We start from the raw sequence: 72,089 nt of genomic DNA on the forward strand, positions 1-72,089 counted from the left end.
ACCTGTCAAAACCTGTTTACTGTACATATTTCTTGTTTTTCTTTTTCCTAAACTGTTTTTATGATGTTCTGCATAGTAAAGTATATCTGTCTGTAATTTAATGTCACTATGAATTGAGTACAAATGACCCCAATTGAAACAAGCCAATGGCTTTCTTGGGTTTTTAAATTCCTATTAGCTGACCTTGTATTGAACTGCACCTTCATGTGCTTTTTTTCTACAAACTTCTAATAAAGTATTCAATCAATAAAGTATTCAATGACATTTTAAAGCTTGAGAACTACTGCTTTAGAATGATAGCATGCTACCACCCACTAGGTGGCAGTAGAGTCCCACGGCTTGCCACCCGACCTGAACCCAGGCAGGAAGTAGAACCCAACGGTCAGACAGAGTACTTCCCGTGTCAGCATTGTTGCTGCTGTGGCTGTTTGAGAAACAATGAGGATGCCTGTGTGATCATTTTGCACGAACACATTCCCCCAGGTACAGTAAACATGCATTGTAAATAAATACATTTTTTGTTATTATTGATCCAGACCTCTTGATTTGCACTCAGTTATCCTGGAGGAAGCCCTTTGTCTCAAAATGCTAGAGATGTGTGGGTGTGTGTGTGTGTGTGTATGTGGCTAATTAGCATGGGGCTAACACACTGGACACGTATAAAGCCTGACAGTGAAGGAAAAGTACTCACATTTTTTGCTTAAGTAAAAGTATCAATACAGCAATACAGAAATACTCTGTTACAAGTTAAAGTCCGGAATTTGAAAATGTACTTGAGTAAAAGTACAAACGTATTGGTATCAAAATGTACCAAAAGTAAAAGTACTCATTATGCAGAAGGTCCCATCTCACAAGTTTTCAAATAAAATGTATAAATAAAAATCCTTTGAAAATAGCGGATTTACAAGCTCATTGTGAGCTTGTAGATCTACTATTTTCAAATGGCCGAAATGTATATAGGGCTGAAGTGGTTAATGTATGTTTTGTAATAATAATCAAAATCTACAAAGTAACCAACTAAAGTTTTCAAATAATTGTAGTGGAGTAAAAGTACAATATTTGCCTCTGAGATGTAGTGGAGTAGAAGGAAAAGTACTGAAAATTGGAAATACTCCAGTAAAGTAAAAATACCTCAAAATTGTACTTAAGCACAGTACTTGAGTAAATGTACTTAGTTACTTTACACCACTAAAACCTAAGTTAAATCAGACTTTAATCATGTACAGTTTCAGAGAAATATGCCAAATATTGGGTGTCCACCAGAGAAATAAAAGTACCTTTATCTCAATGGTTTCCCGTGTTTTTCTATTATATTGATCACATCCATGACTGTCCAGTCTCATCATAAAGATCTATTTAATTGTTTTATTTAAGATATGATTAATGTGGAACTATCTCTAGAATGAAGAACTGAGTCTTCTCTTCCCTGATCATATTATCTGATGTGTTTCCTGTGTGGTTCCTTAGGGTTAGGGTGTGTGTGTGTGTGTGTGTGTGTGTGTGTGTGTGTGTGTGTGTGTGTGTGTGTGTGTGTGTGTGTGTATATGTATTGTGTGTGTAATTATATTGCTTTATTGTTATTATTACATTTAAAATCAATTTTTTTCCATTCATTGTATCTCATTTCTTTCCTAGACCACATCGCATTGATCTTCATGTCACTGAATGCAGCGATCCATCCTATTCGTCACTAACAAGGCTGCGTGCATAGGCCTACAACCTCTCGAGCAAACTGTGAGGCGCCGACTCCTTCAGAAACTGTGTAGAACTCATTCCATCTCCTCACACTTGCCGCCTCCACCTCGGTTTAGAGGTATTTGTAATTTCACCTCCGTACGCCAAAAGCCCAGTCTTCTCCACGCCACTCTTCTCAGGCTCTCCTGGCATCATCGGCCATTCACAACAAGCCAGAGAGATAACATGGCAGACCAGAGGTTCATCGTGGAATATGCCAAGCGTGGCACGGCGGGGTGTAAGAAATGCAAGGACAAGATCCAGAAGGAAGTGGTGCGCATAGGGAAGGTTGTGCCCAACCCTTTCAGTGAGTCTGCGGGGGAGATGAAAGAGTGGTATCACGTCAAGTGCATCTTTGAGAAGTTCGAGAAGGCGAGAGCGACCACAAAGAAGATCGAGGACATCACAGATTTGGAGGGCTGGGAGGAGCTGGAGGACCAGGACAAGGAGCTCATCAACAAACTTTGTTCAGGTAGGGCTGGCTGGCTGTCACCATTAGGACATTTTACCTGACTATTTATTGTCTCGTCTCAAATAATTGTGATTAACGATTTAGTTGTGTTTCTGTCGTTGAACAAATACAAATAACCTTTCCTGTTTGGATTTTAGGATTTGAAATTGCACAGGGCACATATGACAAATGACCTAAATATACAAAGAAATGACTGACTGATTTAAAAACGTTATTCTTTAAAAAAAACAAATAAACATTTTTGAAAATGTTTTAAAATATATGAACATTTTCCAACATGGAAATGATTATGACGATTTTGCTGAATCATTGCGATTATGTCAAATAATTGCGATTAGGCGATTATGTAATAATTGTGACAGGCCTAGTTTCAGGTACAAAACACATGAATATACAACAAACCGTAAACTCACATTTTTCTTTTCTTTGCAATGATCCCTCAAATGTGGTTATCAAACACATAACAAACATGTCAGGATATTTTACAGTTTAACATTAAACTTTAATTTCCAAAGTGACGTCTGCACACTGAAACAACAAACTTCACTAGGAATTAAAAAATGATTACACACACACACACACACACACACACACACACACACACACACACACACACACACACACACACACACACACACACACACACACACACACTCACATGACACACATACCCCAAGTATCTTCTACTGCATTATGTTCTGTAAAAATACGTTTTCCTAACGGTGCATAATGCCAGTATTGGCTGCTGAAATCTGCTGACCTATGATATCTAGAGCTTGGGCTCTAGCTTGAAATAATAAGCAGTATAGAATATTTAGCACAGGACTTGTAACTAAAGGAGATCATTGCAACTTTAAATGCAACATAAATGTTTTTTTGTTTTTTTTAAACATTATTTTGGCTAAGTGTATCCAGCACGAAACCTCTTGCTCACTGAGAGATGTCAAACAAAATGCCACACTCCTCCATGCAGGCTGAGTAAAAACTACCCTTCCCAGATAATTTATGGGGAGGAATAAAATGTGTGTGCAAAATCCTGCATGCATAATAGTTGGATTTGGATCTGCACTACAACAATATGCAACCTGACACATGCGCTCAGTAGAGCTCAGACTTCTGCCGAAGTGGCAGTTTGTCTATAAGGTGTTTCTTTTGGTCAGTATCATGATGCATTAGCAGTGCCCTCTTGAGGTTGATAACGAAATACCAGTTAATCACATCTTCCTGGGCCCATAATGAAACCATTTTCTACGTATTGTGGTGTTGTGTTCATATGTTCAGGAGTTATGTGCATTTTTGTGACAGACCACGCCCACTGCCACACCCCTTTTGGACTACCGGCGTGAAAAGTTAATCAGTTATTATTACCTTCGCCCTGGGCCAGGCCAGGATTCTTTTTGTGTAAATCCGTTCATAACTGCTTGAGATATTCTGCTAACAGACAGACAGAGGTGAAAGCATCACCTCCTTCAGAACAATAAGCAACATAAAAAAGACAGTGGTCAATACATAAACATTTTTGACTCATAAGTGAGCACACCTGTTTTACATCGTCCATTGTCTTAGCCTCCTCGGATAAGAAACATTCTGGTTTAAATAACATGGGGGTAAAGAGGGCGGTTGTGTTACCAAGGGTAGTCTCAGGAAATAGAAAGAATATTAACTGTTTTTATAATTATGTTTTTATTGGGGTTTTGAAAATACCTTACCTGCAAATCACACAACCTATTTTTCAAATAATTGTCACTTTCAAATAACAAGCTCACAAAACACTAATCTATCATAGCAGCAATATAGATTTTTTTATTATTTTTTTTTTTAGTCCAGCTAAGATTAGGAAAAAAAGGATACTGAAAATCTTTTACTCCATAATACCTTACTAAGTTGAGAATGGGAATGTGGTCTTTTTCTTCATTTTGGTATAGACCTGATGGCCAAAGCCAAGTCAAGTCCAAGTCCAAAGAAGAAGGTGCAGCCCAAGTTAAACACCAGTGGTCTAATGTCTCCCCCTGCTGACCCTTCCACGAATGCTCCACGCAAGTTCTCCGGCTTCACTGGTAAGACTTTGACACCCATCCTACAGTTTGTTGTTCTCTCTGCCTCACATTAGAGCAGCATCACATATACATCCTGAAACAACTTGAACATTTATAAAATGTCCAACTGTTTCAGATTTCTAGCACTTCCAGAACCATGCTGTCATACAGTCAGCCTTCGTGGCTGACCAATTAACCGAAAATATATCGAAACCGGTATTGAGAACGAAAAACTCATAAGTTGTAATAAAAAAAAAGTGTTGTCAACGAATCAACACGCAAATACTTGAATATCGTTGCTGTCGGGCAGAAACCTTGTATCTCCATATTTCAACTTAATTTTTTCCATACATTAATTCCCTACTTCATCATACAAGAGTGTCACACAAAAGTAGAGAAGATAACCGATCTACAAGCTCGACGAGCTATTTTCACAATTTGAAAATAACTATTTTAAATAATAATAAAAAAAACATTTAAGGTTTCCACCCAACAGCAAAAAAAATTGATATTTTTTGTAATTGACTAAATTGACTAGTGTGATTAACCACTTAAACTATAAACACGACGTGTCGTGAGCTTATAGATCTGCTATTTTCATTTTTATTTTAATAATCGTTCATTAATCGCAAGTTAACTGAGGCAAAAGTTTGAAATAATCGTGATATTGATTTGCAGTCGCCGAGCCCTACATCATCATATTCCCTTGTTTCCATCTTCAGCTACCAAGGCTGGCAGCTCCAGCAGTCCGTCTCCCTCCTCCTCTCCAGCCAAAGCCATGCAGGGCAGCAGCCTGTCAGCCCAGCTGTGTGACGCCAGCCACAAGGACAGCCTGCTGCGAGAGTTCCGCAAGCTGTGTGCCATGGTGGCCGAACAGAACAGTTACAACACTAAGACACAGATCATCCAGCACTTCCTAAAGAAAGGCTCTGCAGGAGGTGAGTGTTTTGGAGTCGGAGGAGGGGTGGAAGATCGATTGACTTTGCCTGACTTGGTGTCTTGGTTTAATACTCACACAGAGCCGCACAATGATCTGACCTGATTAGGGTGCAACAGTTAATCCAACCAAGGGATTTAATTGATTACTTTTTAAATATAATACTTGATTAATAATCATTCTGTATTTTGGGCCTGTCATTTCAAGTGAAACGCAATGCGACACGTTGTGAGCTTGTAGATCAGCTATTTTAACACATTTTCATGTTGTAGATTGGCTACTTTTGCATGACAATGTTCTGTGACAAAGTATAAAATAGGGCTTAAGTAGTTCATAGATTTGTTGATTTAATAAAATTAAAAATAAATAAATATATATATATATAATTTATTTTAAAAAAAACACCCTTCTCGATTATTTTATTAATCAAAAAAGTGATTAATAGAATAATCGCTAAGAAAATATTCTGTAGTTGCAGCCTTAGACCTGATTCAACGTAATGCTCGTTGTGTGCATCACATCATTACAATAGAAAACACACATGTTTGGCAGGATGTGAAGACCAGTCTCTTTCCCCTTTGTAGATAAGTTCCGTGGGGACATGTTCCTGACCGTGAAGCTGCTCCTCCCAGGAGTAGTGAAGAGTGTCTACAACCTCAACGACAAACAGCTGGCCAAGCTCTTCAGCCGCATCTTCAGAGCCAACCAGGACGACATGGTGCGAGATCTGGAACAGGTCTGTAGCCTATATCGTCTCTTATTAAAGGAAGTAGCTAGGGCAGGGCGATATAATTTCAAAGCAATATCATGATTACTTCAAACTTTTGCCTCGATAACGATTAACACATCCACCGCCAAGGGCTAATCTCATAATGCACTCACCACTGCCACGCTTTTATTGTCCTTTTTTGTTTTTTTTATTCCACCATAGCCCCCGCTAAATCCGTTTAAAATCCGCGTTCATTTGGTTCGACACAAACACGGGATCCGACAGAACAAAACACAGAAGACCGCGACGCAATCCGTGCCTCCATTTTGGAGAACGAGGCAAAAACGTCAGAGTGGGGGATGCGGAGAGGAAAACAATAAGCTGAGATAACCGCTTCCAAAGTTGATCACTAGACAGGAAACGGAGGCGGGACAAAAATCTACAACCTCAGAACAGCTTTTTTCACAATTTTTGTATGTGGTGTTATAATCGGACTAATCAATTTAGTTTTTTGTGGCGATTCGTTGCTATATAAGACATTTAAATAAATGATTTATAAAAAAACGTGATTATTCGATTAAAATACATGAGCGAGATTAAGTTGTTCAAAATCTTGGTTTTGATATGTTTTCGGTTAATTTCCCAGCCCTAGAAGTAGCTATCAGCCTCTCCTTCCTGCCATACTCCCTTAAAAATGAATTTGAATGGCTGTGTACTGTAATGTTAAGATACTTGCAGTTCCCCCTCAAAAACAGCCTCAGAGAAACATGTCAAGAAATGATGGGTGGAATGCTGTGTGTGTGTTTGTCATTTCTTAGGGCGATGTGTCTGAGACGGTGAGGATGTTCTTTGAGGAAAGTAAATCATTCCCTCCAGCTGCAAAGAGCCTGTTGACCCTGCAGGAAGTGGACGCGTCACTCACACGCCTGTCCCAGTTGACCAAGGAGGACGAACAAGTCCTCGAGTTGGAGGATATCGCGAAAAAGTATTTATTATTTTTTTATTATTAATTCTTTAAGTCTATTATTAGTTCTAAATCTTATCATTAATCCCTGTGATAATGACAGAAAATAATAATACCCATGATGATGATCATCATCATCATAAGCGCTACAACCACCATCACCACCAGAAAGTAAATAGTAATAGTAATAATAATTACATAAAAGGTTAAATGTGATGTGGTAACTTAACTCATTCACTGCCAGACTTATTTCTGGCTTTGTTTGCCCACTGCCAGTGATTTTCTTTTTTTTTTTACCTTTTCCACTGGTCACAGAAAATGTATATCCATTATGATCGCTCGTCCGACCGGTTGTAAACACAAACGGTATCTGTGTGCGTCGCCCAGAGGAAAAACAATCCAACCGCGACCGCCCATTGCCTTGTAACAGCATGTGAATATACCATGTCTCTCCAAAAATGCACGCCTTTCTTACCTTTTCAACTGGTCACAGAAAATGAATATCCATTATGATCCATTATGACTCAAACGGTATCAGTGTGCGGCGCCCAGAGAAAAAACAATCCAACCGCGACTGCCCATGTAACAGCATGTTGAAAATAGCATGTCTCGCGAAATGCAGGGCAAAAAAAGTCAAGACTCAAGATTCAGGTCTTCTTGGCATGCAGGCAGCATGCAGAAGCAGTATGATGTTGACTGATCAGATCTAATAGATCGCATAGGCAGTGTTACTAGAAAATTCTGTCTCATATTCAATTCTGTGTGATTTTTTCCCTGAGCATTGCTTCCCACATGTAACTTGCGAAGGTTACTAATTGGGTGCGCTCGATAAAGTCAGCCTGCTGGAGGCGTCAGAGCCCTGTCAGTCAATATGGCCTTGACATGAACAGACGATGGTTAAATGGGCAGGGGTTAGTGGAGGGCTAACACAGTTTACACACTCCAGCCAGAGCATTAATGGTCGGTACACAAGCCAGACTGTCTCTTGTACTGTATCCTTTTGGAACTCGGGGATCACTCATAAATAGCATTCCATCTTGTTGACGGGAAAGACTTGAGCAATTTAAACTCTGCAGGTTTTAATATTTCAAACGTTTTACTGAGATACTTACTTTTATGTAGTGAGCTATTGCGCTACTGACAGCATCTGTTTAATAGGGTATCTCACAGTATGATTAAAACATTTCTTTTAACTTACTGTTATGTTGATGTCCTCAACAATTATTTTATTATAATACAAAAATAATATAATGTATTATTTATTCATTTTTGATGACATAGCCGTAACATTGTATTTTTATACTGTGATTAGCTCAGTCAGTCATGACAGTGTTGACTCATTTGTGTTTTTATAGATGCACTAGCAATGACCTGAAATGCTACATTCGACTTGTCAAGCACGACTTGAAGATGAATTCCGGAGCAAAGCATGTGTAAGTTGTCCCAGCTTCTGCTTAACCACATGACAATTACAATTCACAATGTAGGCATTTAGCAGACGTTCTTTATCCATACACATACATCAAATTCATGGAGACAGTGTAGTGCCTCAGTCATCTAGGATCATAGGTAAACCAAGAACCTAGCATCAGTCTAAACAGTACAACATGAACCATGGCGTTCCTATTCCGGGCATGTCATAATACTGTAGGTAAGCATTCTGCCAAAATAACAGATCTACAAGGTCATAACGTATTGCATCAACTTGTAGATCAGCTTTTTTCGGCGAACAGATTTTGTGTGGAGGGAAAAAAGGAGGGTACCCCTGGGGGTCTATAGGGCTTAAGTGGTTAACCCTTGAAGTTCATTTGAAAGAAAATCTCATCCCAGCATCAAAACGTCATCTTGCATTTTCATAACTGTTGTGTACTGTAGTTTGGACGCCGTGGATCCCAATGCATACGATGCCTTCAAAGCCTCCCGCAACCTGGGCGATGTGATCGAGCGCGTGTTGAGGAACCACCAGGATGCATCCAACGGTTCAGGCCCCAGGAAGCTGCTCACCATTGAAGCCTCTCTCATGACCCCTGTTCAGCCAATGCTGGTGACTTCCATGTTTATTCACTCACTTAAATATTGCAGATAATCTTGTTAATATTATGGGTTGTAACTAGCTAGAACTGACATTTAGATCCAAGCACAACAGGCAGTTTTATAGTGATTTTATGAAAAGTTAAGTTAATATTTTTGTGTGGAAAGACTTATGGTAACAAGTTATTTAAGGCTATTTTTGAGATTTGGTGTAGAGGGAAAAGAGAGCACACCAGTACAGTGCCAACTCAGGTCCATTTTACTAAGTATAGAGGGTTTAAATGAGTGTTTCTTTTGCAATTCTAGGCAGAGGCATGTAAGTCCATTGAATACGCCATGAAGAAGTGCCCCAATGGGATGTACTCTGAAATCAAGTACGACGGCGAGCGCGTGCAGGTCCACAAAAACGGAGACAACTTCAGTTACTTCAGCCGCAGCCTCAAGCCGGTGTTGCCACACAAAGTCAGTATAATCCCTTTTTATCCTTTTAACTCTCACGTCCTTTCCTGTCTCGTTTCCTTCTCTGTCTGACAAACATCTATGCAGTTATCCCCCCAAGCAAAGTACCAACAGGGATGGCAATTGCACGTAGGAACATCAATCCTTTGCATTTTGGTCTCCACAAGACAGATACTTTTCCCAGTGAGCTATACTCGCAGGCATTTCCTACAGGGATTTCCTTGGATTTGCTCTCGCAGCATGAAGCCTTTGTACCTGCGAGGATAAATTGCTTCCATTGATGTCCATTAGCGCCTGCAATCCGCCAGAGGGTGGCTCTTCAACAGGCCTGGTATTCAAGTGACTACCGTAATGGTGCAGTTTGGTCATTCACGGTACATTCATGTCCCACACATTTTGCATATATTACACATTGGAGCAAACCTTGTACAACTGTGAGGTAGGAGCATTACCGATAAAAGAGAAGATGATTAAGGTGGCAGCCGGGTAGAAGGACAACTAATTTCTACAGAACGCATCTAGGAACAATGATCATCATTTTTGGCAGCTCAGTCCCAGGAGACCACCATGCTTGTCGTGCCTCTGGAGTATCGACTAATGGTCTTGGCATCATCTTCTATGACTGTGTGTGTAGTCCAAAATGCACAAGTGGCAGTCGTAAATAATACTAATATAATATGCATGCATTATAGTGGTTATGTAATAACATTCACAATAGCATCAGCAGTTTGCCTTCTCTGGAACTCATTATTTGAGAAATATTAGATGTGATTATTTACACTGTTTGGTGCTACAATGTGAAGCCTCTTATGTCAGTGCCAAAAATGCATATCTCAATGTAGAGATTATGTTTTCACATCTGTCTGCGTGTGTCATAAGGCTGGGGTGGTATGAATTGTTTATTAACAGATTGACCGCCAGAGGTTAATCTCATAATGTACTCACCAGTGCCAACGTTTTATTGTTGTTTTTTGTTTTTTTCACGTCGCCATAGACCTTGTTAAAATCCTTGAAATTGAGCTGTGCACTGTTTGTATCGTGGAGATCTGCCTGGTTCGAGCAGTGAAAACCACGTGTCAAACGGAGCCGCCATGTTGTAGTTAGAACGGTTTATGTTAAACAGTGATCACCGAGGAGAAAAAACTAGATGGAGAAAATGGGGTTTCAGTTTCGTCATTAGAACGAGGGCCGACGGGATCGGCAAAACCGGATCCCGAATAATTCTGTTTCCGGTGGTGTTACAATGAATGAAATGTGCCGTATCGAGAATTGAAAAAAGTTTTTTTTTTTTCAAAAAAAAGGAAAAAGCACCACAGCCCGTAGGCTACGGGATGGATTTATCTGCCCGTAGTAGGCTACGGGCCTGGCGGTGGTAGTGTTAATGCGGTGAAAAAGCAACGTGTCCTGACTCCTGGCCGTTATGCGGTGGATTTGTTTATGTGTTCCTGACATAGGCCAGATTTGAGGACAAATGGTGGACATGAAACCAGTTGACTTGGGAAATGTCTGCAGTAAAATGTTACTGCAGTTTCATCATAAGAGTAACGTTAATATTGGCATGTATATGTATCTGTTATGGTTAAGGTTAGGGTAAACGGGTGTGGATTGAATGTATTTAAATCAATGCATTGTCCCCAAAGCGTTTGCGAAACCAACGTTGGTGTGTATGTGTCTGTGCCTCCACATTACAGGTGGCTCATTTTAAGGAGTACATTCCACAGGCCTTCACTGGGGGAGACAGTATGATATTGGATGCTGAGGTGCTTCTCATCGACACAAATACCAGCAAGCCACTGCCCTTTGGAACGTTGGGGGTACACAAGGTGAGGAACAATAGACGTGTGTGGGTTGGGGAGGTTGGTATGTTCTTGCTGTTGAGGGAAGTTATTTTTTCAAACCCATATCAAAAAAAGTATAAGTTGAAACAACAGAAATTAGAACAAAGATGTGTTTTGTCAGCTTAAGAAAACCAATGAAGTGTGTTTACGCAGGGTTCTTTTAGATGTGAAGTAGGGGCATGGTTTCTCATTTATCTTTCTTACAGAAACAAGCCTTCCAAGATGCCAAAGTGTGCCTCTTTGTCTTTGACTGCCTCTACTTCAATGGTGTGAGTCTAATGGAGAGGTAAAGTTCTTGTCATTTCATCTCTAGTCTTCACAATTTGCTTTAGAGTCGAGTCACAGACTTGCCCTTGAGGCCAAAAGCTGTTGATAGTATTGGTATTGAAAATGTGTCCTCGGGTTTAAAGCTCTTTTCTCTGCCTTACTTGGTGAATAGAATCTATATCTGTCTCCCTGTTCTCTTTTGTGTTGACCATGCTGTCATTTGTTAAAGTTCAGTACATATTCGCATCTAGATTAATCTGGTTTGTAGATTGTCAAAACATGAGGATTTTAAAGTTCCCGGGTGTTTAAATTCAGCAAAACAATAAAAGTTTTTTATGGCATAGCTGAAGGCCACACCGTCTAGAACAGAGTTTGTCTCGATATGGCCCCTCAAATGTAGACCAATCACAGCTCATGCCAATATGTGCATGATGTCATGAAACAGAGCAGCCTAGGAAATGCCTGGTAAAAGTGAAGGGAGTGAGAAAGTTGGATTTTAGTCGATAATCTGTGCATATAAAAACATTTTTTTGGTGAATAGGTTCAGTAAGAGTTGATGCCTGAATAGTCTGCATTTTTTAAGCCATTTTTTAAAGTTCATGTGCCTAGATACGGGTAAGCCTTTTTTGAAGGCATTCAAATCCTTTTTGCATTATACAGTCGTCGCCCTCCTTGTGTATTTTACTTTTTATATCTTAGTTACACCACCATTGTTCTTGTGAAAGACTTTTATATGTGAAGTATAAAGGACGCCATTTCTATTTGCCCAAATGACCGTCACCACACTAGGACATGCACTCAAGCATGAAGTAGCCAGCTTGTATGGTGCAGCTTCACCACTGCATTCGATTATAAAAATAATCTATCAAATTTCTTCCGCATCACTTTGTTGTTATAAAAATAGGGGTCAAGATGATTAGATTTATCAAAAAAAGTAATCATTAGCATAATCGCTAAGAAAAGAATCAATAGTTGCAGCCCTAGTTTATTCACATATATTCAGAGAACAACTCGACTGATGCAAGACTGTGCTGTGTCTTTGTTCCTCTTCCAGGCCTCTGCGAGAACGTAGGAAGTTTCTCCACGACAACATGGTTGAAGTTCCCAACAGAATCCTGTTCTCAGAAATGAAGCATGTCACAGTAAGACTACGTGCTCACCCAGAATGCTGTTCTGCAGCTGTGCCAGCAGAATGGATCTTACCCACTATATTTCAAACCGCATTTTTTTTAAGAACAAAAGCTTTTGCTGTGGTACAATGTCAGTAGCTTTCAGCAAGAGTTGCGTCATCTCCGTTCGCTCTGCCGGGCCAATTATTTTACAGCAATGGGGGATCATGAAAACGAAGAATATTCATATAATATTCATTATTCGTTCATTTATTGCCCAAAAAAACAACTTAGTTGTTTTGGAATTTGCGTAGCGCTGTACTCGGAGATAAATAACAGAACGAACCATCGGGGAACTAATATTATATATATACACACTACTGTATAGTTCCAAACATTGAATCCTCATAATGGGTGTTGTTGAAGCACGTGCGATACATGAACCACATGACCTTTAGTGTTTCTGACCCCTTATTGATGCATTCTTTCTATCTCAGTGGCTCTGCGTCTCACTCGAGACAGCCTTGACAGGCACTGACATGGAACATGATTGCTGACGATGTGCTTGTGTCTATATAACAGAGGGCGAGGGATCTGGCTGATATGATCACACGGGTCATCAGGGAGGGCCTTGAAGGACTGGTGCTTAAAGACATCAAGGTGAGGCATTCTCTGTTTTCACGCTGGACCTGCCACTGGAATCACAAAGAAGAGAAAATGTGTATGATCTAGTACATTGGTTCTCAACACCACCAGGGGTCCAAATGGACCCTTACAAATAGAACTTTCTTTTTTCATATTTGGGACCCCAATCTAAAAAAAAAAAAAAAAAAAAAAATTCTCAGCGTTCATTTAAATCTGAGAATGTACAAATCCATTGTCACTCTCTTAGAGTTACAGACCCGTAAGGGTCCATTTGGACTCCCAGGTGGTCCCCGGGCCTGGCGCTGAGAACCAGTGATCTAGTGGAATGGCTTTGTAATACTTGGTTTTAACCGCATTCACCATAGCGTTCCAATTCATAATCACAATGCGTCATCATGACATGTTGTGAGCTTGTACGTTGTATATTTTTGGTGAAGAGATTTGGTATAGAGGGAAAAAGGTAGAGGTAGTATAGACCCCTGGGGGACACCGGTCAACAAAGTATATAGGGTTTAAGTGGTTATAATACTATAAATTGAAAATAAGCAAGCAAAAATATCAAGATATCGAGGTTTCTAAAGCAATTGTGTGTGTGTGTGTGTGTGTGTGTGTGTGACTGTGTGTGTGTGTGTGTGTGTGTGTGTGTTTGTGTGTGTGTTTTTTAAGGGTACCTATGAGCCAGGGAAGCGGCATTGGTTGAAAGTGAAGAAGGACTATCTGAATGAAGGAGCCATGGCGGACACGGCTGATCTTGTGGTTCTGGGGGCGTTCTATGGCAAAGGCTCCAACGGTGTGTTCATCCAATACAGTGCCTGTTCTGTTGTGATGAGTGGTGCATGGCGGCTCCATACACATGCACTATTAATACAGTGCCCAGGGAGTAGCTAGGGGTTAAGGTAAGTGTCTTGCTCAGAGACACATAGATTAGACAGGGGCCGGAGGTGAACCGGGTACCCTGTGATCCCCAGACAGCCTCTCTACCCATTCAAATTAGCTCTGGACAGACACACACACAACAAACATGTCGCTGTCGGGCAGAAACGTCCTGTCTCCCATATTCTAGATTAACACCCTACTTGATCATACTACGGCGTCACACAAAAACATCGAAGGTAGCAGATCTACAAGCTACAGACACAAGCTTGTCGATCTGTTACTTTTGCTACTTTTGAATTTGAATCCTTAAAAGTAACATTTTTGAACGTATGAGGTTTCCACCTGATAGAGACGATATCTTAGTTTTAAAACTGAAGCATCCCATTTGCTATGCATATTTGTTACTACAACTAAACGTTTCGATGTGCATAGGATTCCAGCAAAACAATTACTATTTACTATTAAGCATTTAGCAGACGCTGTTATCCAGAGCGACTTACAAGGTAATCACATACATAGAATGCAGAGAGACAATGTAGTGCCTCAGGAAACTAGGATCCCAGGTAAACAAAGAACCTAGCATCAGTCTAAACTATTTACTATCAAACTAGCAATCGGTACAATAAAACTATAGGAGGATACATGTTAAACAATGATCCTAGCGTCTGTGTAAATAACAAAAATGCTGTCTAAATTATATTGTTTTGTTAAAGAAAATAGACCTAAGTAACAAAAACACGAGTGACCAAGTTATGTCGAAGGAGAAGATTGCAAGAAGGGGTGTAGCACAAGTGACAGATTATGGACATAATGTCTGAGGGAATGAATTTCAACACATTTATTTTCATTGTAGACTTATTGACTTATCTCTGACTTTTGTTGGGATTCATTAAAATGAAGCCGCAGTAATGCTTTTTCGTTTTTTGTTTGTTTTAGTTTTTTGACCCCATCTTGGAGGGCCCTTTGGGCTCAGTAGCCCCTGTGGATGTGCCCAGATTGCACATTATGGTTGATCCGGGCCTGCCAGTAGCAGCATTTGATAAAGGTTCCCAATTGTGTTTCCTAATGCCATGTGTCTTCTTTCAACCACCAGGGGGCATCATGTCAAGTTTTCTAATGGGCTGTTATGACCCAGACTCCAAGAAGTGGTGCACAGTCACAAAGTGCTCTGGGGGCTTCGATGATGCTGTATTGGCCAGACTCCAGAAAGATCTGGACATGATCAAAATCAGCAAGGTTAGGCAAAAACCTTGTCCCAAGGTCTCAAGACAATGAGCTGAGGCAGAGAAATTGACAATTAATCTGTGTGTGTGCGTGTGTGTGTGTGTGTAGGAGCCAAGCAAGATCCCAGGCTGGCTGAAAATCATCAAGAACTATTATCCAGATTTCCTTATCAGGGATCCTCAGGTAAGTCTACAATTGAATAGAATTTTATTTCCCAAGGGACCTATTAAGCTATAAACCTTGCAAAACATCAAGGCTCCACAGTGTTGTAAATCACGCCACAAATTAGTATCCAGCTGAAATATATTTACACACAATTAAACAATCATAAGGGCATAATGTCTTTTGCATAATTCATGTTTCAAAACGTTGAAATGATCACCTTTTAAATGAAATGTAAATTATTCATATTCATCTCTGAATCTTATCTAATGTTATATGTTGCAGTCAAATATGGCAGTGGTTCTCAAAGTGGGGTTTGGGGACCCTCAGGGGTCCTTGATGGGGCTCCAGGGGATCACCAGCTAAATGATTTATAGTTCGCAACCAATTGGACCCTTACGGGTACATTTGGTTCCATTTGTACACTCTGAGTTATGGGGGTCCATGGCCTTAATGCAGTGGTTTTTGACCTTTTTTATATCAAGATCCATTATTTATTCGGCATTTGAGCCATGGATTCACCGTTTGATGAGATTTAGACTCTCGGTACCCCAAGACCGTTATTTTGTTATCGTTGGATACGATTTTGTCCACAAGTCCATGCTGTATTGATGTTGGTAGCAATAGGAGAGATAACAACTCTTGATACGCTCTCAAGAGTTAAAGATCTATAAGGGCCCATTTGGTTACCAACTCTATCATTTACCTGGGGACCACCTGGAACCCCCACAAGGACCACTGGTGGTCCCCGAACCACTGGTTGAGAACCAGGTAGTTCACCCCCCAAAAATTTTTTTTCCTATCGATTAGTCACCCCATAGAGACTAATCCAATAATTTGATGACCAGCGGACCGGTAGGCAGCGGTTCCGGTAGGAGACACAAAGGAGACTCTTTGTGTCTCGTACCGGAACCGCTGCCGGTCATCAAATTATTGGCTTAGGAATGCGACAAAAACAAAAGAATATCCATGAATTAAAGTCTCTATGGGGTGACAATTGATAGAAGAAAAAAATGTCATTTTGGGGGTGAACTATCCCTTTAATGCATGCCAAACTGGCGATCATTGGAATTAAAACTCTTTTTTTTTAATTTGTGGTATTTTGTTTTTGCGGTGATGTAGAGTGCACCAGTCTGGGAGATCACAGGTGCAGAATTCTCCAAATCAGAGATGCACACGGCCGACGGTATTTCCATCCGCTTTCCTCGCATGACCCGCATCCGTGACGACAAGGACTGGAAGACTGCCACCAACCTGCACCAGCTCAGAGTAAACTAAACACTTCCACACTCATTCCTCTAGGGCTGCAAACACTTCATTCATCCAATCATTTTAATCAATAAAAAAAAACATGCTTCTTGATTATTCAATTTAAAAAAAAAAGTAATAGCTACAATAATCTCATGAGAAGATAATGGATATTTGCAGCCCCGTTTTATCTTGCTGGGGGACTGAAAATGGTCTTCATTCTTTCTGTAAACCAGGGGTCTTCAACCTTTTCAGGCCAAGGACCCCCTAGCTGAGAGAGAGATGAACCAGGGACCCCCACTATATATTACATAAAATTGTGTTGCAGACATTTAACGACTTAAATCGTCAATACTTAGTAAACTTTCACTATGTACTTGGTCTGCTCTTTTTTTCCCTTAAAATAGCAGATCTGCAAAAAAAAAAATGCAGATCTACAAGCTCACAACCCCTCGCAGCGCGAGGCGTTGTGAGCTTGTAGATCTGCTATTTTTGGCTAAAGTTCTCCTCAGAAAAGGGATGCTAGGGTTCAAGTGGTTAAGGAAAAACAAATAATCATATCACACAAAGATTTGGCGGACCCCCTGTAGTAACTCTGAGGACCCCCTAGGGGTCCCGGACCCCCTGTTGAAGACCCCTGCTGTAAACACTGAGCAGAGAATATCCCTGCTGTCGGGCAGACACCTCTTATCCCCATATTTTAGCATTTTGTGTTTTTTCGTAAATTAGTGCCCTACTTGATCATACTACAGCGTCACACAAAAGCATCAAAAGTAGCAGATACACAAGCTCGAAACGCGAAGCGACGCGTTTTGAGCTTGTCGATCTGCTACTTATGATGCTTTTGAATTTGAATCCTGAAAAGTAACCGTTTTGGACGTACGAGGTTTCCACCCGACGGGTCCGATATATTTTTCTCTGACCTGCTCCTGGAGGCGTATCATTTGGATTGATATCTCTTGGCAAACCGCGCTGTCAAGTAATGCTGCACTGCACTGTGGGCTCATATCCAAAACAATATGGAGATGTTCTTTCTTGTTTATGGACCCCCCCGGTCCCGGATACGGCCAAATCGGTTGCCGCCGTTGAACATTTGTTCCGCACATGCCACACTGACGCACGCTGTTCTGAACTGTCAGAACTCACACCAAGGTTTTTGATTAATTTATATTTGGTAATGCACCCAGATTTTAGGTAATTCACCGCGGGAGTTTGTAAGAAATATGGGCAAGAGAGTGAGAAGAAGAGAACATAGGTTGCCAGTAAACCCACAGTGTCACAAAAATATATTTTATAATCCTTTGCCTACTGATAGAGCACAATCAGACTGTCAAAGATTCCATATACCACTGACATGGGAAGACATATACGCGGAGTGTACCGCATATTAGTGATTTACATGCATTTACTGTATGGACGATTTAAAACCATTGGTTGCCAGCTGTAAAACAAAGATTACATTCTTAATGAATGGAACTGCTCTCTTGCGGAAAACGATAAGGTCTCCTGTGTGCGTGTGCCTATAGGAGCTGTTCCGCATATCAAAAGAGAACAGTGACTTCGAGGTGACAGCTGGAGCGTCCAAATCCAGCGACGACAAGGGCTCTTCTGGAGGGGACAGTGGGAGCAACTCGCCCCCCTCTACCTCCCATGGGAGGGGTGCACCCAAGAAGAGCAGTGAGTACACTACACCAGTGGCTCTCAAACCTCTTTCATGTCAAGGACCCCCAAATTGATATGTTTTTGGCCGCGGACGCCCATCTGAAAATGTTTTTTTGCCAGGAAAATTTATGTTCAAGCATTTTCCAAACATTTTTGAGATTTTTTTTAAAATGTGTTCAAAAATAGCTTGTGACGTGCGGTGAGCTTGCAGATCCGCTATTTTTGATCGGATGAAATGGATAAAGTGGTTAAGATTAAGGTCCCTCCAAGGACCCCTGGGGGTCCCCGGACCCCACTTTAAGAACCACTGCACTACACGTGCACCTGACACGATCAGTATAATTCTGGGGGGAACATTCGCCAAAGTTGTATGAATTAATGCAGGAGAGAGCACGTAACTATTTTGAGGTACATGCATGCTGGGATGCAGATGCCTGTGTTCTTTGTAATGAAAGAAAAATGCCCACATTTCTTTCTAATGACCGCCCTTTCATAGCTGTAAAGCTAATATGCTCCCCCGAAAAAAAACTGAGCCTTCATTTAATAGTCCATTCACAGACTTGGAGCAATTCGAGTACACTATTATTTTTAAATGTCATATCTTTTAATGCACTTACAGAACAAAGACCCCATTTTTATAAAAGAAATAAAAAAGTTAAAGCCCCTGTTTTTAATGTAAATAAATGGATAAAGACCAGCTTTTCACTCCTGCAGTACTGTATATTTCCTTGCATGCATCTATATTGAAGTTGACATTACAACACATCTCCCACGCTTAACTTGCTTTAAAATCAAGGGTAACAAGATAATGTAAAGTCTTATAGAGTGGTTGGGTTAAAGTGGTTAAACAGATTTCGATGTTATATTAACACATTTTGCCCAGGGACCCCCTGGAATCACCTCAAGAAGGACCCCACTTTGAGAACCACTGTTACAGAAGTATTGATGGGCTTTTATGTTCAGAGACACAACTCTTTTGAGTGATCTGACATGGACGGGTTGATGAGGAATGAAGTTGGGCCATCAACCTAGATGGATGCACCTAATAAAATGAAGTCTATCTGTGCTTCGCCCACATATTGTTTAACGACGCATGGTTATGATAACACAAATCACCCCTGCCTTTATCCCATGAAGACCTGGAACGCATCTGTGTCACTTTAGATTTCTTTGGCTATTCAAAAATAGCAGATATACAAGCTCATAGCGTGGCACCGAGTGCCGCGCTTGTAGATCTACTATTTTTTGAAAAATCTAGAATTTTCTTTTTTGGATTTTTTTCAAAAAACGTTTAGGAATTGGAAAACATTTTTAAGAATCGTCTCAGGTCTTAATGGGTTATTTCAATCTGACGACAGGCAGCAACAGTACCCCCAAATCAAAGCAGGCAGTGAAGTCTGAACCACGTAGCCCTGTCCCACAAGGGCCCAGCACTACACCCAAAGCAAAGGCAGTGAAGTCTGAACCAAACAGCCCTGTCCGACAAGGGCCCAGTACTACACCCAAGTCAAAGGCAGTGAAATCTGAACGCCGTAGTCCTGTCCCAGATGCACCCAGCGCAAAGAAGGTACGCTATTATATCTTGGCTGTCGGGCAGAAAGCTCTTATCTCCGTAACTTTTTGTGTTTTTTCGTAATGCCCTACTTGATCACACTACTACAGTGTCACACAAAAGCAGAAAAAGTTGGAGATCCACAAGCTCAAAACGCATTTTGAGCCTGTAGGTCTGCTACTTTTTTATTTGAATCCTGAAAAGTAAAATCTTTGGACATAATGAGGTTCCCAGCGATGATATGTACAACATGTAACTAACAAATTAAGTCATCGTGTCAGTAAATGAAAGCTGCAAAGTCTTAACCTCAAAGCATTATCAATTAGCATTTTAATAAGGCTCCATTTTATTCCAGATAAAGAAGTCTGAAAGTGTTCACAGTAATGGACAGAGCAAGCCTAAGGCAGCCTCGAACTTGTTGCAGCCAAGTAACGACAAGGTTGGTGAAATGTTATAGACTCACAGTTTAGAATAGCATCAACATTCAACATAGAAGGGATGTGTCATAGTAGGTGTGCAGCAATTTATAGTTCTATAGTTCTATGTAAAAGATATAGATTAATCACTAAGAAAAGAATCGATAGTTGCAGCCCTATATCAAAGTTGCCTTTGGTTTGGTTCTTCCTAGATACTGCTGGATATCTTCAGTGGGGTGAAGCTGCTCCTGCCCAGCTCCGTGCAAGACTTTGACAAACTGAGGCGCTACTTTGTGGCCTATGACGGAGACCTTGTACCGGACTATGATTCTGCAACTGCCACACACACGCTGGCAGAGCCAGAGGAGGACAGCCGTGCCCAAAGAGTCACCCCCAGCTGGATCTGGGAGTGCATCCGCAAAAGACGCGTGGTGCCCCCCTGTTGAAAGGACACTCAACTCCTTAATGTAAGGAAAACAAAGACACAGGTTTTTACATGCTGCGTTTGCTGGTACAGCAGCCTATGCAAGTGGCTGTAATGTTTTTTTCTTATCTAAATACACACTAAACCACATGAGTTTGGTTGACTTTAAGGTGTTTACACTCTGGGAGCGTTTTGTTTTGATGTTGTGCGATTAATTCGCCCGAAAATAACACTTTTTTTAAAATGTTTGCGTCTTGAGTATGAGTTGATAAAGCAACATTTTATTCGGACGAGGTTGATTGTTCGCCGCAAATAATCAATCTTTATGTATGAATGAGGCATTGACTTGACTCGGAATACTTAAGACACATTTTCTGATTATTTGTCACGCTCCTGGTGTGTAAAGACCTTTAGCCTAATATGTATTCCTTGTTGCACGACAAAGTATACTGTAAATTGGGCTTTACAGTGACATAGAAATACAGTGTGACAAGACTGAGATTAAGGTTCCTCATTTGGGATTGGTGTAGGTAGTGCTGATGTGCCGAGTGACAGTATGCCCTCATCCATCAGTTTTTTGTATTTATTGTTTTCAAGCCCTTTCATTTTATAAACCCACAAACAAGCAGTTAATATATATAGCAGCTCATTTGTGGTCATGATTTTTATTTTGGGTCATCTTTTGTCAATAAGAACGGTTGATGGTTAAGTTCTAAATGTTTCCAGAACCAAGTGGGGTCTCTTATATGATGTAATTGCAGAATATGAGCTTTTATTGTATGGGCAAAGGTCTTGTTAAATTTAGTTAGAATGTTAATTTGTTTAGTCAAAAAGCAAGCAGTTAATGTAAGGACATGTTTGTATATTTAAAAAAGAAAATGACGACCTTAAAGTCCAAACAGAAATGTGAAAATGAATATGTAGACATTTTTCTTTTAGCTTTAGGGGTTTCAACCATTAGGATTTCTTATTGTCCAAATGAAAACAATGATTTACAATTTTTCTTTACCCTTTTATGGCCAAAAGTGACAAAGCTAAAATGCTAAAATATGAAAAAAGAATAAATAAGTTTAAATAACTGCTTTCTTCCTAAAAAAGTGTTTGCATTTATTCCACATTGTTTTCACTCACAACAATTTTACAGAAAATACATTAATACAAATTGAATGTTGACCACATGAACTTTAGCATCCTTAGCTGGGCATGTCAAAATAGAAGATCTACAAGCTCACAAAGCTTTGTGAGCTTGTAGATATGCTATTTAACGTACAACAAAGTATATAGGGTTAAGAGTGACTATTTAGAAATGCTAACTCCATCTCAGCATCCACACTCTGGATGTGTCTGATGTATTGCTCCACTCTGTCTCATCTCTTCTGTGAAATGACCTTCCAGCACCACCGAGAAACATGAGTTAATCCATTGTAATTTAAAGTCTCATGTCTTCAAGAAGGACTTCGCGTCTCCCCCAAATCACATCCAATCTCCCACATCTTCCTTTACTCATTTGTTTTCTTTTTGAAGTCCTCCTATCCATCTTCTTGGCTCTTTGTCCTTGTTTATATTCCTGCCGCTTGTCTAGCAATGTTCATGATCACAGAAGAATGCTGAAGCGGTATTATGGCTGTGATTTTGCCAGTTGTCTGTATCAAAAGGCACCGTATGGTATGACTAAACTATCGTCTCTGTCGGGTGGAAACCTCATTATGTTCAAAGTAGCAGATCGACAAGCTCAAAACGCGTCGCTTCGAACCGTGTTTTAAGCTTGCAGATCTGCTACTTTTGAGTGACACTAGTATGATCAACAAGGGCGTTAATTTACAGGTTTTTTTTTGAATATGGAGATAAGAGGTTTCTGCCCGACAGCAACGTTATAAAATATGTTATATAGAGAACGGAGTTGAAGTGGCAGTAATCAGCGTTCCAGTTTTCTCTTCCCTGAGGGGCGCTCTTCACATCTACTCCACAACTCCAAATCAAACTGTTCTTTCAGATGACAAGGCTGTAAAAAAAAAAAAAAACATAAAAACATTTCTTATTAGTGGTCGTTCTAATAGAAATGGTTGAATAATTCTAACATGGATAAAACATACTTGACTATACATATTAAGTATTATTAATTTGGAAAACCAGACTTCAGAAAGACTCCCATTCCTACACCTTATAATACCCTCACTGACAAAATGGGGTTAACATCTTTTAAAATCGTATTTTAAAGGCTCGTATCAGGTTTGTTAAAATGTAAGCAAAGAAAAAAGCCATTTGCACCATTTTTACAATGAAAATTAAATATTGCGCCTGAAAATATCAACAAAAAATATATTTTTTTCACTTGAAGTGAATGAAAGTTTTCTCATAACATTTATTTATTTTTATTTTATTAGCATTATCTCTAGATGTAATTTTTGTAACATTGTCTATAATGCTGTCAATGATACTGACCATGATACTGACTATTTTCCCTCTCTTTGCCAAAAATAGCAGATCTACAACCTCATGATGACGCATCGTGTTGCTATGCATTGAGCTTGTAGATCAGTTATTTTCACTGAGTGTTTGACACTGTGGTTAACTACTTTAACCCTGGCGTCACTATTTTGGGCATGTCATAGTCAAAAATGCACATTAATAAAAATGTTATTAGTTTTGACATTTCCCTCACATCAACAATGTTACGGCTGCTGAGGTATACCTGTCTAGAAGACTTGACCAGTGTAGCAGTGCGCAGGCTGCAGTGTGATGAGCCAGGCCTCTCAATGCGCTGCAGCAGAACCCTGGTTCTGGGTACGTGGCTCCATGACAGACCCAGCCCTGCTTTCAGCTCTCCATTGTCACCTCTGGTCACATGGTTTGTCACCTACAGACAGCGGTGGAAGAAGTACTCAGATATTTTACTTAGATAAAAGTAGCAATACCAAAATATGAAAAATACTCACAATTTTTTTTGAAAATAGCCTATGTAGAAAATAGGGCTGAAGTGGTTAATGTATGTTTTATAATATAATTTATATCTGCAAAGTAACTAGTAACTAAAGTTTTCCAATAATTGTAGTGGAGTAAAAGTACAATATTGGCCTCTGAGATGTAGTGGAGTAGAAGTATTGGAAATACTCAGAGTAAAAATACCTAAAAATTGTTTTTAGTTACTTTACACCACTGCCTAGTGCCTACAGATCATTTTCAATTATTTTGTGGATTTGTTTATCATTATTATTCCATTGAGATTCATTCTAGTATCACTTTATAAGGGACAAAACCGTTTTTTTTTTTTAAAGTAGACTACTAGAATGTAAAAACAAAAACATACAATATTACATCTGTTTTTTTGTGCACAAGAAATGTGGCGCTGGTTGGTCCAGTGGTTTTCCAAACGAGCTCCGGACACAGAAAGACAGAGCCACTTCTTTGACTTGCCTCTGAGGAGCCACGTCATCAAAAACGTCATGCCATGTCATTACAAAATGGCATTCTAAAGCAATAATACACGAGAGGGGCTGCTATAACGGTCCATTATACAACGGGGGCTTTCAGGTAGGACTGGGCCAAAAACGCCCAAAGGCGCTTTTTTTCTACTACTTTCAATTGGAAAACTAAATCCATTTTCATCCATTAAGCACTCAGAGTAGCAAACATGAGAATCATTGTCATCCTTACCAGGACAGCAACATTGAAGTCTTTTGCTATGGTCTTAAGAGCCCCTGCAACTTGCATCATCAAGGACATGCCTGGAGGAACAGGGAATCACAGAGAAACATCTGTCTGCAAAATGTTTTCATCATCACAGATAAAATGGATTCATTTAATCTTCCTTCTCTTCAATATTCTTGGGATTCACACTCTTTTTGCTTGGCTTTGGTTATCAAGGGTTCCATCTTTTTAGGATATCCATTTTCAAGGGTATATCTTTTATTAAACGATGCACTCAAAGATCCCTCAACCAATACAATTCCCACTGGTCGCACCATGCACGCAGGTGCGCCGGTACCATTTCAGTTGTTTGGGGAAACGTTGTGTCCTGTGTAATTATTGTTTAGTCACGAGCACCTGTTAATACTTTTCATTGGTTCAATATTTATTACAAAAAAAACACAGACAGACTTAACCACTTTCAACTAGACATCCCTATCTTGGGCATGACATTATAGTCAAACATTTTCAAAATTACTACTTTCGAAATTGGCAAAAGTAGCAGATCAACAAGCTCACACGATGCTCTGTGTTGAGAGTTGAGATCAAGAGAGCTTATAGATCTGCTATTTTCACTGCTTTTGCATGACGCTGTCATAAGACAAAGTATAAAATAGGGCATTTATGGGGGGGGGGGGATGAAATATGAGGTTTTCTGCCCAACAGCGATGATATTTAAGGGATAATCAACAACATGCTGTGTGGTTATTGAAAACTAATGCATGATGTTGAGTTAAATCTGTAGATTTATTGTAGGATTTGCCTCTGCAGAGCACATTATTATTCAATAACCACACAGCTTGGGTTCATTATCCTGCTTATAGCATGGCCACTTATCAACATTTAAAATATCACTAATGTGTGTTCATAGTTTGGGCCAATACACTCTTTAAAGGTAGGGCGATATCTTTTGGTTAAAGTGTTAGATAGCTCTACATTCTGGTAGTAATCAATCATTGCTTGTGTAGAGTGTTTGTTCAGTAACAGTCTCTCCCCCTCTTCAGCTCTTTAGAGAATCGAAAATGCATTTTCAGGGCGGGATACCAATTTCCTCCAATCTAGAGAGAACTCAAACGCGATACAGAATAAACAAGTGAAATTGGAAGTGATGACAAAGAAATGAGCAGACAAATTGAAAATGCAACACCATCAATTTGAAGCTGATAAATGGGTACTCTCTCCTGATTGGATGAAATTGGCAAACCACCTGAAAATGTATTTTCTGTTTATTAAAGAGCTGGAGAGATGAGGAGAGTCCGATTACTGAACAAACACTCTATAGCAATGATTACTATCAGAACATAGAGCTTTAACTTCTTAACCAAGCAACCCCTTTTTGTTTAGACCTAAAAATATCACTTACCCTACCTGTAAATAGAAACTTGTGTTAGCACTATCTTTGTCAATGAACATTATCTTACTACTCCAGCAAATGGGAGAAGCCATAGTAACGACCTAAAAACGACCCTCTTTTTATACAGATACATAGGTAAAAAACATATCGCTGCTGTCAAGCAGAGACCCTGTATCTCCATATTTCAACTTTTTCGTAAATTAATGCCCTACTTCATCATACAAGTGTTGCACAAAAGTAGTGAAAATAGACGGATCTACAGCTCAAACATGTCGCATCGCGACACGTTGTGGTCTTGTAGATGGACTATTTTCACTATTTGATCTTATTTTTAAAATAAAAAAGGAACACTGCTGGACATACGTTTCCACCGAGCAGCGACGATATGTTTATGTTCTATCAAACGTTTGGAAGTTATATATATGAAAATGTTAGCTTAAATAACTGTTAATACCGGAATTATTGTGTCTATATTCAAATTGGAACATCAAAGGTGTGTTGTAATAGGAAGATAATTGAAACTCTATGGCCAATCAGAATAGAATATTCTCCATGCCCATGATATAAGGTAAATGTAATGCTACATAACAGTTATATTTCTTTAGGTGTTTAAAGATAAAATCAATAAAAACTAAACAAAGTAAGAACGAGAAGAACTCATTATGATCTATTCTAGGAAAATTCAATTGAGATTCATAAACATGTCTAGAGGATTTTCTTGATGATGATGATGATGTCAAGAGACAATTGTTGGAGCTGTTCCAGGAAATGGAATTTCCACTTCAGACAGATTGAAGCAGGAAGATTTTGAAGTGGCATGACACCATTTTCTGCATCATAAAGTGAGCAGGAAACAAAATCTGTTCACTTCTTGTTGAAGCGAACAGTCTTTTTACCCCATGTTTCTCAGTAGCGGGGGGCGGGGAGAGACAGGCGAGTTGAGTGAAACGAGTTGGGGCAAACGCAGTCCCCACCAAAAATATTTACGATTCTGTCCCTATCGGTGCATAACTCGGACGGCGCTGATTCGACTAGCAGACCATCGGCTGGTCGTTGCGGGCACTTGCACCTGGAGGCGCTCGGGCGCGACTCCTCAGCCTCAAGGTCTGCTGAGTCGGCGCGTCATGGTCCAAAACTATACTTTATCGGCGGAAAAAAGTAGTCCGCGGTTGTTTGAAAAAGTGTTGTCCCAAGCGGGAGTCAAACCCAGACTTCCAACCCTTGTAGATTGGGAGTCTAATGATTAGCGAGGTGCGCCACTGAGGCCGCTGCCGAGATTGGGTATTAGGGCTGGATTAGAATGTGACAACCTCCAACGTTCCCAACTCTTCTAATGTAGAGCGAAAGAAGCACCGCCCTACTGAGAAACATGGGGTAAAAAGACTGTTCGCCTTGTTGAAGCCACTTCCTTAGATAAGATCTATTCAGGAGAGTTGTTGCTGGTGATCCATGGTGCCGTCATGTGTGGCTTGGGATAGACTTTTTTTATTTTTGGTTTAGGACAGAGCAAACAAGCATGCCGAAGACTGATCTTTTGACTGTATAAGAAATTAATGAAGTCTGTATGTTTAATTTCAGTTTAATCATTTCAACGCCTATAAATAAATTAAGCGGTAATCATTTTTTTCTAAGTTCAATGTTGGTCTCACGTGAGAGAGAAGACAGAACATCCTTATTAACCAACTTGCACTTGGTCCCACTGTAATTAATAATTCATTTCAAATCAATCCTACATGTATATTAAGCATTGAATGGTCTAGAGGGTCCCTCCTATGTCAGAATCCTGCCATGTTGGCTTGTTAGGCCCTACTCTGCCAACTGAGGTTCTCTGGAGCTTACTGGATACTCTGAACTGGGCTCTTGTAAGACAATCAGGAAAGATTCACGTATTAGCTCCTAAATTATGGAACATGTTATAATGAGAGAGCCTCACTTGTGGGCATTTTAAGAGGCTGTTGGAAACTATCTCTTACATTTGCAGAACTTTACAGAACTTGGCAGCTACTGTATGTTGTTCTGAATGTTTGTGTAGCCTGGTTCCAGACCATAGACCCCGCCCACTCTCTGAGTGAGCTCCTTTTGGTCTGGTGTCATAATGTGAGCCTATGGCTTTTCACGATCGAAGAAAAATCTGTCAAATCAGAGTCGGAGGTGGGGTTGGTCTAACGACAAGCCAATCAGCAAATATCTGCTAAAACAAGCTGTGCAATGACGTCAGATGTAGACGGATCCGTAGATCTCTTGTGATTGGTTTAGGGAAATTTGAATTCCCTCCCCCTAGTAATCGCGGACATTGCAGCCAATTTCAGACTGAAGCTCCACGCAGCTTCAGGCTAATGTTTGTGGGCATTGTTCTATGTAGTAGCATACCAAACTTAATCTTAGCATACTTATTGATCTCTTTGGTTTAGTTAGAAGCAAGCTGTGATAGTTCCAAGTTTTAGAGATCTGGTACATTTTTGATTGCTATGTTGGTTTTGAAAACATATTTGGCAATGTGTGTGTAGTACAACATTATTTCCCAAACCTACTTTAGCCTTTATTTTGTTCTGACTGGTGTTAGCTAAATGCTGTCAGGTTTGTTTTTAAAAGACATTATTTAGTTTGGCTCTATCACATAAAACAAGACATTTTACAAGACATTTTTAAAGACATTTTAAATCAAGCTAATTTGGATTTAATAAATCATTCAAAGCAGCCAAAAGATCAATTTCTAATTCAAGGAACTCCAAACGTTGTTCCCCGACATAAATTTACGAGTCTCGGTTCTCCACCGCTGACATTTTCCAGCAGACAGACGTGCTCACCGCCGTGTGACTGAACTGGAGCATGTAGACACATATCTACTGCCTACAGATCGGTATGGGAAGCTCATCGGCATTCAGATTATCTGGGATAATATCGTTGCTGCCGGGCAGAAACCTCCTATCTCCATATTCTAACGTTTTGTGTTTTTTCGTAAATTAACTAAATTAATGATCATACTACAGCGTCACGCAAAAGCATCAAAAGTAGCAGAACCATCGAATTTGTACAGTTTGGGACATATGAGGTTTCCACCCGACAGAGACGATATTCCCCTAGAAGAGATTTCTTGGGTGGAGGGAGGGGGGGGGGAAGAAAGCCCTCCAAATTCTAATTTCTTGTGACATTTGAGAAAAGCTAGTGTTATGCTACAGTAATCCAATGTCTTCCAGGGCACTATGCCTGTCCAGTTGTCTCCTACCAATGGACAATAATATTGTTCAGTTTAAATCTAAAGATTCCCCCGAAAACATGGATTCCCTGTAATAACATTAGTTTTTTATTGATGTGTTAGTGTTTGAATTTGAAAGGCTCAGGTGTGGGCAAGTGAACCTCTACTCGGCTGTAAATGAAATTGTCACCCAAAGAGATTACCTTCATGTTGTTTGCCTCCCATTATGGGAGATATAATAGCTGCAGCTGAATCCACGATCACTGCCTTGACTGAGCCACCACCAACTGATGCCTAAGTCAGCATGTGGAAGCAAAAGATAAGACAAGATACACAGTCAAATCCTCTGTGTTAATCTATTAAGACCGGGAAAGCATCTGTGTCATTTCAGATTTGAGCTATAACCATGAGCACGAGAGCTTGTAGATCTGCAATTGTTGAAAAATCTTTAACATTTTGTGCAAATCTTTGAATATATATAATTTTAAAGCGAACTCAAGTCTTTGCTTCTGGAGGTCTCTGGAACCATTTTTACAAATGTTCGCTTTAAATATAAGGTTTGCACACATTTTCCCGATCTTTCAAAAATAGCAGATCTAGATCTGCTAGTTTTTTAATAGCCAAAGAAATCTAAAATGACAGAGATGCGTTCCCGGATTGAACAGGTTAATCTATCCATTTATAACTCAAAATGCAACCAAATTATTTGGTTACAACCGCACATTCAACATCTCTGCTGTCCGGCAGGAACCAGCTAACTCCAAAATGTTCATTTTTCAGGAAACAAAACAAAAGTGGAGTTAAGAGGTTTCGTTCATCATTGATAAGAACAGCTGAATGGATCTCCAAGCTCACAATGAGGTTTGTGAGCTTGGAGGTCTAGCTAAACCAGCTAACTCCACCCCCCTTTGGTGGCGTTAGCTGGTTTAGCAGAAAGTTTGAGGATCCAATGGAGTTTGCTGGTTTTGGCAGAAGCACTTTTTAATACTTTCCATTGGTTCACTATTTTTTTTACCAACACACAGACGTAAAGGGTGTTCAATGGCACTGATTTATGGAAAAAAAATGCAAAAGCGGAAAAATGGATTTAGCTGGTTCCTGCCGGACAGCAACGATACATATATCAATTTGGGGGTCCTTGACAAGAAAAAGTTTGAGAACTACTGGTTTAGAGGGCATTTGTAGAATCGGCCTCAGGTCTTAATGGGTTAACTGAATTTATTTTAAAGATTATCCGTTCACTAACCTGTTGAAGCACACCGCCTCGAAGACTGTGCACACAGCTAAGCAAGGAGAAGATGTCAAAAACACGGAATGTATGGATCCTCTGCAGGGCTTCCATCTGTAAAACAACATGGCATCGATGTGAACTCGGCTTGCTCATATTGTATAGGATTAGTCTTTATCTTTCCCTCCAGTTTTCCATTTTCTCCCAATTAAGTTGTTATGCAAGGTTACGCCATGCAGTCTCTGTCACTGCTGCTGACCCCTAGTGGTTTGTCTTGGAGATGGCATCTCCTGTGGCATCGGTTCTCAAAGTGGGGTCCTCGGGGAGGTTCTAGGGGGTCCCCCAGCAAAAGTAGTTAAAGTGGCACAATGTAACTTCTGTTTAATGAAGTTACATTACAAAAATACGATTTCCAATCTGTATGGTAGAGTGTGTTAATACTATATAACTTATATTATTGGGGTAGTTGTATTTCATCTCCCTGCTCTTCTATTGAGACATTTAGATCGTGTCAAAGGTCATGTCACACCTAGACACAGGATCTGACCTGATGGTCAAGATTACATTTATCCCCTGAGCAAGCAGGCAGGCTCTATTAGCCCAATGGTAAAAATGTCAGCACTTGCGCAGGAAAACGGGTTCAAATCCGGGGTTAGAAGAGGAAAGTTACATAGTGCAGCTTTAACCCCATTTTATACAATCACCGGCCACTTTATCAGGGACACTTCTCCAGATCTGCTCCTTAACGCACATTTCTAATCAGCCAATCACATGGCAGCAACAACTCAATGCATTTAGGCGTGTACACATGGTCTAGATGCTCTGCTGCAGTTCAAACCGAGCATCAGAAATGGGAGGAAAGGGTGATTTAAGTGACTTTGGTTGGCGATGCCAAACGGACTGGTCTGAGTATTTCAGAAACTGCCGATCCACTGGGATTTTCATGCACAACCATCCATCACGTCAATTTGGAGTTCCTTGACATGTTTTGAGAACCACCGCCGTGGAGGATTCAAACTCAATTCTCCACAATGGTGGGCAGGAACTTAAGCACTGCACTACCCGGTTGTATGTTATCGTCCCTGTCGGTTTCACGAGCTTGTAGATCTGCTACTTTTGATACTTTTGTGTGACACTGTAGTATGATCACAGAGGGCATTTTAAAAAATGTAAATGTGGACATAAAGAGGTTTCTGCCCGACAGCAACGATCATTTAACCTCCGTTTAGTTGAAACTTGAAAACTGATCATTAACTCACCTGCTCTTCCATGTTACTCGACTTGGCTTTTAACATTTGGAGCAGGCGGCCAGCAGACAGCCCTCCTGTTGTGTCTATATAGATCACCCTCTGCTTGAGGTGGTGGGATATGTGCACCGCCACACCAAAGCACACCTGTAACATGCAAGAAACACACAGGAAATAGTTAGCTGTGTGTCTTTTTTATATAGATGCTGTTGAGCAGAAACCTCTTATCTCCATATTTCAACTTTTTGTGTTTTTCCGTAAAATAGTATGCTCAACTTCGTCGTACAAGAGTGTCGCCCAAAAGTAGCAAAAATAGCCGATCTGCAAGCTCACAATGCATAGCATTGCGACGCGAGCTTGTAAATCGGCTATTTTCACTACTTTTGGAACATTCTGAAAGTGAAAGTGGTTAAGTGTGTCTGTGGGTTTTATGAATATTGAACCATTGAAAAGAGCTTGTGACTAAATAATAACTACACAGGTTTTTTTTTTCATTTCCCAAAAAGTAACCATTTTAGACATACAAGCAAGGCTTCTGGCCCAACAACCACAATATTCTGCAAGGCTTTACAGAGATAATGCATCAGTAAGAGTGTTTTTTAATTTGGTGAGTAGGACTAGGAGGTAAACATTCACCTGAGATTTGCCACTTCCTGGGCTTCCCGACAGCTCTGTGACCTCTCCGGTGTATAAGCCAGAATCCAGCAGTTTATCTAAGCTGGAGGGGAAAAGGCAGTGGAATGAAACGTTGTTCAATAAAGCCCTTTTTGTTGCAAATCGTTGCTGTCGGGCAGAAGCCTCCTATCTCCATATTTTAACTTCTCGTAAATTGACGCCCTACCTGATCGTACTGCAGCGTCACACAAAAGCATCAAAAGTAGCAGATCTGCAAGCTCAAAACGCGGCGCGAGGTGACGGGTTTTGAGCTTGTAGATCTGCTACTTTTGCCGTTTTTGAATTAAAATCCTGTAAAGTAACAGTTTTGGACATAGGAGATTTCCACCCGATAGAGACAAAACGAGGAAGACGGTGAGGACGTGAGCAACACTGCAAAGGAGGTTATTTCTTCCTATGTGTGAACTGTATTTATTCTACTATGCCCCTGTTATCCTATTTCTTAAGTGTGAAGAAGCTTCTAGGTATTATGTAACACAATCCTTTAGCAGACTCAAGAGCACAGTCCAGGATAGGACACGATATTTACCACGTGAGCAAATCTCGTCCACACAGACAAGACATAAAATTAAAAACACACAGTAAACCCCAACAAGAAATAAGGAGCTATTCCAGGTCATGGTTACAAAACAACAATTATTTAATGAGGTTATGTCATATGGTGACAAAACCCCTCCCAGCAGGCAGATTATGAAATGTATTAGAAAGAGGTAATGTACAGTGCCGAGTGGCAATTCGTTCAGGCAGACGGTTTCGGAGAACCCGAAAAACCACGGATATCTGACACGGGTCGGGTCAGGTTTGTGACGGTCACTTTTGGGCCGCTTAGCCAAAATAGTCCAATGGAACTCCATTCACGTTTGCCCATGCACGATGTCATCGTTTTTTGACGATATCAGGGCCACTCCATGTTTACTTAATTGGTCGTATGTTAATGTACAGCAGTGGTTCTCAACCTGTGGGTGATTTTTTTTTTGGGGGGGGGGGGTCCCAGATGACAGTGAAGTGACAATTTAAGGACTTTTAAGATCTTTTTAATACCTACAAAAAGAAGGTAAAGAAATAAGACCATTATTGCATCAAAAGTAATCAACAAACTATACTATAAAAACGGGTCAAACATTGGCCAAATTGTCAAATAATATAAGAGGCAACAATTGTGAAAATATTTTCACAATTAATTAGTTAGTATACATATATGTAGTATATATTTTTTCAAGCTATTTGTCACATCTGCCCTGTGCAATGTTTGATTACGAAGCCTAAAAGGCAAACAGAAATTGTATTTGTATTTATTATATTCCAATGTTCAATGCCAAAAGCACAATTAAATCGTTAATCGCAATTATTTGTGTGACAATTAATCGTCAACTTAAATTTGTAATCGTGACGGCCCTACCCCGAAGTAGACCGGTGCCCGTCTAGAGATGTTAAATGAACACTTGGAATAAAGGTTTTGTACACCAACTCTGTCTTTGAGGATAACAAAGCAATGTAGACTCCACAGCAGATACAGAGATTTATATAACCAGTTTCAAAGATATACAGTAACAGTACTCTATTTGCTGTGAAAGTCAGGTTGAACTTCTAAAATAAGCCCTGTATCATTTCTATGAGTGGGTTGTGGATTAACATCCAATCTGGTAATGGCCAACACCCAAATTCTGTCAATTTCAGTTTGTAGACTTCTACTTCTCCCCAAATCCCTGCATATGTACTTATATGCAAGTTCTTTGGAAGCTCAACCGACAAAAAAGCCTTTCAACTACAATCTGTCTCATTAATCTCGTCAGGTGAGCACACTCGCAGACTAGATATGCCTATCGGGTATAAGCCCTCTTTAAGCTCTGCTGTCTTAATTTGTCTTCCGAGATTTACTTTATCTATTTTTATCTCTTTTTTTTGTCAAACTTTAAATTACTATTTTAAATCATCCAAAGTTAAAACTAAAAAAAAAGTATTCACCGAAAATAGCTGATCAACAAGCTCACAACAGCTTGTGATGCATTGCAAGGTTGTAGATCGGCTATTTTGGGCAAAAAGAGTGGACTAAGTACAGAGCCGACCCCGGGTCAAGTTTACTATACAGTAGAAGGTTTAAGTGATGAAAACATCCACATGTACACGCACACACACACACACACAGATAGCGCCGTGTTGTCGGGTCGGGACTTCTAGATTAACATTGATGAACGACCGAGCAGGTTTGATCGTGTCCCGATCGATAGTCGTGGGGTAGAGAAGAGGGTGGAGAGAGGGGGTAAAGGTTTGGTCCGAGCTGCAGACCGAGCTGGCTTCGACTCTGATTCTGATTCTCTAGTGTTGGCAGATACCATATGACGTTACCCAAACCTCTACCAAAGTGGTTTTGCCCTTTAAAAACAGAGGAAGTTCAGCGAGTAGAGCTTTGTAAATAAACAGAATGCAGTGCTGCTTCCTCCCTTGACCCAGAGAAAACCAACCGAGTGATACAGGTCACAATGATGAATGTGATACCTGTCGCCCGTGACAAACCGCGCTGCCCTACAAAGCCAAAGTGCTGTAACTACGAAAAAAAACAACAACTGATAAATGGATTTCAAAGGGTTTCAACTGGTCAGCCAAATGAGATATTGGCATATAACTGATATTACACTAATTGTATATCGGTTCTTCGGGTAATTGTTTATCCCCCAAAATCATGAAGGCTAATTTGACCTTTGGAATACACAAATAAGTTGGATATCCAGTGCTTTAAAGCACCACCTCTGGCGGTCAGAAGGGATGGAACAGAACGATAGTTACATATGTAACTACGGTTCTATGAATCCCTAATGACCAGGTCAGAAGGGATGAAATAGAACTGACAATATTACACTACTGCAAAATGACATACAGTGCTACTCCTGTTATGTTATATATGTCCCGTTACATCTGAGAATTAGGCTGCAACTATCGTTAATGTCCTCATAGCGATTATCCTATTGATTACTTTTTCAATTAATAATAAAATAACCAATCAAGAGATCTACAATGTGAAAAAAAGTGCATTAAATAGTTGGGTACATCTGCTTTATCATGCATCTTGTTGATAGCTTTTTCACGTTAACGTGACTTATTGCGTGTGTTGTTAGCTTGAAAATCTGTTATTTTGGCGAGCAAAATCTTCATGTGATGAAGTATAATAAATAACACTTAGTTGTTTTTTTTCTTTTTCAAAGCACTTCCTATTTTTTGCACATGTAATTGAAAAGGTCAAGCAGTATATCTGATGATAGAATGGAGTTGGCCTTTAAGACTTCCTCTGGGACACTTTCTAGTTATGAACCATCAAGTTATATACAGTAGTTAATATAGCATAATATAACTCTTTGGTATGAACTTTGCCGTCATTGGCTTTTCTGTTAACATATATTACTTCCTCTTATAGGAAAAATAAAAGGCAAATGTCTTCTTCCCCGTGTGTCTGCAATTGTGGTTAAATCCTTAACCCATTAAGACCTGAGGCCAATTCTACAAATTCCTTCTAAAATAAGTAGTTCTCAAACTTTCAAGATTTTTCTAAAATGTTCAAAAATAACAGATGTACAAGCTCGCAGCTGTGAGCTTGTATATCTGCAATTTTTGAACAGCCAACACTAAAATAAAAAATGACAGATGCTTTGCCGGTTTTATTCAGACCTGGGAAGCCTATACGTTGTTGTACCTTTAAAACCAGGAAAGCATCTTAAATTAACGTGCAGCATTGGACAAACTAACCACATTACCATAGAGCCAACTAAAAACTAAGACAAGTCCTAATAAACAACTCCCACACAGTGGCCTTTAGAGACCGTCTCTCCCATCTAACCAGACAGACAGTAAACTATCTCAACGACAATCTCTCTCAGGTGGTAGGAGCACGGCGCGTATAAATAGATAAGCACCTTTCATAACTGCTCCTCAGATGAACACTTCAGAAACTGTGTCTCTCGCTCATGCACGCCGAGTCATTCTGCACCGGCTATCTCTCAAGACACAATAAATTGATGTCACCGTAGCTCGCATTTTCTTTATTTGACCATGCAAAAAGCCACACTAAACAATAAATCACATCTCTTAGGAGTGCCTGGTGGCGCAGCACTGATCATACGGTCCTTTACTAGCCTTTGTTTACACGCTATTCTAAAAGCAAAAACACTGCAAGATAAGAGATAAGCCGAGCCTTAAACGAACAAAGGTTATTACCCAACACAACAACTCTCAGTCTCAGAAGACACCCTCAGCTGAATTTCTATTAAGATATAAATGAATGAACTCAAACATGAAATGAGTACACATCTTAGGCCTTAGGAGACTGTTGATTAAATTGATGAAAGCCCATTATCATCTCTACAAAATGTTTACCAGTTGGCTTTGAGAATTCACGTTTACACCAGCAGAGGGCAGCCATGCTTCATAAAACCCAGAGGATGACATCAGCCCTGAAGGGTGATTGTCTCCGATAGCTCAAGTCCAGTGCAATAGCAAATGTATGTAAAATGGCTGAAAAAGAAAGTCTTGGAGGTCAAACACCTGTGCACCTTAATTACACTGAAGTAGTATGTTAACTGTAGAAATTCTACCAACCGGGGGTGCCCCAGTGGCTCACCATGTATTTTAGGTAAAGGCACATTCCACATAAATAAGGCTAATAGCCCTTCCTGCAGCTTGCCTGAGTTCAAACCAGATCCAAGGCTATTAGCTGCATATCACCCCCTCTCTCCCACTGTCACTATCAGAAATAAACCAGAAATGCCCCAAAAAATATCTTTTAAAAATAAATTAAATTCTACCAACCAATCATTCTCCTGTGTGATTTCACAGATATGACCATAAGATAAGATGGCCTTTATTAATCCCAGAGGGGAAATTGGTCAACACAGCAAAAGCAATTCCGGATTGAATCATGGCCAGAGTAGACCTTAAATTACATGGGTGAAATATTTATCAGCGAAGCTTTGTACAGTGCATTGCCGAGGGTAGATCAGCCACCAGTGTGATGTAGGCTAAATCAATATGCACTTACTATAAGCCGGTTAAATTGCAAAGTTAATTGTGTGGACACGACTGCAGCAGCATCACAATACGATACAGTACTGCTAGTGGCGGTCATCTGGCTCCTCGTTAACACCAACTTCTAATAAATTAAGACTTTAGGACTTTAAGACCAAAAATGTAAATGCTGTCATTATATAGTCAACTTCACACTAGCTAAAAACAGAAAACATATTTTCATACAACACACAAAAAAAAGCAAAACTTTGTAACGTCTTACTCCAAAACAACTGAACTCTCCAAATCAACAAAATGGTGACCAGTTCTTAACAGGGCCCTTCACCGATTTTGCACCCAAATCTCATTTTAATTAAGTTGAGGACATAATAAACATGATGTTGGAGTGTGTTTTGCGTTCTTCTTTATTTGGAGCATGATTTCATCCCCTGTAACATCACCAAGGGAATGTCAGTTCTTCCTGGACTACAGCCCATGCTTCCTGCCATTCCAGACAGACCACCTCCTCCAGCCCATCACCATATTTGAACTGGGGACCCCCCACCCTGATAAGCACTTGGAATTGAAGGAGTTGAGGCATTACATTTAGTTTGACTCGGTTCCACAGATAAATATTGTGAAAATGGCAGTTCTACAAGCTCACAATGCCTTGTGTTGCGAGGCGTTGTGAGCTTGTACATCTGCTATTTTCAAAATGTTTGCCTCTTTCTTATATTACAGTATTTGACCAGTTTTTATAGTATAGTTTGTTGATTACTTTTGATGAAGTAATGTCTTTTTTTCCTTTTTTTTGGGGGGGGGGGTATTAAAAAGGTCTTAAAAGTCCTTAAATGGACACTTCACTGTCACCTGGGGACCCCCCCCAAAATCATGTGACCCACAGGTTGAGAACCACTGACTGTAAGTATGCATAGAAACAGAATTCCAAGAAGTACTGCTTAATAGTAAGTCCACCGGTGGGGCAGACAATCAAGGAAAGGATCACCAAGGCACTCGATTTTCTGGTGAAAATCGTGAGCTGATTTAATTCTTTGAGCCAGGCAACCAGTATGACCAACATGTGTCGACTCTCAGGGTCTTCATCAGGGACGTCACATGCATTGGTCATGCTGGTTGCCTTGATCAAAGAAACACATCTCTTGTTTTTCACCTGAAGACGGGGATTATGTCCTTATTAAGCACGACTTCTTGGCTTTTTTGTTCCTAGAAGCTAATCTTGAGGCTGAGATGATGCTCTGATTCCAATGACATGTCATTCGTGAGTGCCAACAGCCTCATCTCGTTTGGCTGATGCATAGTACTTTGGAGTCAGTATTTGTTTTTTTCACGATCATCACATTTGTTATAAAAACCTTACGCCTTGTTTGAAACATATAAACCCCCCCATTGCCCTTTTACAGAACTAAATTCGTTTACAGCCGATAGTTCCCAAGTACTTATACGGTAGTTCACAAAGTCTGTACTGTTCAGTTGCTCAGCACTGCAAACTGGGGAGCCTTTAGATGTGCGATAGCTTTGACAGTCACACAGACTCTGTCTCCTCCTTTTTTCTGTGAGGATGCCTGACCTGCCTAGCAAGCAAAGTCATTGTCAAAGTATAACAATTCTAACCTATGATTTAACAAAGAACCCCGGGACCAAGGGAAAATCGGGCACTACGGGCAGCTAGTCCACAATAGAATCACTAGAAATAAATGCTGTCTAGCCAGATGTCAGCCGAACAGAGTCTTCAGATTTGCAGAGAGCAAACTGCAGGATCAGACTGGAGGGCCAGGTAGCAGACGATGATTCTCACTCAGTGTGATGGTCAGTTACTTTGCAAACACTTGCAGACTACAAAAAGCGAGATGCTCTCAGTCACTGTCTTCCCGTACTCTGGATAAATATTCTAACTCAACACCACCGTGGAGAGTGGAGACAGTATTGAACTGCTTGGAGACCTGTATCGTGCACATGCAAAGCCTGCTTCAAATCATCCACCATCACATCTATGCCCCCGAGGTATAATACAGTAGTCACCCAACGTTAAGGCTGGGCAATTAAACAAAAAATATATCGAAGCCGAACCAATAACAGACTTAATCTTGCTCATGTACTGTAGGTCAATTGAATATTCGAGAAGCAGTTCTTATTTTTTCGATTAACGAATCGACACAAAATCATTCTCTTAGATTTTCTATAATAGACGAAGTCGATTAGTCTGATTAACCACTTGACCCTGTATTATACTTTGTTGTACAATGGTGTCTTACAAAAATAGCCGATCTACAAGCTCACAATGTGTCGATGTGACGCACTGTGAGCTTGTAGATCTGCTATTTTCACTTTTCTTTATTTATCGTGCATTAATCATACTCAAGAAGAAAAGTTTGAAATAATCATGATAGTGATTTGAAGTCATATCGCCCAGCCCTACCTAACGTAACAGGCTAGTTACATTATCATAATGAAGATCTCAGAGCACATGATTGCGAACGCGGAAGGAGGCGCGGCGAAGCCGCGGCTCCGCCCAAGTGGAGCCTACTATGTAACTCGGCTCGGCTTGTGTGTCTGTCTGTGTGCAGTATGTGTGCAGCCGCGCCCCCATGTGACTCACGCTCTCATTGGCTCGCGCCCCCATGTGACTCAAAACTCCGTGACTGAAATATAGCAGCTGCACTACCTGTGTGCAGCCGCTAGAGTGCGCCAGAGTTCACTACTAGGCCTACAGTGTGGCTGAAATATAGAACTGCGTTCGCTTCCAGCGTTCGCGCGTCTTACTTGTACAGTACATACTGTGTATTTCAAAAGCACCGCTCCTTGACATCTTAAAGTTTCACTAACACGTCAAAACCAACCTGACCTTTTAACCTTCATACTCTTGGACACTCACATGGTTTTGCCCAAACTCCCAAACTAAAATGCCAGGGGCAATATGAGACTGCTACTGTATGTGAGAGGACATCAGAGCTGCTCCACTGACACTGTATGAGTCCAGTTCTAAGGATGCTATGGCACCGTGGTTTTCTGGTTCAGTCTGTATTATAAAATGAACAAAAAATGAATGTTTGGATATCGTCTCTGTCGGGTGGAAACCTCATACTGTATGTCCAAAACAGTTACCTTTCAGGATTCAAATAAAAAAAATAGCAAAAGTAGCAGATGGACAAGCGCGAAACTTGTCGTGAAGCTCTTGTGTTATTAATTTGTGTGACACAAGTGTGATCAAGTACTAGGGCGTTAATTTAACAACAACAACAATGATATCATCGCTGTCGGGCAGAAACCTTGTATTGTACTATTTTCACAACAAAAGCAGAGAAAATAGCGGATGTACAAGTTCACAACGTGTCACAATGCGTTGTGAGCTTGTAGATAGTCTATTTTCATTTTTTAATAATAATAAAAAAGGAATGATTTTGGACATACGAGGTTTACGCCCGACGCAGCGACGATATACAGAATTACATAAACATCCCATGAGTCCATAATGCCGCCATCAATTCAATGTAAAGCAGTTTATTTTTTCATGATGAGCTTTTTGAGACAGCCATTCACAAACATAACTGAGCATTAGGAATACAAATAAGGAGTTCGTAATTACATTTTGTTTTATGGTGGCTTTTCCCTTTTAGCACCACCTGCCACCAATCACAACTATAATGATCACACTGACATAAAGGGCCGCATTCTCTTGTGCGTAATTATTAAGATTTTCTTGCGCACAGAGATTTGGTGGCGTATAGTTAGTATGATTATTGGGATTATTTACCTGGGGTTTCCAGTGGCGAGGATGGCTGTACAGCTCAACAGTTCATCATACAGGTCAGCGCCTGAGACCGGGAACGCTGTGTGTTGGGCCAAGAGCACTCTGCGTATGGCAAACACAGCCTGCCAGACAAAGGAAGAGTAAGTAATCTATTTTATTTGTATCATATTAAGCTCTTAAGTCCCATTTTATACTTTGTCACACAACAGTGTGAATAGTGAAAATAGCCGATCTACAAGCTCACAGCGCGTTGTGAGCTTGTAAATCACTAATTTTGACTTTTTTTTTTACAATAAAATAAAAGCTTCAGAGTACATAAAACAGCAAAAATACAAATACAAATATTAAAACCTGGCATAGAGTATATCACAGTGAAAACGTAGGAGAGAAAGCACAGATCTTTGGACGTTTTTATAGAATTGGGGATGGACTAAAGATAGTCTGACTTCACCAGGGACCTTGGTCTAATGGTCTAATAGTCTAAAGGGGCCACAGAGGCAAAAGCACGATCACCTTTTGACCTTTACACAGACCTCCGGGATTTCCAGAAATACAAAGGTCACAGTCAGTCCTGTGTGAGAAATTGAGAATACACAACTTCAGCATGGAACAACACCTCAGATGTCACCAGTACAGTGGTCACATTTAACCCATTTAACCCATTAAAACTGGTAAAGCATCTGTATCGTTTTTTTTTTGCGTTGGCTTTTTGCGTTGGCTATTCAAAAATAGCAGATCTACAAGCTCACAGTGCAGCCTGAAGTGACGCGCTGTGAGCTTGTATATCTGCTATTCTTGAACATTTTTGAAAAATCTTAAAAGTGTTTGCAAAATCTTGAATAATTTTGATTTTTTTTAACACAAATTTTCTCTTTTGGGGGTCCCTCGCACAAAACATATTCAGATGGGGGTACATTATTTTGGGGGACCATAAAAAAAGTTTGAAAACTACTGATTTAGAAGGCATTTGTAGAATCGGCCACAGGTCTTAAGTGGGTTAATATGATAAAATGTAACAGGAAAAAAATGGTAAAGCCAGACTAATCTGCAACCCTAGATTGCACTGTCTGGTCCTATGCCGTTCTTAGCCCCCTCTTCAAATATTGCAGCACAGAGATCAAAGACAATAGCTGACAAAATGAAGCGCAGGCAGTTGTTGAAGAGATTTGTATCCAATTATGAAGTCAGTTGACATGTCTTGCAGAAAGTGTGCATATGCAGTAGTTCTCTTCCACTGATCAAGTGCAACTGGAAGCAGGTTTGGTTGAAGTTCAAAGTAGTTGAAGTTAAAATCAATAATTTCAGTTCTGAAATAGTACTTTTTTTCTTCTTTTTTTTTAAAGATATTTTTTGTGGCTTTTATGCCTTTTTTGACAGGACAGTAGGCTGACAGGAAATGGGGAGAGAGATGGGGGGGAAACATACAGCAAAGGTCGTCGGGAACGGGAATCGAACCCGCGACACGCTGTCATGCTGGATTACCAGCTTATGTGATATGCGCCTGGACCGCTAGGCCAGCGGACGCCTGAAATAGGACTTTTTTGACTATTTTTGTAAGTCTGGGTCCCAGGGAGACACTAAACAGAGTAGCCCAAATCATTTCATAAGCCATTCATGTTACATGATGTGAACATCCAACCATCCACAATGACAGTCAGCGATATGATGATTACAAGAGAAGCCGAGCACCTTAGACATACCGTATTAGGCATAGTGAATCCTTTAATTTCTCAATTTTATTACTTAACTCTACCAATGAAAACGGTCAGGTTTAAGTCATTGGGGACGCCCCTGCCTTGCATAGTCCCTTGTCTGCCATTTAATCTCAAGAATGGGCATGGGACACAAGCTCAGGCTTGATCACCCTAGTTGGCCGCCGTTGATGAGGGTGTTGAAAGGCCCAAACACTGATGATGTGACTCGAAAGTTACATCCTTCCCCAGTCTGAGATACAGTGCTGTACACGACCCGTCTTCACAACAAGGCGAACCTCATGTGAGTACATACCATCTATTGGCAAAATCGTCCCATGTTTTTGGTTCTTAGGAAAAGATGAGTGTGACATTTTGTTTTGATAGTCTAAATATTACATTTAGTTTATGTTTACTGTATGCATATTACGTTTCATTATTTCACCATTTGCTTCAAATCCGCATATCCTCTACAGCAAAGGGGACAGCAATATGTCTGCATTACGTCTTTCTGACAGAGTGATAGAATTTTTTTTTCCTCCACTACACAGGACTGGTTTTAAACTATCATCCAATCTGGCAAATGACTCCCCTCTTCAATCAGCCATCTGCCTATAAATAACTGATAGACATCATGTCAGGATATCCTGCATATTATTTTCACTTATGTACAAAATAATCCTATTTGAACTGGGGACCCCCCACCCTGACAAGTACTTGGAATTGTAGGCATTACATTTAGTTTGACTCGGTTCCACAGATAAATATTGTGAAAATAGCCGAACTACAAGCTCACAACGCATTGTGAGCTTGTAGATCAGCTATTTTCACAATGTTCTCCTCTTTCTTATGTCAATTTGGCCAATGTTTGACCAGTTTTTACTTTTTTTAGTACTTACTTAGACCCACAGGTTGAGAACCACTGACTTGTGTCAGTGAACAACCTTATACATACTACAGTACCTTATGCATACTACAGTACCTGAGTGAACCTTATGCATACTACAGTACCTCAGTGAACAACCTTATGCATACTACAGTACCTTGTAGGACACGGAACATTTTTGAGCAAGTTCCTCAATGTCAGATGACACCAGATCCTCCACTGTGAACAGAACAAGGGTTTTTGTTGTTAGTTACTGGATAGCAGAGCGTGAATCACATCATCATCATCATCAAACAGTAGTGGATAAAGTACGTAACCCCAGTACTTGAGTCCTTAGATCAGTGTTTCCGAACATGCGAGTGAATACCCCCTTTTTTGTATTATTTCAAAAGATAATAATACAAAATAAAACAATTCTAAGTAACTGTTACTATTAAATATTAAATAATCAAAGGAATTCCATAAATAAAAAGTAAATACAAATTTTTAAGAAGTAGTGAAAAGAGTAGATCTACAAGCTCACAACACGTCGCATTGCAACGTGTTGTGAGCTTGTAGATCTACTATTTTCACTAGTTTGGGTCCCGGGCAAACGTCTAATTTCTGTTTTGGGTCTTAAGCTAAAATGTTTGGGAACCAGTGCAGTAGATACTCCTGGTCAAATATTACTCAACTACTGTACAAGTAAAGGCTGCTCAGTCAACTTGAGTTAAAGAAGTACTAGTTAAAATAGCAGATCTACAAGCTACCAACGCGGCACGTCACCACGTGTTGTGAGCTTGTAGGTCTGTTATTCAACTACATACATTGTAACAGGGCTTACATGGGCCTAGTCTTCAAGATACACCACAACATTGGGATCCCCCTGTATTTGTCAAAATACTTCCAAAATGTTAATCAAGTCCATGATCCTAACACCAGAGGAAGCTCCACAAACCATGTTCAACCCAGATTTGGCACAACAAAGGGAATGAACTCTTTCTCATGCTATTCATCTAAAATGTGGAATGCCCTACCAAAAAGAGTAAAGGAGTGTAAAACCCTACTCACTTTCAAAAATGCCCTAAAGATACACCTTCAGGAGGCTGCAATTCAAAAATGGCCCCTGTCCAAGTCCTAACCTACCCCATGTCCTAACCTAACCTACCCCCCCCCCTCTCTTTTTTTTTTTTTGGTACATATTTTTCACCCTTCATACCAGTAACCTGTAAACTGGTTGTATGACATTCTGTATAGTAGTGTGTATATCTGTCTGTCTCTTATATGTCAACATGATTTGTGTGCATGGGGATCTCATCTTAAACAAGCTAAGTGCTTAATGAGCTATCCAGTTTAGTAGACCTTGTATTGCGAATTTGTACTTCCATGTACTGTTATGTACTGTCATGTACTGTTCTCATGTCTTACTAAATAAAGTACATCAATCAATCAATCAATCAAACATGATTCATTCATAATACGTTTTCTTTTCCTCGAAATGGAGTACAATATTTGTCTTTGAAAAGTAGTGGAGTGGAAGAAGTAGCTATTAGTATCCAAAAGTACAAATACTGAAAATAAAGTATATAGTAGATATACTCAAAAAATGTAAGTAGTACTTGATTTTTTGTTGTTGTACTTACTAAGTACAATAGGCTACAAGTAAATGTACGTTACTGTCAGTGGTGTAAAGTAACTAAATTAATTTACTTAAGTAACATTTTGAGTACTAATTCTCCATACTGGAGTATTTCCAGTATGGAGTACTGTTTTTTCTGTACTTTTATTTCTACTCTTGAAATCATTCTGCATAATGATGAGTACTTTCTACTTTTGGTACTTTAAGTACAGTTTGATACCTTTTGAATTATGATCTTTTACTTGTAACAGAGTATTTCTAAATTGCAGTATTGATACTGTCACTTAAGTGAAGAATGTACTTTAACCACCACTGCCACTATGATCATCAACACACCAGACACCCCACAGTTAGCCTACAGTACCAACCTGTAGAGATGCAGGCTGTCTGCAGCTCTCCTATCAGCTCTTCATCCAGCCCTGGACACATCCCAGCTCTCAGAACAACCATGATGTAACTATTGTCATGCTGATCTATATCTAAACATGTGTAAATTCACTGCTATCATACTCATAGTGTTAATAAACGGCTATATAGCTGCTCTGTGCTCACGTCACAACACACATCCGTGTTAATATTCCTCATTAACTGCTGTAATACGGCGGTGGGATCCTCAAGCATCTGTTGTTGCTGTACTACATGTCAACAGGATCATCACTATGTTTACCTATACTCATCTAACTGTGATACAAAGTTTGACGTTTGCTCCACTCTTCTCGTCAAAGTTGTTATTCTTCGCGCGATATATAAATGTCCTACTGTACTCGCCGTAGTTAGTGAGCGCTGTGCCTGATGGGTAATGTGGTTTATCTTTATGATTTGTAGTAGTAGGTTTAAGCCTGGTTATGGGAAAAAAAAATATATATATATATATATCACAATGAAATAAATAATACACACAATGATATAAATACAAAATACAATTACATAAATAAAAAATACAATGAAATAAATACATGTATTTATTTATTGTGTATTTTTTTTTATATCATTTGGTTTTCTATTTATTTCTTTGTGGTTCTTATTTATTTCATTGTAACTTTTAATGTCAACCTATATATATTACATGATGCCACTTTTAGCTATTTAATCAAGTCCATAGGTCCAAAAATTAAAAAATAAATATCGCAATGAAATGAATAAAATCCACAATGAATTCGATAAAAAACACAATGATATAAATACAAATACAATTAAATAAATAAAAAATACAATTAAATACATAAATGTATTTATTTATTGTGTAATGTTTTCTATTTTATTGCGTTTTATATTTATTTCATTGTGACTTTTAATGTCAACCTATATATAGGGCCTATTACATGTTGCCACTTTTAGCTATTTCATAAGGTACATTGGTCCAAAAATGTTATAACAAATACCACAATGAAATATATAAAAAACATAATGATATAAATAAAACATGTAAATGAATAAATAAATACATTTATTTATATTTAGTGTTTTTCATTTAATTGTGCTTTTTATTTATTTATTTTGTTATTTATTGAACGTTTTTTGTATTTCATGCTGTCTTTTCAAAAGAATGGCTTCCATTTACAGGATAATGGTTTGACATCGCCGTCTGTCAATCAACAGGAACGGGGCGGGACCATAGGGCGGGACCTATTTGCTGATTGGGTAATCCCTGGCTCTGGATTACTTTGGTCTGTGGTCTGAAAACATTGTCCTGAGACTGAAGCCAGCTCCGCCATAAATCCCACTGAATATCACTAGTGTTTTTATCTGTAGGTAAAGTAGGCCTATTATAATCGATTTTTGAAGTAAAAGTTATGGCATATTTGAATGAGAATGACTTGAGGGATGTGATGTTTACTTTAGATTTCGCGGACCCCCCGCGGACCCCCCCCCGCGATTTCCTCCCTCACAAAAATGATAGCCTACTTACTTGTTAATGTTTTTTCTTCTTCACACATTTGGTAAATAGATCAGAGAGAGAGAGAGAGAGAGAGAGAGAGAGAGAGAAGTTGCCACAATAAGGTGTCAACAGGTGGTCAGCAGTGTAAATGGCTCTTACAATTTAAATAAGGCTACAATGACCAGTTACAGGACAACAATATCAGATATCCCCATCATGCAAGAATAAAGACAGTAAACTCAAATAGCATTCAATGTGGGTTAATAAGGAAAACATATGTAATACTTCAACTTGATTATATGCAAGTATAAAGACCGTAAAACTATATATACTTTGGGGGTGGTTAATAATGAATAATACGAATGAATATTAGATGGGGCGCTGGGTCCGCGGAAGTTTACAAAATTGTGGAGGGGGTCCTTTGGTCCTAAAAGGATGGGGACCCCTGAGATAGAGAATGCCAGTGTTAAACATTATACTTACAGCGGCCCTGAAGGTTAAATCTGTACTCCAGGTTGAACACCTGTATATCGGTATCAGAGAATGAACATTTTAAATTGAATGTTCAATAAGGAGGTTCAAGCATGTTTGTTTTTACTTCCTTTTCTTTTCCCCCCCCCGTTTTTTTTTCCATAAGCAGAATTAGAGGGTATCCAACAACATAATTATGATTTGTTTTGGTTTTCATTTAATTGTATTATTTAAATATTGTGTTATGTATACATCGTGGGTTTTCCTTTCCTTTAATGCCTATGCGAACCCGGGGGTCTGGTGAAGGGGGTAAGAAGCGGCCTGGGTTGTTTTACAATCACATGACCACCAGATCAGAGGAAGAGAATGTCCCTATTTCTAGCAGGCAAACTATAGAGTGCATGAATACATTAATGATCACTGACTGATCTATGTACTGAAAATATATGCTTTTTTATGTTAGTGTGTGATATTGTGTGAACTATTTGCCCATACATAGTGATGTGATGTCTCTCCCCTCTGAAAAGCTTTTTAAGAAATAAAATAAAAAGTTGGTAAATGTGATGGTTATTTTGAGAATGCCAACCTGTTCTAAATCACATATGTATCTGTATGTATTTTGGCCCTAGAATGGTAGCCACACAGCAGGGTCCTTTTCACAGCTTCTGTTCCTGTCATTCAACAACTGATACAACGGTTTATTTCCACATGCTAGTCTCTGTGTCAGCATATATTTTGCCTTTCTTATAATTAGTACATACCTTATATGACTATTTAGGATAGTATCTTTGGTACAATGTGGGGTATAAAGACTGTGTAAGATGGGTGTTTAGAAGGCTTGTGCCCCGAATGGGCTGTTGGTCAGGCCAGGAGGCCTGGCTCTACCGATCTGTGTATGCTGTCTCTCTGGTGAAACTCTTCCTAATAAATGAGCTACAACTTCATCCGAATGGAATATTATTATTAATAATATTGCTATTACAGTAGTGACACTACCGAATTTCAGGCAATTTAAAGTTGATTGGTAGTGACTTTTTTTTTGTCCCTAACATTCATCGAGCTCTGGACTTAGTAATTTTTTTTCCGTTTCGGTAGTGACACTACCGAAACGAAAAAAAAAATGTTCCCCCAAAAACCTGTTAGGAGTACGTTTCAGGCAATTTAAAGTTGATTGGTAGTGACTTTTTTTTTGGTCCCTAACATTCATCGAGCTCTGGACTTAGTAATTTTTTTTTCCGTTTCGGTAGTGACACTACCGAAACGAAAAAAAAAAAGTTCCCCCAAAAACCTGTTAGGAGTACGTTTCAGGCAATTTAAAGTTGATTGGTAGTGACTTTTTTTTTGGTCCCTAACATTCATCGAGCTCTGGACTTAGTAATTTTTTTTCCGTTTCGGTAGTGACACTACCGAAACGAAAAAAAAAAAGTTCCCCCAAAAACCTGTTAGGAGTACGTTTCAGGCAATTTAAAGTTGATTGGTAGTGAATTTTTTTTTGGTCCCTAACATTCATCGAGCTCTGGACTTAGTATTTTTTTTTCCGTTTCGGTAGTGACACTACCGAAAAAAAAAAAAAAATGTTCCCCCAAAAACCTGTTAGGAGTACGTTTCAGGCAATTTAAAGTTGATTGGTAGTGACTTTTTTGTGTCTTTTTTTTTGGTCCCTAACATTCATCGAGCTCTGGACTTAGTAATTTTTTTTCCGTTTCGGTAGTGACAATACCGAAACGAAAAAAAAATTGTTCCCCCAAAAACCTGTTAGGAGTACGTTTCAGGCAATTTAAAGTTGATTGGTAGTGACTTTTTTTTTGGTCCCTAACATTCATCGAGCTCTGGACTTAGTACTTTTTTTCCCGTTTCGGTAGTGACACTACGGAAACGAAAAAAAAAATGTTCCCCCAAAAACCTGTTAGGAGTACGTTTCAGGCAATTTAAAGTTGATTGGTAGTGACTTTTTTTTTGGTCCCTAACATTCATCGAGCTCTGAACTTAGTAATTTTTTTTCCGTTTCGGTAGTGACACTAACGAAACGGAAAAAAAAATGTTCCCCCAAAAACCTGTTATGTTTCAGGCAATTTAAAGTTGATTTGGATTGACTTTTTTGTGACTTTTTTTTTGGTCCCTAACATTCATCGAGCTCTGGACTTAGTAATTTTTTTTCCGTTTCGGTAGTGACACTACCGAAACAAAGAAAAAAAAATGTTCCCCTAAAAACCTGTTAGGAGTACGTTTCAGGCAATTTAAAGTTGATTGGTAGTGACTTTTTTTTTGGTCCCTAACATTCATCGAGCTCTGGACTTAGTAATTTTTTTCCCGTTTCGGTAGTGACACTACCGAAACGAAAAAAAAAATGTTCCCCCAAAAACCTGTTAGGAGTACGTTTCAGGCAATTTAAAGTTGATTGGTAGTGACTTTTTTGTGTCTTTTTTTTTGGTCCCTAACATTCATTGAGCTCTGGACTTAGTACTTTTTTTTCCGTTTCTGTAGTGACACTACGGAAACGAAAAAAAAAATGTTCCCCCAAAAACCTGTTAGGAGTACGTTTCAGGCAATTTAAAGTTGATTGGTAGTGACTTTTTTTTTGGTCCCTAACATTCATCGAGCTCTGGACTTAGTAATTTTTTTTCCGTTTCGGTAGTGACACTACCGAAACGAAATAAAAAATGTTCCCCCAAAAACCTGTTAGGAGTACGTTTAAGGCAATTTAAAGTTGATTGGTAGTGACTATTTTTTTGGTCCCTAACATTCATTGAGCTTTTTTTCGTCACCAGCATTTTTTTTCGTCACCAGCATTTTTTTCGTCACCAGCATTTTTCGTCATTTTTCGTCACCAGCATTTTTCGTCATTTTTCGTCACCAGCATTTTTTTGTCACTAGCATTTTTCGTCATTTTTCGTCACCAGCATTTTTTCGTCACCAGCATTTTTCGTCACCAGCATTTTTCGTCATTTTTCGTCACCAGCATTTTTTCGTCACCAGCATTTTTCGTCATTTTTCGTCACCAGCATTTTTTCGTCACCAGCATTTTTTGTCATTTTTCGTCACCAGCATTTTTTCGTCACCAGCATTTTTTGTCATTTTTCGTCACCAGCATTTTTTGTCATTTTTCGTCACCAGCATTTTTTCGTCATTTTTCGTCACCAGCATTTTTTCGTCACCAGCAGTTTTTCCTCACCAGCATTTTTTCGTCACCAGCATTTTTTCGTCACCAGCAGTTTTTCCTCACCAGCATTTTTTCCTCACCAGCATTTTTTGTCATTTTTCGTCACCAGCATTTTTTCGTCACCAGCATTTTTTTCGTCACCAGCATTTTTCGTCATTTTTCGTCACAAGCATTTTTTGTTATTTTTCGTCACCAGCATATTTTCGTCACCAGCATTTTTCGTCATTTTTCGTCACCAGCATTTTTTCGTCACCAGCATTTTTCGTCATTTTCCGTCACCAGCATTTTTTCGTCACCAGCATTTTTCGTCATTTTTCGTCACCAGCATTTTTTCGTCACCAGCATTTTTCGTCATTTTTCGTCACCAGCATTTTTTCGTCACCAGCATTTTTCGTCATTTTCCGTCACCAGCATTTTTCGTCATTTTTCGTCACCAGCATTTTTTGTCATTTTTCGTTACCTGCATTTTTCGTCATTTTTCGTCACCAGCATTTTTTTGTCACCAGCATTTTTCGTCATTTTTCGTCACCAGCATTTTTCGTCATTTTTCGTCACCAGCATTTTTTCGTCACCAGCATTTTTTCGTCACCAGCATTTTTCGTCATTTTTCGTCACCAGTATTTTTTGTCATTTTTCGTCACCAGCATTTTTTCGTCATTTTTCGTCACCAGCATTTTTTCGCCACCAGCATTTTTCGTCATTTTTCGTCACCAGCATTTTTCGTCACCAGCATTTTTTCGTCACCAGCATTTTTTGTCATTTTTCGTCACCAGCATTTTTCGTCATTTTTCGTCACCAGCATTTTTTCGTCACCAGCATTTTTTCGTCACCAGCATCTTTTGTCATTTTTCGTCACCAGCATTTTTTCGTCATTTTTCGTCACCAGCATTTTTTCGTCACCAGCATTTTTTCGTCACCAGCATTTTTCGTCATTTTTTCGTCACCAGCATTTTTTGTCATTTTTCGTCACCAGCATTTTTCGTCATTTTTCGTCACCAGTATTTTTTCGTCACCAGCATTTTTCGTCATTTTTTCGTCACCAGCATTTTTCGTCATTTTTCGTCACCAGCATTTTTTCGTCACCAGCATTTTTCGTCATTTTTTCGTCACCAGCATTTTTCGTCATTTTTCGTCACCAGCATTTTTTGTCATTTTTCGTCAGCTGCATTTTTCGTCATTTTTCGTCACCAGCATTTTTTCGTCACCAGCATTTTTCGTCATTTTTCGTCACCAGCATTTTTCGTCATTTTTCGTCACCAGCATTTTTCGTCATTTTTCGTCACCAGCATTTTTTCGTCATTTTTCGTCACCAGCATTTTTTCGCCACCAGCATTTTTCGTCATTTTTCGTCACCAGCATTTTTCGTCACCAGCATTTTTCGTCATTTTTCGTCACCAGCATTTTTTCGTCACCAGCATTTTTTCGTCACCAGCATTTTTCGTCATTTTTCGTCACCAGCATTTTTCGTCATTTTTCGTCACCAGCATTTTTTCGTCATTTTTCGTCACCAGCATTTTTTCGCCACCAGCATTTTTCGTCATTTTTCGTCACCAGCATTTTTCGTCACCAGCATTTTTCGTCATTTTTCGTCACCAGCATTTTTCGTCATTTTTCGTCACCAGCATTTTTTCGTCATTTTTCGTCACCAGCATTTTTTCGTCACCAGCATTTTTCGTCATTTTTCGTCACCAGCATTTTTCGTCATTTTTCGTCACCAGCATTTTTCGTCATTTTTCGTCACCAGCATTTTTCGACATTTTTCGTCACCAGCATTTTTTCGTCATTTTTCGTCACCAGCATTTTTCGACATTTTTCGTCACCAGCATTTTTCGTCGTTTTTCGTCACCAGCATTTTTTCGTCACCAGCATTTTTTCGTCATTTTTCGTCACCAGCATTTTTCGCCACCAGCATTTTTCGTCATTTTTCGTCACCAGCATTTTTCGTCATTTTTCGTCACCAGCATTTTTCGTCATTTTTCGTCACCAGCATTTTTTCGTAATTTTTCGTCACCAGCATTTTTTCGCCACCAGCATTTTTCGTCATTTTTCGTCACCAGCATTTTTCGTCACCAGCATTTTTCGTCATTTTTCGTCACCAGCATTTTTTCGTCATTTTTCGTCACCAGCATTTTTTCGCCACCAGCATTTTTCGTCATTTTTCGTCACCAGCATTTTTCGTCATTTTTCGTCACCAGCATTTTTCGTCATTTTTCGTCACCAGCATTTTTCGTCATTTTTCGTCACCAGCATTTTTTCGTCACCAGCATTTTTTCGTCACCAGCATTTTTCGTCATTTTTCGTCACCAGCATTTTTCGTCATTTTTCGTCACCAGCATTTTTTCGTCATTTTTCGTCACCAGCATTTTTTCGCCACCAGCATTTTTCGTCATTTTTCGTCACCAGCATTTTTCGTCATTTTTCGTCACCAGCATTTTTCGTCATTTTTCGTCACCAGCATTTTTCGTCATTTTTCGTCACCAGCATTTTTTCGTCACCAGCATTTTTCGTCATTTTTCGTCACCAGCATTTTTCGTCATTTTTCGTCACCAGCATTTTTCGTCATTTTTCGTCACCAGCATTTTTTCGTCATTTTTCGTCACCAGCATTTTTTCGCCACCAGCATTTTTCGTCATTTTTCGTCACCAGCATTTTTCGTCACCAGCATTTTTTCGTCACCAGCATTTTTCGTCATTTTTCGTCACCAGCATCTTTTCGTCACCAGCATTTTTCGTCATTTTTCGTCACCAGCATTTTTCGACATTTTTCGTCACCAGCATTTTTTCGTCATTTTTCGTCACCAGCATTTTTCGACATTTTTCGTCACCAGCATTTTTCGTCGTTTTTCGTCACCAGCATTTTTTCGTCACCAGCATTTTTTCGTCATTTTTCGTCACCAGCATTTTTCGCCACCAGCATTTTTCGTCATTTTTCGTCACCAGCATTTTTCGTCATTTTTCGTCACCAGCATTTTTCGTCATTTTTCGTCACCAGCATTTTTTCGTCATTTTTCGTCACCAGCATTTTTTCGCCACCAGCATTTTTCGTCATTTTTCGTCACCAGCATTTTTCGCCACCAGCATTTTTCGTCATTTTTCGTCACCAGCATTTTTCGTCACCAGCATTTTTCGTCATTTTTCGTCACCAGCATTTTTTCGTCATGTTTCGTCACCAGCATTTTTTCGCCACCAGCATTTTTCGTCATTTTTCGTCACCAGCATTTTTCGTCATTTTTCGTCACCAGCATTTTTCGTCATTTTTCGTCACCAGCATTTTTCGTCATTTTTCGTCACCAGCATTTTTTCGTCACCAGCATTTTTTCGTCACCAGCATTTTTCGTCATTTTTCGTCACCAGCATTTTTCGTCATTTTTCGTCACCAGCATTTTTTCGTCATTTTTCGTCACCAGCATTTTTTCGCCACCAGCATTTTTCGTCATTTTTCGTCACCAGCATTTTTCGTCATTTTTCGTCACCAGCATTTTTCGTCATTTTTCGTCACCAGCATTTTTCGTCATTTTTCGTCACCAGCATTTTTTCGTCACCAGCATTTTTCGTCATTTTTCGTCACCAGCATTTTTCGACATTTTTCGTCACCAGCATTTTTTCGTCACCAGCATTTTTTCATCACCAGCATTTTTCGTCATTTTTCGTCACCAGCATTTTTCGTCGTTTTTCGTCACCAGCATTTTTTCGTCACCAGCATTTTTCCGTCACCAGCATTTTTTCGTCATTTTTCGTCACCAGCATTTTTCGCCACCAGCATTTTTCGTCATTTTTCGTCACCAGCATTTTTCGTCATTTTTCGTCACCAGCATTTTTCGTCATTTTTCGTCACCAGCATTTTTCGTCACCAGCATTTTTCGTCATTTTTCGTCACCAGCATTTTTTCGTCACCAGCATTTTTTCGTCACCAGCATTTTTCGTCATTTTTCGTCACCAGCATTTTTCGTCATTTTTCGTCACCAGCATTTTTTCGTCATTTTTCGTCACCAGCATTTTTTCGCCACCAGCATTTTTAGTCATTTTTCGTCACCAGCATTTTTCGTCACCAGCATTTTTCGTCATTTTTCGTCACCAGCATTTTTCGTCATTTTTCGTCACCAGCATTTTTTCGTCACCAGCATTTTTCGTCATTTTTCGTCACCAGCATTTTTCGACATTTTTCGTCACCAGCATTTTTTCGTCACCAGCATTTTTTCATCACCAGCATTTTTCGTCAATTTTCGTCACCAGCATTTTTCCTCGTTTTTCGTCACCAGCATTTTTTCGTCACCAGCATTTTTCCGTCACCAGCATTTTTCGTCATTTTTCGTCACCAGCATTTTTCATCATTTTTCGTCACAAGCATTTTTTCGTCACCAGCATTTTTCGTCATTTTTCGTCACCAGCATTTTTCGTCACCAGTATTTTTCGTCACCAGCATTTTTTTGTCACCAGCATTTTTCGTCATTTTTCGTCACCAGCATTTTTTCGTCACCAGCATTTTTCGTCATTTTTCGTCACCAGCATTTTTTCGTCACCAGCATTTTTCGTCATTTTTCGTCACCAGCATTTTTCGTCATTTTTCGTCACCACCATTTTTTCGTCACCAGCATTTTTTGTCATTTTTCGTCACCAGCATTTTTTCGTCACCAGCATTTTTCGTCATTTTTCGTCACCAGCATTTTTCGTCATTTTTCGTCACCTGCATTTTTCGTCATTTTTCGTCACCAGCATTTTTTCGTCACCAGCATTTTTTGTAATTTTTCGTCACCAGCATTTTTCGTCATTTTTCGTCACCAGCATTTTTTCGTCACCAGCATTTTTCGTCATTTTTCGTCACCAGCATTTTTTCGTCACCAGCATCTTTTCGTCACCAGCATTTTTTCGTCACCAGCATTTTTCGTCATTTTTCGTCACCAGCATTTTTTCGTCACCAGCATTTTTCGTCATTTTCCGTCACCAGCATTTTTTCGTCACCAGCATTTTTCGTCACCAGCATTTTTTCGTCATTTTTCGTCACCAGCATCTTTTCGTCACCAGCATTTTTTCGTCACCAGCATTTTTCGTCATTTTTCGTCACCAGCATTTTTTCGTCACATTTTTCGTCATTTTCCGTCACCAGCATTTTTTCGTCACCAGCATTTTTCGTCATTTTTCGTCACCAGCATTTTTCGTCACCAGCATCTTTTCGTCACCAGCATTGTTTCGTCACCAGCATTTTTTGTCATTTTTCGTCACCAGCATTTTTCGCCATTTTTCGTCACCAGCATTTTTTCGTCACCAGCATTTTTCGTCATTTTTCGTCACCAGCATTTTTTCGTCACCAGCATTTTTCGTCATTTTTCGTCACCAGCATTTTTTCGTCACCAGCATTTTTCGTCATTTTTCGTCACCAGCATTTTTTCGTCACCAGCATTTTTCGTCATTTTTCGTCACCAGCATTTTTTCGTCATTTTTCGTCACCAGCATTTTTTCGTCACCAGCATTCTTTGTCATTTTTCGTCACCAGCATTTTTCGTCATTTTTCGTCACCAGCATCTTTTGTCATTTTTCGTCACCAATATTTTTTCGTCATTTTTCGTCACCAGCATTTTTTCGTCACCAGCAGTTTTTACTCACCAGCATTTTTTCGTCACCAGCATTTTTTGTCATTTTTCGTCACCAGCATTTTTTCGTCACCAGCATTTTTCGTCATTTTTCGTCACCAGCATTTTTTCGTCACCAGCATTTTTCGTCATTTTTCGTCACCAGCATTTTTCGTCACCAGCATTTTTTTCGTCACCAGCATTTTTCGTCACCAGCATTTTTCGTCACCAGCATTTTTTGTCATTTTTCGTCACCAGCATTTTTCGTCATTTTTCGTCACCAGCATTTTTTCGTCAACAGCATTTTTCGTCATTTTTCGTCACCAGCATTTTTCGTCACCAGCATTTTTTCGTCACCAGCATTTTTTCGTCACCAGCATTTTTCGTCATTTTTCGTCACCAGCATTTTTCGTCATTTTTCGTCACCAGCATGTTTCGTCATTTTTCGTCACCACCATTTTTTCGTCACCAGCATTTTTTGTCATTTTTCGTCACCAGCATTTTTTCGTCACCAGCATTTTTCGTCATTTTTCGTCACCAGCATTTTTCGTCATTTTTCGTCATTTTTCGTCACCAGCATTTTTTCATCACCAGCATTTTTTGTCATTTTTCGTCACCAGCATTTTTCGTCATTTTTCGTCACCAGCATTTTTTCGTCACCAGCATTTTTCGTCATTTTTCGTCACCAGCATTTTTTCGTCACCAGCATCTTTTCGTCACCAGCATTTTTTCGTCACCAGCATTTTTCGTCATTTTTCGTCACCAGCATTTTTTCGTCACCAGCATTTTTCGTCATTTTCCGTCACCAGCATTTTTTCGTCACCAGCATTTTTCGTCACCAGCATTTTTTCGTCATTTTTCGTCACCAGCATCTTTTCGTCACCAGCATTTTTCGTCACCAGCATTTTTCGTCACCAGCATTTTTTGTCATTTTTCGTCACCAGCATTTTTCGTCATTTTTCGTCACCAGCATTTTTTCGTCACCAGCATTTTTCGTCATTTTTCGTCACCAGCATTTTTTCGTCACCAGCATTTTTCGTCATTTTTCGTCACCAGCATTTTTTCGTCACCAGCATTTTTCGTCATTTTTCGTCACCAGCATTTTTCGTAATTTTTCGTCACCAGCATTTTTTCTTCACCAGCATTTTTTGTCATTTTTCGTCACCAGCATTTTTTCGTCACCAGCATTCTTTGTCATTTTTCGTCACCAGCATCTTTTGTCATTTTTCGTCACCAGCATTCTTTGTCATTTTTCGTCACCAGCATCTTTTGTCATTTTTCGTCACCAATATTTTTTCGTCATTTTTCGTCACCAGCATTTTTTCGTCACCAGCAGTTTTTACTCACCAGCATTTTTTCGTCACCAGCATTTTTTGTCATTTTTCGTCACCAGCATTTTTTCGTCACCAGCATTTTTCGTCATTTTTCGTCACCAGCATTTTTTCGTCACCAGCATTTTTTCGTCATTTTTCGTCACCAGCATCTTTTCGTCACCAGCATTTTTCGTCACCAGCATTTTTCGTCACCAGCATTTTTTGTCATTTTTCGTCACCAGCATTTTTCGTCATTTTTCGTCACCAGCATTTTTTCGTCACCAGCATTTTTCGTCATTTTTCGTCACCAGCATTTTTTCGTCACCAGCATTTTTCGTCATTTTTCGTCACCAGCATTTTTTCGTCACCAGCATTTTTCGTCATTTTTCGTCACCAGCATTTTTCGTAATTTTTCGTCACCAGCATTTTTTCTTCACCAGCATTTTTTGTCATTTTTCGTCACCAGCATTTTTTCGTCACCAGCATTCTTTGTCATTTTTCGTCACCAGCATTTTTCGTCATTTTTCGTCACCAGCATCTTTTGTCATTTTTCGTCACCAATATTTTTTCGTCATTTTTCGTCACCAGCATTTTTTCGTCACCAGCAGTTTTTACTCACCAGCATTTTTTCGTCACCAGCATTTTTTGTCATTTTTCGTCACCAGCATTTTTTCGTCACCAGCATTTTTCGTCATTTTTCGTCACCAGCATTTTTTCGTCACCAGCATTTTTCGTCATTTTTCGTCACCAGCATTTTTCGTCACCAGCATTTTTTTCGTCACCAGCATTTTTCGTCACCAGCATTTTTCGTCACCAGCATTTTTTGTCATTTTTCGTCACCAGCATTTTTCGTCATTTTTCGTCACCAGCATTTTTTCGTCACCAGCATTTTTCGTCATTTTTCGTCACCAGCATTTTTCGTCACCAGCATTTTTTCGTCACCAGCATTTTTTCGTCACCAGCATTTTTCGTCATTTTTCGTCACCAGCATTTTTCGTCATTTTTCGTCACCACCATTTTTTCATCACCAGCATTTTTTGTCATTTTTCGTCACCAGCATTTTTTCGTCACCAGCATTTTTCGTCATTTTTCGTCACCAGCATTTTTCGTCATTTTTCGTCACCAGCATTTTTTCGTCACCAGCATTTTTTGTCATTTTTCGTCACCAGCATTTTTCGTCATTTTTCGTCACCAGCATTTTTTCGTCACCAGCATTTTTCGTCATTTTTCGTCACCAGCATTTTTTCGTCACCAGCATCTTTTCGTCACCAGCATTTTTTCGTCACCAGCATTTTTCGTCATTTTTCGTCACCAGCATTTTTTCGTCACCAGCATTTTTTCGTCACCAGCATTTTTTGTCATTTTCCGTCACCAGCATTTTTTCGTCACCAGCATTTTTCGTCACCAGCATTTTTTCGTCATTTTTGTCACCAGCATCTTTTCGTCACTAGCATTTTTTCGTCACCAGCATTTTTCGTCATTTTTCGTCACCAGCATTTTTTCGTCACATTTTTCGTCATTTTCCGTCACCAGCATTTTTTCGTCACCAGCATTTTTCGTCATTTTTCGTCACCAGCATTTTTCGTCACCAGCATCTTTTCGTCACCAGCATTGTTTCGTCACCAGCATTTTTTGTCATTTTTCGTCACCAGCATTTTTCGTCATTTTTCGTCACCAGCATTTTTTCGTCACCAGCATTTTTCGTCATTTTTCGTCACCAGCATTTTTTCGTCACCAGCATTTTTCGTCATTTTTCGTCACCAGCATTTTTTCGTCACCAGCATTTTTCAGCATTTTTTGTCATTTTTCGTCACCAGCATTTTTCGTCATTTTTCGTCACCAGCATTTTTTCGTCACCAGCATTTTTCGTCATTTTTCGTCACCAGCATTTTTCGTCACCAGCATTTTTTCGTCACCATCATTTTTTTGTCACCAGCATTTTTTGTCATTTTTCGTCACCAGCATTTTTCGTCATTTTTCGTCACTAGCATTTTTCGTCACCAGCATTTTTTCGTCACCTGCATTTTTTCGTCACCAGCATTTTTTCGTCACCAGCATTTTTCGTCATTTTTCGTCACCAGCATTTTTCGTCATTTTTCGTTACCAGCATTTTTTTCGTCACCAGCATTTTTCGTCATTTTTCGTCACCAGCATTTTTTCGTCACCAGCATTTTTTGTTATTTTTCGTCGCCAGCATATTTTCGTCACCAGCACTTTTCGTCATTTTTCGTCACCAGCATTTTTTCGTCACCAGCATTTTTCGTCATTTTCTGTCACCAGCATTTTTTCGTCACCAGCATTTTTCGTCATTTTTCGTCACCAGCATTTTTTCGTCACCAGCATTTTTCGTCATTTTTCGTCACCAGCATTTTTTCGTCACCAGCATTTTTCGTCATTTTCCGTCACCAGCATTTTTTCGTCACCAGCATTTTTTGTCATTTTTCGTCACCAGCATTTTTTCGTCACCAGCATTTTTCGTCATTTTTCGTCACCAGCATTTTTCGTCATTTTTCGTCACCAGCATTTTTCGTCATTTTTCGTCACCAGCATTTTTTCGTCACCAGCATTTTTTTTCCGTTTCGGTAGTGACACAGTGGTGTGACGACACAGTGGTGTCTCTACCGAAACGAAAAAAAAATTGTTCCCCCAAAAACCTGAGGAGTACGTTTCAGGCAATTTAAAGTTGATTGGTAGTGACTTTTTTTTTTGTCCCTAACATTCATCGAGCTCTGGACTTAGTACATTTTTTTCCGTTTCGGTAGTGACACAATGGTGTCACTACCGAAACGAAAAAAAAAAGTGTTCCGCCAAAAACCTGTTAGGAGTACGTTTCAGGCAATTTAAAGTTGATTGGTAGTGACTTTTTTTTTGGTCCCTAACATTCATCGAGCTCTGGACTTAGTACTTTTTTTTCCGTTTCGGTAGTGACACTACCGAAACGAAGAAAAAAAATGTTCCCCCAAAAACCTGTTAGGAGTACGTTTCAGGCAATTTAAAGTTGATTGGTAGTGACTTTTTTTTTGGTCCCTAACATTCATCGAGCTCTGGACTTAGTAATTTTTTTTCCGTTTCGGTAGTGACACAATGGTGTCACTACCGAAACGAAAAAAAAATTGTTCCCCCAAAAACCTGTTAGGAGTACGTTTCAGGCAATTTAAAGTTGATTGGTAGTGACTTTTTTTTGGTCCCTAACATTCATCGAGCTCTGGACTTAGTAATTTTTTTTCCGTTTCGGTAGTGACACAATGGTGTCACTACCGAAACGAAAAAAAAATTGTTCCCCCAAAAACCTGTTAGGAGTACGTTTCAGGCAATTTAAAGTTGATTGGTAGTGACTTTTTTTTTGGTCCCTAACATTCATCGAGCTCTGGACTTAGTCATTTTTTTTCCGTTTCGGTGGTGTCACTACCGAAACGAAAAAAAAATTGTTCCCCCAAAAACCTGTTAGGAGTAAGTTTCAGGCAATTTAAAGTTGATTGGTAGTGACTTTTTTTTTGTCCCTAACATTCATCGAGCTCTGGACTTAGTAATTTTTTTTCCGTTTCGGTAGTGACACAATGGTGTCACTACCGAAACGAAAAAAAAATTGGGTAGCACTTTACAATAATGACCTGATATAAAGCATTTATAAACGTTTATAAGTAGTTTGTAAACTATTAACAAATCAGTAACAACCTGTTTGTTGACATTCGTAAATGATTACTAAAACCTTTATAACTACAGTTACAAATCATTTGTAAAGTATTAGTAAGTAGTGAACTATTCATGAATAAGCCATTTATATACATCTGTAAAAGATTATTAAATCATTTGTAACGACCCATTCTAAAGCATTTATAAACGTTTATAAGCAGTTTGTATACTATTAACAAATCATTAACAACCTGTTTATTGACATTCGTAAATGATTACTAAAACCTTTATAACTACGGTTACAAATCATCTATAAAGGTATTAGTATCTATTCATGAATAAGCCATGTATAATACATCTGTAAATGATTATTAAATCATTTGTAACTGATGTTACATAATATATACAAGCTATTGGTAGCTTGTTCATGTTTAACATATGCTTTGTTAAACATTCCTAAATTATCTATAAATCCTTAGTACATGTTATTATGTGCCCTATAGTAAAGTGAAGACAGTTCATCATTTACAACTGTCTGTTAATGTGTTTGTTCATGTTTAACATGCTTTGTAAAACATTCCTAAAATATCTATAAATCCTTTGTACATCTTATTATGTGCCCTACAGTAAAGTGAAGACAGTTCATCATTTATGACTGTCTGTTAATGTGGACTTTCTCCTTACCTGTTGCAAACTACCTGGCTTTCATGAATGCAGACACCAAACAATTACTAGAATTATCATTCATGTTAAGCAAATGATGCGTAAGACATTCGTAAAGAGTATGTAAACCATTTGTGGTGTTAGGGACCAAAAAAGTCACTACAAAGTACTACCAATCAACTCTAAATTGCCTGAAACGTACTCCTAACAGGTTTTTGGGGGGACGATTTTGGCCTCCACACTTAGTGATTATTTCGGATTTAACTTTCGTTTCGGTGGTGACCAACTTTCGTTTCGGTAGTTTGATTACAAAATGTAAGTTGTGTAAAAAATAATCTGACTATACTAAGTTGTTATTTGTTTGTTTAAGTCAGGCTATACTCTACTCAGAGTCATAAGTTTACAAAATGTACTAAAGTACAGTGAACGTCTGTGCGGTTTGTCTTCATCACTGAAAATAACGTACATGTAAACTGATGTCATGTGCAGTTGGGGTGAAGAAACACAACCATTTCACTCCTAATAATACCTATTTGATTTGACATCCTGACTTGCTGCTGTAGCTGAGGCTTGAACCTGTTACCTGCGGCTCACTAGTCAGTGACTCTATCCATTCACCTACAGCTGTTTCCTTGGAATCTGTGGTTCTGAAACGTTTTGTTGTCAACCCCCCAAATTGACATGTATTTGGGCAGTGGACCCCAATGTGAAAAGATGTAGTGTCAGGGCCCCCCATGAAAAAGATTTATATTTATGTTGTAACACATTTTTTTAAAGTTATTTGTCTTGTTTGCTGTTCAAGTCAAAGCACCAGGAAGGCTGTACTTGTCAGCCGTCTGTTAGCTCAATGGGTTGAGACGCAGTATTCATGATCCAGAGGCCATGAGTTCAAATCCCATTGATGTCTTTCCTATGATTCTTTCCTTTGCAGACTGGCTTCCAGAAGATCAACTGAAAACTACCAGGAAGGCTATATTTGTCATCCAACTGTTAGCTCAATGGGTTGAGACGCAGTATACATGATCCAGAGGCCATGAGTTCAAATCCCATTGATGTCTTTCCTTTGCAGACTGGCTTCCAGAAGATCAACTGAAAACTACCAGGAAGGCTGTACTTGTTAGCTCAATGGGTTGAGACGCAGTATTCATGATCCAGAGGCCATGAGTTCAAATCCCATTGATGTCTTTCCTATGATTCTTTCCTTTGCAGACTGGCTTCCAGAAGATCAACTGAAAACTACCAGGAAGGCTGTACTTGTCAGCCATCTGTTAGCTCAATGGGTTGAGACGCAGTATTCATGATCCAGAGGCCATGAGTTCAAATCCCATTGATGTCTTTCCTATGATTCTTTCCTTTGCAGACTGGCTTCCAGAAGATCAACTGAAAACTACCAGGAAGGCTGTACTTGTCAGCCATCTGTTAAATCAATGGGTTGAGACGCAGTATACATGATCCAGAGGCCATGAGTTCAAATCCCACTGGTGTCTTTACTGTGATGCTTCCCTTTGCAGACTAACTTCTAGAAAAACAAGTTAAAACCACCAGAAAACCTGTAACTCTCAGCCAACAGCATAGCTCAACTGGTAGAGCGTCTGTCCAATAACATGACTTGACCTGACTTGAGTGGGTTCGATTCCCACTCGAGTAAAGTGTCCCCGGTAACTTGGGGCAACGGATAAATTGACTGATATCCTTAGTGATGCTTCCCTTTGCAGACTAACTTCTAGAAAAACAAGTTAAAACCACCAGGAAACCTGTAACTCTCAGCCTACAGCATAGCTCAACTGGTAGAGCGTCTGTCCAATAACATGACTTGACTTGACTTGAGTGGGTTCGATTCCCACTTGAGTCAAGTGTCCCCGGTATCTTGGGGCAACGGATAAATTGACTGATATCCTTAGTGATGCTTCCCTTTGCAGACTAACTTCTAGAAAACAAGTTAAAACCACAAGGAAACCTGTAACTCTCAGCCAACAGCATAGCTCGACTGGTAGAGCGTCTGTCCAATGACATGACTTGACTTGACTTGAGTGGGTTCGATTCCCACTCGAGTCAAGTGTCCCAGGTAACTTGGGGCAACGGATAAATTGAAGTTATTCTGCAAAGGGAAGCATCACGAAGAATATCAGTCAATTTATCCGTTGCCCCAAGTCACCGGGGACACATGACTCGGAGTGGGAATCGAACCCACTCAAGTCAGGTCAAGTCATGTTATTGGACAGACGCTCTACCAGTTGAGCTAAGCTGTTGGCTGAGAGTTACAGGTTTCCTGGTGGTTTTAATTTGTTTTTCTAGAAGTTAGTCTGCAAAGGGAAGCATCACTAAGGATATCAGTCAATTTATCCGTTGCCTCAAGTTACCGGGGACACTTGACTCGAGTGGGAATCGAACCCACTCAAGTCAAGTCAAGTCATGTTATTGGACAGACGCTCTACCAGTTGAGCTAAGCTGTTGGCTGAGAGTTACAGGTTTCCTGGTGGTTTTAACTTGTTTTTCTAGAAGTTAGTCTGCAAAGGAAAGCATCACAGTAAAGACACCAGTGGGATTTGAACTCATGGCCTCTGGATCATGTATACTGCGTCTCAACCCATTGATTTAACAGATGGCTGACAAGTACAGCCTTCCTGGTAGTTTTCAGTTGATCTTCTGGAAGCCAGTCTGCAAAGGAAAGAATCATAGGAAAGACATCAATGGGATTTGAACTCATGGCCTCTGGATCATGAATACTGCGTCTCAACCCATTGAGCTAACAGATGGCTGACAAGTACAGCCTTCCTGGTAATTTTCAGTTGATCTTCTGGAAGCCAGTCTGCAAAGGAAAGAATCATAGGAAAGACATCAATGGGATTTGAACTCATGGCCTCTGGATCATGTATACTGCGTCTCAACCCATTGAGCTAACAGTTGGATGACAAATATAGCCTTCCTGGTAGTTTTCAGTTGATCTTCTGGAAGCCAGTCTGCAAAGGAAAGAATCATAGGAAAGACATCAATGGGATTTGAACTCATGGCCTCTGGATCATGAATACTGCGTCTCAACCCATTGAGCTAACAGATGGCTGACAAGTACAGCCTTCCTGGTGCTTTGACTTGAACAACAAACAAGACAAATAACTTTAAAAAAATGTGTTACAGCATAAATATAAATCTTTTTCATGGGGGGCCCTGACACTACATCTTTTCACATTGGGGTCCACTGCCCAAATACATGTCAATTTGGGGGGTTGACAACAAAACGTTTCAGAACCACAAATTCCAAGGAAACAGCTGTAGGTGAATGGATAGAGTCACTGACTAGTGAGCCGCAGGTAACAGGTTCAAGCCTCAGCTACAGCAGCAAGTCAGGATGTCAAATCAAATAGGTATTATTAGGAGTGAAATGGTTGTGTTTCTTCACCCCAACTGCACATGACATCAGTTTATATGTACGTTATTTTCAGTGATGAAGACAAACCGCACAGACGTTCACTGTACTTTAGGAGTACATTTTGTAAACTTATGACTCTGAGTAGAGTATAGCCTGACTTAAACAAACAAATAACAACTTAGTATAGTCAGATTATTTTTTACACAACTTACATTTTGTAATCAAACTACCGAAACGAAAGTTGGTCACCACCGAAACGAAAGTTAAATCCGAAATAATCACTAAGTGTGGAGGCCAAAATCGTCCCCCCAAAAACCTGTTAGGAGTACGTTTCAGGCAATTTAGATTGGTAGTACTTTGTAGTGACTTTTTTGGTCCCTAACACCACAAATGGTTTACATACTCTTTACGAATGTCTTACGCATCATTTGCTTAACATGAATGATAATTCTAGTAATTGTTTGGTGTCTGCATTCATGAAAGCCAGGTAGTTTGCAACAGGTAAGGAGAAAGTCCACATTAACAGACAGTCATAAATGATGAACTGTCTTCACTTTACTGTAGGGCACATAATAACATGTACTAAGGATTTATAGATAATTTAGGAATGTTTAACAAAGCATATGTTAAACATGAACAAGCTACCAATAGCTTGTATATATTATGTAACATCAGTTACAAATGATTTAATAATCATTTACAGATGTATTATACATGGCTTATTCATGAATAGTTACTAATACCTTTATAGATGATTTGTAACCGTAGTTATAAAGGCTTTAGTAATCATTTACGAATGTCAATAAACAGGTTGTTAATGATTTGTTAATGTCTACAAACTGCTTATAAACGTTTATAAATGCTTTAGAATGGGTCGTTACAAATTATTTAATAATCTTTTACAGATGTATATAAATGGCTTATTCATGAATAGTTCACTACTTACTAATACTTTACAAATGATTTGTAACTGTAGTTATAAAGGTTTTAGTAATCATTTACGAATGTCAACAAACAGGTTGTTAATAGTTTACAAACTACTTATAAACGTTTATAAATGCTTTATAACGGGTCATTATTGTAAAGTGCTACCAGTGATTTTTTCGGATTTAACTTTCGTTTCGGTAGTGACCAACTTTCGTTTCGGTAGTGACCCAATGGTGAAAAAATAAATTTACCAAGTCCAGAGCTCGATGAATGTGAGGGACCAAAAAAAGTCACTTCAAAGTACTACCAATCAACTCTAAATTGCCTGAAACGTACTCCTAACAGGTTTTCGGGGGGACTATTTTGGCCTCCACACTTAGTGATTTTTTCGGATTTAACTTTCGTTTCGGTAGTGACCAACTTTCGTTTCGGTAGTGACCCAATGGTGAAAAAATAAATTTACCAAGTCCAGAGCTCGATGAATGTGAGGGACCAAAAAAAGTCACTTCAAAGTACTACCAATCAACTCTAAATTGCCTGAAACGTACTCCTAACAGGTTTTCGGGGGGACGATTTTGGCCTCCACACTTTGTGATTTTTTCGGATTTAACTTTCGTTTCGGTAGTGACCAACTTTCGTTTCGTTAGTGACCCAATGGTGAAATTTTTTTTTTACCAAGTCCAGAGCTCGATGAATTTTAGGGACAAAAAAAAGTCACTACAAAGTACTACCAATCAACTCTAAATTGCCTGAAACATACTCCTAACAGGTCTTCGGGGGGACGATTTTGGCCTCCACACTTAGTGATTTTTTCGGTAGTGACCAACTTTCGTTTCGGTAGTGACCCAATGGTGAAAAAATAAATTTACCAAGTCCAGAGCTTGATGAATGTTAGGGACCAAAAAAAGTCACTACAAAGTACTACCAATCAACTCTAAATTGCCTGAAACAGTACGTAGGAGTACCCTAACAGGTTTTCTCCACACAGAGTAGGCCCTTTCACCAACCCCACCTAGGGTATTGGCGCTGCCCCCGTTGCACCCTAGGGTGCCGTGACACAAGTCCAGGGCCCAGGGTGGGCGCAGAATACGTTGATAATATTTGCAAATCATCAATATATCACTTCAGTTTAACCACTTCACCTCACTGCGTTCTTTTTCCATCTACTGTACACCAAATCTCTTTGCCAAAAATAGCCGATCTACGAGCTCACAACACGTGATGTTACCCCCACACAGTGGTGGAAAAAGTACTCAAATGTTTTACTTAAGTAAAAGTATCAATACTGCAATCTAGAAGTACTCTGTTACAAGTAAAAGTCCGGAATTCAAAATGTTACTTGAGTAAAAGTACAAAAGTATTGGCATCAAAATATACTTGAAGTACCAAAAGTAAAAGTACTCGAATGTTTGAAAATAGCAGATCTACAAGCTCACAACGCTCACAAAGCTCATGTACTTAGTTACTTTACACCACTGCCCCCACAATAGGGATGCTGGGGTTCAGGTGGTTAAACGACGAGTATAAAGTCCTTTTCAATCTGTCCTAATTTAAAGGAAACTGATATTCTGATATGAAGTTTTCCCCGTGACATGCTGTATCTTTGGGGGAAAGAATGTAAGGCGCTTTAAAGTAACATTGTCATTCAGGTGGTGCCGTGGATGGAAAAGTTATTTACAGGATGCAAACAGAGCTACAGTATAACTACAGTACAGTGGTGGAAAAAGTACTCAAATGTTTTCATTAAGTAAAGGTATCAATACTGCAATGTAGAAGTAGCCTACTCTGTTACAAGTAAAAGTCCGGAATTCAAAATTTTACTTGAGTAAAAGTACAAAAGTATTGGCATCAAAATATACTTAAAGTACCAAAAGTAAAAGTACTCGAATGTTTGAAAATAGCAGATCTACAAGCTCACAACGTGTCGCACCGCAACACGTTGTGAGCTTGTAGATCGGCTATTTTCAAATAGCCTAGGTATAAAGTGGTTCATGTATGTTTTATAATGTAATAATTTATATCTGCAAAGTGACTAGTAACTTCAAATAATTGTACTGGAGTAAAAGTACAATATTTGCCTCTGAGATGTAGTGAAGTAGAAGTAAAAGTATAGACAACTGGAAATACTTCGGTAAAATAAAAGTACCTCAACATTTTACTTAATTACAGTACTTGAGTAAATGTACTTAGTCATTTTACACCACTGCAAACCAGGAAGTACAAAAATAAGCTTTGGAAAATGCTAATCACCACACAGGAAGTATATATAGGAAGGATATAGCATACTTGAGCATATTTAGAAACGATAGGAGTTGACCCAAAGTTCTTTCCAATCGAGGATGGCCAAATGAAACACACGATAACCATAATAAATTGTAAAATCCACAAAAGCAAGACTAAAATGTAAAACACATACCAGTAAATCACAAGACTATTAAGAGTAACTAAACAAAACAAACAACTGATTAAAACGCTGTAAGGTATTACAAATAAATTAAATTAAATACATTCAGTGGACTCGAGAAAACATCAAAGGTGGGGCAACCTCAAACTATAAGCTAAAACCACGAGAAAAGGGTGGGTCTTTTATTATTTATTTGCACATTTAAAAACAACACATTTTTAGCAACAGTATAATATTGTGTTGGATGTGCAGGTGAGATTTAGAAAACCCTTTCGGGTTTATAAGGTTAATCTCACCTCACTTACGAAATACAAGAAAGAAATACAAAGTAATAGAAACCAAAAATAAATTATTTGGCAACATACATACAATTATTCAAAAATACAAATACAACAATAGATACACAGTATGAATACTAGAGAAAATACATTTTAGTATAAAATGGTGTAGGTGCAAGTGTGTGTGGGTGGGTGTAAAAGTGGATGTCTCTGGGAGTTGTTAAATTTGATTAATCAAATGGGTTTTTAGCTTATATTTAAAATGATTTGGCAAAGCAGCCTTCGATGAGATGTTAATATAGCTGTTCCATAGCTGAGCCCCCCTATACCTGATGGAAAATTGACACAGACCAGTACGGAACTTTGGGATATGTAAATGATTTGCCTGTCTTGTATTAAAATGATGCACATCACTGTTGAACTGGAAGGGCAAAGAAAATGAATCTGGCTGAAGCAGTATTTTGAAAATAAAGTTACAGGTTTGGTATTTATGTAAATTAGAAATTGATAAAATATTAAGTTGTTTGAAAAGTGGAGCAGAATGAGCAGACCAATCACTACATGTAGCAATCCTGCAGAATCTTTTTTGCAACATATGGAGTTTGTTTAGATGTGAAGGATAAGTAGCTCCCCAAATGATATTGCAATATATAAGATAAGGATAAATTAAACTATAATAAAGCGTTAGGAGACACTTATGATGAACACAACTACGGAATTTGCCAATAATGCCGACAGATTTAGATATTTTTTTACAGACATGGTTAATGTGGCTTTTCCAGCTTAGTCTTTCATGGATAATTACTCCAAGGAAAGTTGTTGATGAAACCTGAGTGATTGGGTTATCTCCTATAGACAGAAAGGTGTTAGATTTACAATATTTTTTATTTTTTGATGTAAATATAATAAAATTTGATTTTTTTATATTGAGAGATAATTTGTTTAATTTGAACCATTTCGAAATATTTTCTAAATCGTGATTAGCTTTTGCCATAAGAACAGAAAAATCAGTATGTGAAATAAATACATTTGTATCATCTGCAAAAAGTACAGGAAACAAGGAGGACAAAGCTGAAGCCAAGTCATTGATATAAATAAGGAACAAGAGTGGGCCTAGTATAGATCCCTGTGGGACCCCACATGTTAAAGTGGCACTATCTGATGACCTTCCATTAATGATAACAAATTGTTGTCGATTATGAATATAATTGTAAAACCATGTATGAGTGATTCCAGCAAATCCATAATGTAACAGCTTTTGAAGTAAGATGTCATAATTAACAGTGTCGAATGCTTTGGATAAGTCAAGAAAAATTCCCAAAGCATATTCATTATTATTGAATGCAGTATGAATTTTATCAACCAATTGAAGTATGGCCATTTCTGTAGAATGTTTTTTCCTAAATCCATATTGGTGTTCATACAGAATGTTACACTCCTGCAGATGTTCCATCATTCTGTTATAGACCAACTTCTCCAGAATCTTGGAGAAACATGGGAGAACAGAAATAGGGCGGTAGTTGCTAAATACACTACGGTCTCCAGATTTGTAAACAGGAACTACTTTTGCAATTTTAAGGTCATTGGGTATTATTCCAGTTTCTAATGATTTGGTGAAGATGTGGGTTAAAGGCTTAATAATTGAATGACAAGTTTTGATGATTAGGTTAGACCTGACCTCATCATGACCAGCAGCTGAATCTTTCAGACACATAATTATATCTATGATTTCCTTCTCAGTAGGAGGCTTGAAGGTCTGCACAGAAGGGTGGCAATCTGTCAGAAACTCAGATGGAGACCCGGCCATAGGACTTATCTTCTCTGATAGAACTGAACCAATATTGACAAAATAATTGTTAAAAGCACATGCAATGTCAGATGGATCAGAGTAAACTCTATTTTCATCGATAAATTGGGATGGAAGAGTGGCTGAAGCCTTTTTCCTATTTAGAAGCTGGTTGATGACTCCCCAGGTGGTTTTGATGTTATTTGAAGCCTCATTGAACTTGTCTGAAAAGTACTTTTTCTTAGCAATTCTAATAAGATGATTGTATTTATTACGATATTTCTTATAATTTGCTATATTAATTGGGGTTGGATTACCGATATATTTCTTATACAACCTATTCTTAGCTTTCAAAGATTTATTGAGATCTGGTGTAAACCAGGGTTTTCTGAATGCACTGATCTTATTTGCTTGCTTACTAACAAGAGGAAAGCACCTGTTGAATACAGAGTTAAAGGACTTTAAAAATGACTGATATGCTTGTTCAGCATCATCATGAGTGTATACATCATCCCAGAGGATGTCATCAATCAGCTCCTCAAACCGGTCAATATTTCTTTTGTTAAACACTCTAAACCTTATAACTTTGTCAGTCTCCTGATGGTTAGCTGAGGTTATTGATGTGAAGTGAAATACAGGATAATGATCAGATATATCAGAGTGAAAGACACCAGATTTCCATACATTATTGAGAGAGTTGGTAAATATGTTGTCAATAAGGGTTGCAGATGAGGCAGTCACTCGAGTAGGTTTAGTAATTAAGGGGTATATGGAATTTGCATACAGAGTATTCAAAAATTCTGCTGTGAGTGAAGAGGACTCACTTTTAAATAGATTGATGTTATAGTCACCCAAGAGGAAACATACTTTACCTTCTCGGTTAATTTTTTCCAAGACACAAGCGAGACTAGCATTGAAATGTTCAATGTTTGAGTCTGGGGGCCTGTAGATGCAACCTATGACAACACATTTACCATTAACAATGTCACAAGAGGGTATTTCAAGGAACAGTGATTCAACATCATAACACTCAGAGTTTAGAGCAAGATCATCTCTACGTTTGAATTGATATTCATTGTGCAGGTATATAGATACACCTCCACCAGATCTTGCCATTCTACAATGGTGTATAGTGTTATAATTTGGGATGTCAAAAAGAGATGTCAACCCATCAGTCAACCAAGTTTCAGAAAATGCTAAGACTGAAAATTCATGATTTAACAAAGACAAAAAATGATTAAGTGTCTCATAATTCTTTGAGAAACTACGGATGTTTAAATGAAAAGTAGAAAATAGCTTTGGTTGGGGCTTTGGAATATCAAGTAGTAGACTATGAAATTGATCAATACTGAAGTAGTCACAGGATAGTGACTCAGGAGTTAAAGAGCTAAAGAAATTTGAATCAGGATCAAAAGACCCCATAAATTTAGAGTCGCTATGTAGGCTCAAATCAAAGGGATTAAAATGCATAAGATTTGAGTCAGTTGTTAACCTAAACTTGCATGTTATATCCTCAACCAAGTCATCATCATCA

General features: G+C 39.1%; 2 protein-coding genes across 2 annotated transcripts; one reads left to right on the plus strand and one right to left on the minus strand.

The window, feature by feature from the left end:
* The first annotated feature begins 390 nt into the window (after positions 1-390).
* On the plus strand, positions 391-21,817 carry lig3 (ligase III, DNA, ATP-dependent). The gene is made up of 21 exons (XM_084074967.1): positions 391-483; positions 1,636-2,206; positions 4,132-4,263; positions 4,965-5,180; positions 5,764-5,915; positions 6,707-6,873; positions 8,208-8,285; positions 8,728-8,896; positions 9,190-9,345; positions 11,034-11,165; positions 11,387-11,466; positions 12,502-12,589; positions 13,139-13,216; positions 13,868-13,991; positions 15,171-15,313; positions 15,410-15,484; positions 16,586-16,732; positions 18,238-18,388; positions 19,732-19,940; positions 20,281-20,364; positions 20,554-21,817. Exons 2-21 carry the CDS (start codon positions 1,666-1,668, stop codon positions 20,785-20,787), a joined length of 3,156 nt encoding a protein of 1,051 aa, XP_083931093.1. The 5' UTR covers positions 391-483; positions 1,636-1,665; the 3' UTR covers positions 20,788-21,817.
* On the minus strand, positions 20,955-45,830 carry rad51d (RAD51 paralog D). Its single transcript, XM_084074968.1, has 10 exons — positions 45,477-45,830; positions 43,648-43,709; positions 40,917-41,035; positions 32,114-32,195; positions 31,490-31,624; positions 30,249-30,344; positions 29,206-29,296; positions 24,420-24,490; positions 23,458-23,622; positions 20,955-22,767 (listed from the first exon to the last, which is right to left on the minus strand). The coding sequence occupies exons 1-10, from the start codon at positions 45,556-45,558 to the stop codon at positions 22,681-22,683; spliced, it is 990 nt and encodes a 329-aa protein (XP_083931094.1). The 5' UTR covers positions 45,559-45,830; the 3' UTR covers positions 20,955-22,680.
* Positions 45,831-72,089: the final 26,259 nt, after the last annotated feature.

The sequence above is a fragment of the Gymnoscopelus microlampas genome (genome assembly GCF_963454915.1).
Source record: "Gymnoscopelus microlampas genome assembly, chromosome: 12".
Taxonomy (NCBI): Eukaryota; Metazoa; Chordata; class Actinopteri; order Myctophiformes; family Myctophidae; genus Gymnoscopelus; species Gymnoscopelus microlampas.

What these genes read in the sequence shown, in the direction of transcription:
- rad51d (XM_084074968.1), bottom strand. Translation starts at nt 45,558, where the DNA reads ATGGTTGTTCTGAGAGCTGGGATGTGTCCAGGGCTGGATGAAGAGCTG. An exon ending in ACTTCAATGTTGCTGTCCTG is followed by an intron (nt 23,623 to 24,419) that starts GTAAGGATGACA and finishes CGCTGTCTGTAG; the next exon opens with GTGACAAACCATGTGACCAG. An exon ending in TGGTCAAGTCTTCTAGACAG is followed by an intron (nt 22,768 to 23,457) that starts GTATACCTCAGC and finishes TTTTTTTTACAG; the next exon opens with CCTTGTCATCTGAAAGAACA.
- lig3 (XM_084074967.1), top strand. Translation starts at nt 1,666, where the DNA reads ATGCAGCGATCCATCCTATTCGTCACTAACAAGGCTGCGTGCATAGGC. An exon ending in TGGTGCGAGATCTGGAACAG is followed by an intron (nt 5,916 to 6,706) that starts GTCTGTAGCCTA and finishes GTCATTTCTTAG; the next exon opens with GGCGATGTGTCTGAGACGGT. An exon ending in AGCCGGTGTTGCCACACAAA is followed by an intron (nt 9,346 to 11,033) that starts GTCAGTATAATC and finishes TCCACATTACAG; the next exon opens with GTGGCTCATTTTAAGGAGTA.